The 51,155-nt window shown below is 52.8% G+C and overlaps 1 protein-coding gene across 1 annotated transcript; it reads right to left on the bottom strand.

The window, feature by feature from the left end:
• Positions 1–2,424: 2,424 nt before the first annotated feature.
• Positions 2,425–50,323, bottom strand: CNTN2 (contactin 2). The gene is made up of 23 exons (XM_029069433.1): positions 50,179–50,323; positions 32,143–32,286; positions 25,096–25,240; positions 24,092–24,267; positions 23,708–23,803; positions 21,793–22,002; positions 20,402–20,501; positions 19,116–19,291; positions 18,416–18,552; positions 15,795–15,924; positions 15,047–15,197; positions 14,784–14,911; positions 14,080–14,255; positions 11,824–11,944; positions 10,915–11,073; positions 10,192–10,341; positions 9,214–9,284; positions 8,649–8,883; positions 6,876–6,991; positions 4,804–4,990; positions 4,110–4,222; positions 3,484–3,652; positions 2,425–3,020 (listed from the first exon to the last, which is right to left on the bottom strand). The coding sequence occupies exons 2-23, from the start codon at positions 32,195–32,197 to the stop codon at positions 2,911–2,913; spliced, it is 3,111 nt and encodes a 1,036-aa protein (XP_028925266.1). The 5' UTR covers positions 32,198–32,286; positions 50,179–50,323; the 3' UTR covers positions 2,425–2,910.
• Positions 50,324–51,155: the final 832 nt, after the last annotated feature.

Genomic DNA, 51,155 nt, shown 5'->3' with positions numbered 1-51,155 from the left:
CCAGAATGAAAACTGGCCAAGGTAAGGGAAAACCTCTCAAATTCTGGCTCCTTCCTCCCCTGTGAGAGTCTCGGTTGGCATGCTGATCCCGACCAACTGATGGTCCTTTGTTGCTGCCAGAGTCCTAGGAGCCTTTGGCTGAGAGGGCCCTCCCAGGGCCTCTTGCTCCAAGTCGCTGGATGGTACTGACCCTGGCAGCCCGGGGCAGATGGAGGAGGTATGCCGTTTCTCATCTTTTGGCTCTCCCTGGGTCATCCATCCTAAGGTCTATCAACCTCAACCTAAACCATTCATTAGTTTTCCCTGCTGCAGTTTAAGTTTTCATTAGGTTCTTTCTCTTCTCTCTTGGGGAAGATTACCCACAGGGCCTGCTGGCCTCATTTAAAATTCTTCCCTGAGGTCGCCTTAAAGTCCTTACTAGCACGTTGGCATCCCATGCCAACACCGTACAGGGCACGGACTTCTGGGACTAGGGTTTATCGGCTTAGCTGCTTAAGAGCAGAAGAACTCAAGGCCAGAGATACTGAATTATCCATAGAAAGCTGGCATCCTACCTTCCTGCCTCAGGCTTGACTCACTCTCCCTTCCTCCCTCTTTCCCTCCCTCCAGCTGACCTCATTAGCTGGAGTTTGGTCAGCTTGTCCTTTCCACTTAGAGGAGATCCAAAGACCACCTGTCCTCTGGCCAGCCTCTGCCCAAGAGACTCCAAACTCGCCTCCCCACAACAGCGGTTCCTCTGCAGGGCTCTGGGCCAGACGGCCAGGAGGCCGCAGGGAGCGAGGCCTTAGCAGAGCCTCGCTGAACGAAGGGGAAACAGGCAAAGAGAAGGGTAATGGCTTTCTTAGGGTTCCACAGTAAGGACTCAGCCCCTCTGGAAGGTAAGTGCTATGTGCTGAGTCCATGGGGTGGGATTCGAGGGGCCGGGGAGGGGAGGTCTCTCCTTTCCAACTGCCCCTGCCCTCTCATTTCTAGCCAGGCAGGCGAGAGTCCACCGATGGGTCCTGGGATCAGGTGTGTTGGGCCTTGGCCTCTGCCTGGGGAGGGAGACTAGGAACCCCATCTGACTGTCTCACTGGGAGGAACTCCAAACCGGACTGTGTGAGTGGAAGAGTTACCCAAAGGAAAGAAAAGTCATCATTGTAAACATAACACACGGGGGCAGTGTCCGCCAAACGCCAAACCTTCCCTGAACAGAGAACGGATCCGAAAGAACCTCAAAAATCTAAAAAAATATAACAAAATAGAGATTTCCGTGTAATAACTCTTGACTAGAAATGGGCCCCCAGAGGGGCTGTGGGCAGGGCACGGCAGGGGCCACGGGCAAACCCCCATTTGGCCCACACAGCTGGGCAGAGCCCACAGAAATGCTAGGCACTGTACAACCGAGCGGCAGTTTGGAAGAGGACCGGGAGCTTCTGCTCTGGGAAGGACCCACATCATGGACTGGGCCCTTCCCGCTAGCCACGGTGGTCCCAGCCCCAGGGGTGGGCGACTGGAGGAAAAAGTCTGCAGCTCCTGTCAGCCCAGACTCTAAGGTGGCCAAAGGGGCCAGGGGGATTGAGCCCAGGAGGACCAGGGTCAGGAAGCAACACCGGAATCAGCCCAACCCCTCCACTCAGTCTAGCAGTGGTCGGCCTTCTGGTTGCCAGGGTCCCAGTTTCGGAGTTAATAACTTGACCCACTATGCCCCACTGCCCAAACTCCCAAATCCCCAAATCTCTTGGTTCCACGAGCTGCAGGGGTTTCCTCAAGAAGTCCCCTCCAGCTTCTCCCGCCCTCCCTAAGTTATACCACACACTGGGGCTCCAGGCAGGGCATCCTCTTTATTGACCCCTCTCCTCTCACGGGGTTACAGGGCACCAGACCAGGGGGTACAGCCACCTGGAGATCCCCTGTCATGGCTTCCTCCTCTCCTCTCACTAGGCAACAAGTTTCAGGATTTGAGGGGTTCATCTTTCCTTCCCCCTTCCAGTCCAGTGAGGCCCAAGGGGCTTCATCCACAGAGAGGTCTTTGGCCACTAGGTTTCAGGGATCAGCAAGTACAACAATCTTCTAGTACCAGCTGGGGTAACCCGGAGCCCCTGGATACCCTGGGGGACAGCAAGCTGGGATCTCCCGCAGGGTAGAGGAAGAGCCTTCTCTCTCCCGCTTGACTCTGACACGATCCCCATCTCAATCAGAACTTGTCACCGTAGGATCTCCAACTTCCCGATCCCACCGCCCCCCACTCCACCTCTCTGTATCCCAGGGGACCCCAGAGCCCCCCCAAAAGAAGGCGACGGCAGGATCCCTTTTCCCCATTCTGCAACCACAGGCCTCTTCCACTTCTGCCCTCCCTCAGACCCCCCAAGAACCAAGTCCTGAAACTGAGAAGGGAGCATAGGTCGGAGAGACCAAGCCCACAGTCCATGTTGTTCTTTCTCCTTTTCCTTTAAAGTAGTCTTTACTTCCTCCTTCCCCTTCTGCCCACTTTCCCGCTTCTCATCTCCCTGGACCACTTCAGTTCAGGGTAGCCGGATCCACTTGTGCCCCAGTTTTGGCCCCGTCAGCCCAAAGAAGGGGTGTTAAAAATCCTCCCCCGGCAGCCACCCAGGGATTCCGCTTCGTGGCTTCGAGAGGCAGCAGTCCTGCGGGTCTGGGAGTCAGGATGAGTGAGGAATTCTTCCCTCCGGCCCTTCCCCCTCGTTTTAGAAAAAAAAATCCTCGTTGGAGTCTTGTATGAAATGTCCTATCTTCTAAAAAAAGTGGTATTTTGTAAATTCACTCTTTAAAACCAACCCCTCTCGGGGTGTGGAGGCCATGTGGCAACCGGGGGCGGGGGCGCCCGGGGCTGATTGGTCCCACCCATCTTGAGGTGGCTGCCCCTCTGTCCGGGACCACCAGGGGAGGGCAAGGGGGTGGGCACTGGGATCAGAGCTCCTTACAGCCAATCCACACCCACAGCACCAGGAAGCAGGTGAGGAGGGTCAGTAGAGGCGGAGCCGGCTGGACAGCAGAATTCTCCACCATCATGCTTGTGCCTAAAGCAGAAGAAAAATAACAGTTAGGCTCAGCAACTGGAAACTCCGGCCCCTCCCTCCTTGGGGCAGGGCAGGTTTCCTCCCTGGGTGTCCCCATGTGACTGAATCCCGGTCCCTGTGCGATGGAGTGGAAGTTCTGGCCTCAGTGAAATGGGCCCCCCTCCTTCCTGTTGGGGAGTCCAAGGGACTGAATGTCACCGGGTTCTGAGATCCCTTGGAGGTTGGCATGATTAGGGAAGAGGACTGGGAGAGTCGGGGCTGGCCCAGAGTGGAAACACTGCTGGTTAGTTTGGTCTAGTTGGGTTCAGCCCTGCCTTTGGCCTGGCTTTTGGCAGCATAGAAGTTTATTTGAGGGGGTTGGGCTGAGTGGGTGGCAGAGAGCAGCAGACCCCCCTCCCCAAGTTTGTTTGTACCCCCTCAGTGGAGGGGGTAGGGAGGGGAGGATGCTTGTGGGCGGTTGCACCTCCGTTCCTGAGGATGTGGACCTCAGCCGGGACTCCATCACCCCCTGGCCCTGTGGCACGAATCTGCACCAGGGCGTGACTGGAGCCCTCGGGCACTGCAATCTCAATCCAGTTCTTGTTGGTCACGTGAAGGGTGGGTGCTGAGTGCGAGTCCTGTCGGTACAGCATCTGGCGGGAAAAGCCGGAAGTTGCGGTTTGACCCCAGATTGGGTTTTCCGTCTGGGCCTGGGGCTAACCCGGGGAAGGGGTCCCAGTGGCCCGGGAGGGATGGGTGGTGGATAGGCCAATAGGGACCAAGACTCCATGCTTCCCAAGCTTTCCCTCCTCGGTCACCCCAACCCTACCTTCTGGCAGGCTGAGACCTACCCCCCTCCCCTCTCCGTGGCCTTATTTCTATTCCTCTTCACCAACAGCCTTGATGGCACTAACAGTCTCCGAGTCAGGAAGTCCTTCTTCAGTCTAACATAAATCTCTCATGCTCTAACATGAACCCAGATTCCCCCATGCTCCAGCCTCAGTAGCAAAAAGGGAAAAGCTTCTCCCGGTCCCTCAGACAGCCTCTCTTCCTCATTCTTCCTCTGTAAACCCAGCTGGTCCCAGAGCCCGGGGGGGGGGGGTCTCATACCTTGTAACCGGTGATGGGAGACTCATCTGGAAGTGGGACCACTGGGTCCCACTTGATGGTGATACTGGAGGTGGAGAACATCCAGGAGATGTTGCCGGGTGGCCGCCTCGGAGCTACAAGGGAGGAGGTTGGGCTGAGTGGGTGGCAGAGAGCAGCAGACCCCCTCCCCAAGTCTTCCCGGACTCCTGACACCTGTCAGGACCTTCTTGTCTGATGCTACCAAAACTGTGCCCTGTCGTTTTACCCGAGTCACTAGGCCACAACATTTTGGCTCCAGCTCCCTTTCCCAACCCCCTATCCCCAGTTTGATAGCCCTTTTCCTCTTCCTCTTCTTCCCCCTCCCCCTCCTGTGGTCCATGTCACTGAGCTCAGAGCTCTCCCCAGTCGGCCTGCACCAGCACTCTCGGCGTCCCCCAACTTGGGCATGGAGCCCCCTGGTAATGCAACCCAAAAAGGAAGGAGAAAGGAGAAGTTGAGGAGAACTGATGTCTTTTAGGCTGGAGCCTGATTCTCCTTAGGCTCTCTGACCAGTTTCCTTCAGATGATGGGCAAGTGGGAGCTGATCCCCTGGCTCTGGAGCTGTGGCACACGACAAAGTAAATTGAGGAAGGGACCTCTTCTTCCTCCTTCCTCTCCTCGTCCCCCTCCTCCTCTCTCCCTGTCCCACCCCATCCTCCGGCCCACAGTGGCTCACGTGGCTTCATGGTGGTGACGTTGGCGGAGGGGCTGGCAGGCCCGGTGCCCGCCCGGTTGTAGGCCCGGACAGTGATGTGGTACTTGGTGCTGGGGTGTAAGCCAGTGACCCGGGCCGTGGTATCCAGCCCTGCCGTCCTCACCCGGTCGGCTGCTGCCTCCTTGTCGCCGTCCTTCCAATAGCGGATCTGGAGGGAACGAGGCGTTCTGAGTTTCAGCACCCCCAAAAACTCAGGCCCCTCCCTCCCTTTCACTCATTCATTCATTCGGCAGGATTTACTGAGCACCTCTGTGTGCACAGCACTGTATTAGGCCCTTGGGCACCCAATACTAAGAGTGGTAATAATAATCGTAAGCGCAGACCCTTACCTCCAGGAGTTTATAATCTAATGGGTAGATAAGCAGGCACACATTTATACATGTAATGGGAACAGGAAATTAAAAAAAACACACTTGGTAAAAGCAAAAATTAGTGCTCCTAGAAGAATAAATATGTAACTAAATGATATGAAGAAACTGATATACCCATGGTGGCCAAGAAGCGTCGATGAGATGACAATACCGAGGAGGTGGGGATTAGTTGGGGAAGATCTCCTGGAGGAAGTGACTTTTCAGGAGGGCTTTGAAGGTGGGAAGGGATGTGGTCTGGGGGTCTTTAAGGGAGCTGGAGCTCCAGAAATGGGAAAGGAAAGTGCAGTGAGTTGGATAAAGGAAAGATGACAATGAGGAACAGAGAGGAACAGGTGTCTCTCCACTGGAGCTGTGTGGCTTATCAATTAACTGGTCAAATATTGGTATTTACTGAGCACTTACTATGTACAGAGCACTGAACTAAATGCTTGGAAGAGTACTATGTAACAGATCCGGTAGACACTTTCCTGCCCTCAAGGAGAATACAGTTTAGGCTTAGTCCTGGAACCAGACACTTGTTGGCATATTTGTAGAAGCAGCACGGCCTAGTGAGAAGCAGCACGGCCTAGTGGCAAGAGCATGGGCTTGGGAATCAGAGGTTGTGGGTTCTAATCCCGACTCTGCCACCGGTCAGTTGTGTGACCTCGGGCAAGTCATTTAACTTCTCTGTGCCTCAGTTACCTCAACTGTAAAATATGGATACAGACTCTGAGCCCCATGTGAGACAACCTGATTACCATGTATCTACCCCAGCGCTTAGAACAGTGTTTGGCACATAGTAAGCGCTTAACAAATACCATAATGATTATTATTTCCCCACTTTCCCGCAGCCCTTATGTATATATTTATAATATATTTATTTATTTGTTCATATTAATGTCTGCCCTCCCTCTAGACTAAGCTCATGGCGGTCAGGGAATGTGTCTGTTTATTGTTATAGTTTACTCTCCCAAGTGCTTAGTGCAGTGCTTTGCACACAGGTAGTGCTCAGTAAGTACGACTGAATGAATGAATGAATGAACCAGGCAGGCCAGAGGACGAGAGAAAAAAATCAGTGAGGCCCATTTAACCCCAGTTCCATTTATTCACCAGAAGGGACTTTCCTGAAGACCTAAAACACTTGCACAGGTTTGACACCTCTCTGCTTAAAGCACCATTGAGTTACGTGGACTTGCAGGCATTTTTCCACCCATGTCCTCTCTTCTGGCACGGGACTAGTCTGGAATTAGCGTAGTCCTGCCCGGATCACAGTGGATACTCAAGCGGTCTTCAGCAGGCAGCTAGTCTTGCCCCTCTTTCGGGCCGAAGGATTATCAGAGTGTGGCAGGGACCCCATCCGCAGATTGCGGTAATGGGGTAACGGGGGAAGGTCGGGAGCGAGATGATTTCCCCTCCAAACAGCCAATCAACCAATCAGTCAGTGGTGGTTATTGAGAGCTCACTGTGTGCAGAGCACACTGTTGCCAGGGCCAGTCAGTCAATCCTATCTATTGATCGCTTACTGTGTGCAGAGCACTGTAATAAGCGCTTGAGAGAGTACAACGCAACAATATAATAGACCTAGTCCCTGCCCACAACGAGCTTACAGTCAAGAGGACGAACAGCCCACCTGGCCTCTTTCCGCCCCCACCCGCCGGCCACCACGGGCTCTGCCCCACTCACCTCATATCCCAGGAGGACACCGTTTGTGTCACCTCGAGTCACAGGCTCCCATGTCACATCCACCTCTGAGGCCAGTGCCGCCTTCGCCGTCACCTTCGCCGGGGCCACACGCGGCTCTGTGAGGTATAAAGAAGGACCAGGCTTAGGGGGCTCGCTGGTCCCCCGCTTTGGAGTGAACCCCCTACACCAGAGCGCTCTCCCTACAGCTCCTGCTCTGGAAAGAAATCTGGCCCAGGTTCAGCCGAACGGTGGAGAGTCCCGACCACTGAGACCAAGCGTCCCGTATTGGGAATTCTGCTCTGCTCTCCCGACAGAACCCTCCGCTAACACTCATTAGGGTCCTGCTTTTGGGGTGGAGGCAGGTCCCCCGACAACCACAGTGGTGGCCATTGCAGACTGTAAACTCGTTGTGGGCAGGGAACGTGTGAACAACCAACTGTGTTGTACTTGGTCAAGGGCTTCGGACCGTGCTCTGCGTGCAGGAAGTGCTCAATAATAGGAACAGCATGGCCTAGAGGCAAGAACCCAGGCTTGGGAGTCAGAGGTCGTGCGTTCTAATCCCGGTTTTGCCATTTGCCTCAGTTACCTCATCTGTAAAATGGGGATGAAGACTGTGAGCCTCACGTGGGACAACCCGATTACCCTCTATCTACTCCAGCGCTTAGAACAGTGCTCTGCACATAGTAAACGCTTAACAAATACCAAAATGATTATTATTTGTCTGCTGTGTGACCTTGGGCAAGTCACTTAACATCTCTGTGCCTCCTCATCTGTAAAATGGGGATTAAGACTGTGAGCCCCACGTGGGACATCCGATTACCTTGAATTCCTTGTATTACCCCAGCGCTTAGAACAGTGCTTGGCACATAGTAAGTGTTTAACAAATACCATTATTATTATCATTATAAATACCACTGATTGATTGATTGTTGGAAGAGTGGAGGAAGAGATTAGCTAGCCCCTTCTTCCTTCTCTTCCTCAGAAGCAGCAGTGACCACTGACTGCTGTTGGCACCACTGAGGCCGAAATGGCCGTTTCCCGGCCAATTCTGGGTGGTGTCTATCACAGCCACTGTGACACGGTTATGTGCCAAGGTCTACAGGACATGGTGGAAGAGGCTGGCAGGACCCCCAACATGACCGCCGCCCAGGCCAGATTGGGTGGCCGCCACTGTGGCTCAGGCACTGGCAGCAGTGAGCTTGTCTGTGCGTCTCTATGCTGCCCAACCCTTCTATCTTTGCCCTTCTTGTCCGTCTCCCTGCCCCCTCTTCCGTTCTCGATCCCCTTCTCTGTCTCTGTCCCTCTCTTGATTTATTATTTATTCATTAATGATATTTGTTAAACACTAACTCCGTACCAGGGACTGTATGAAGTGCTAGGGTAGGTACGAGCTAATCAGGGTGGACACAGTTCATGTCCCACATGGGGCTATCACAGTCTTAATTCCACATTTTACAGAGGAAGGAACCGAGGCACAGAGAGGTGAAGCGACTTGCCCGAGGTCACCCAGCAGACAAGTGGTGGAGCTGGGATTAGAACTCAGGACCTTTGACTCCCAGGCCCATGCTCTTTCCATTAGGCCACGCTGTTTCTTCCTCTCCGCCTGGATCTTTTCTCCTTTTCCAGCCCGCCCTCTAGAAGCCCTGCTCTTCCCTTCCGATTCGTTGCTCCCCCATCGGGCAGGCCGGTGCTCCGTCCCTCCCAACACCCCCCCCACTTTGGAAAGCAGGAGGAAGGAGCAGTTGGGTGGCGGGGGATGGGGCGGACGCTGACCTTCCTCGGCGGAGTGCACGATGGCCGTGAGACTCTCGGGCCCCTCCCCTTTCCGGTTGTAGCCGCGGATCTTCACCTCGAAGGGCGTGTAGGGCTGGATGGTCTCGTTGCGGTAGACGTAGTGCAGGGACTCGGCCTGGAAGACCCTGGTGGTCCTCCAGTCCACCGAGCCCTGCTTGCGGAAGGACAGGAGGTAGCCAAAGCCATCGCCGTTCTGGTATTCCCGCAACATGGGCTGCGGGGACAGCAAGGGCACAGTTTCCTGGGCTGAAGGAGCCCCTCTGCCTGCTCTTTATTTTTTATTTTCTTAGGGGCATTTGTAAAACGCTTACTGTGTGTCAAGCGCTGTTCTGAACACTGGGGTAGATACAGGATAGTCCCTGTCCCACTTGGGGCTCACAGTCTAAGTAGGAGGGAGAACAGGTATTTAATCCCCATTTTGCAGTTGAGGAAAAAGAAGTCCAGAAAAGTGAAGCGACTTGCCCACGGTTACACGGCGGCTGAATAAATACAAGTGAATGAATGAAGGTGTGGAGAGGCGTGGTCGCCTCTCCAGCCAACTCACCGTCCAGTTGATGATGAGCTCCCCCGGCGCCCCGCCTCCTCCGCTCAGTCCCGACGGAGCCACTGAGGGAGCTGGTGAAAAGCCAAGCAAGACAGACGTGGCCCGTTGGGGTCGGGAGAAGCCGAGTCCCCGAGCTCCTCGGCCCCCGAGAACCCCCCAGTGCTCCCCAGGATTTGGGCAGTACCCTACTCAGAATGGGGGGGGAGGGGGGCAAGCAGAGCAAGAACCACGTTTAGTTCATTACATCGGACTACTCAGTAGGCCCTCAATAAATCCCAATACTAAGCGCTGGGGAACGTACAACAGAAGCACAAGATGGAGGTTCAGCTCACCCCACTTAAGCCAACTGGAAGTGAGCCGGACACATTTCTAGTTTCTTCCCCTACCCAGGAAATTACCATACTCAGGGAATGTGTCTATTTATAGTTATATTGTACTCTCCCAAGTGCTCAGTACAGTGCTTGGCACACAGTAAGCACTCAGTAAATACGATTGTTGAATGAATTAATTAAAAAAGCTCATTTGGAAATCTGGCTCCCTAAGAGCAGGCAAAATAGCCCTAAATTTTAGAGTTATATGCTACAATTTTATAATATAGGGTTATATAATGTGCTATATTTATAAGGTTAAATATATGCTATCATTTTAATGTATATGACAGCGCCTTTTTCTTCTGTGAGCTCAGGACCCCTCGGTTCTCCCTTAGCCTTTCAGTGGAGAAGGAAGGGCTAGGTACTGTTCTTCCCATTTTTACAGGTGGAACACTGAGGCCCAAGGAGATGAAGTGGTTTGCCCTAGGTCCCACAGCTCAGCAAAGGTAGATCAGAAGAGCTTAGTACAGCGCTCTGTACATTGGAAGCACTGGAAGAGGTGAACCTTCCAGCTCGTGCTCTCCCTGCAGCCTCCACCCAGTGTATAGGCGGGACCCTCCCCGCCCTCTCTCCTCCCCCCGAGAGGGTGGAATGGGGGGGCTCTGACCTGCTTCCTTGGTCCTTATTTTGCTGGACGGTCCGCTGGGCTCCCCGGTGCCCAGGATGTTGCTGGCCACAACCCGGAACTCATAGTCCATCCAAGGGGTGAGGTTCAACACCCGGGCCGTCTCCGCGTTGCCCTCGATGTTCACCGGCTCTGGAACCCAGTGACACCACCACCCCCAGCCCCAAAAAGGAGTGAACAAGATCGTGGCCACTCAGGATCCGACCCGGGGGCTGGTCCCACCTCCTCCTGGTGTCAGGCCAGTCTACGCTAGCAGACACGGACCTTGGAGCCAGAAACAGCTGACTGAAGGACAATAATAATGATAATAATAATAGTAATTGTGGTATTTGTTAAGCACTTACTATGTGCCACGCACCGTACTAAGTGCTGGGGTAGATACAGGGTAATCAGGTTGGACACAGTCCCCGTCCCCCATTGGGTTCATAATCTTGATTCCCATTTTACAGATGAAGTAACTGAGGCACAGAGAAGTGAAGTGAGTTGCTCAAGTTCACACAGCAGATAAGTGGAGGAGCTGGGATTAGAACCCAGGTCCCTCTGACTCCCAGGCCCTTGCTCTATCCACTAGGCCACGCTGCTTCGCCCGGGAGCTGGACGAGGGCCCAGGGAACCCCTCCCTCCCCAACTGGTGACCCCTAGACCCTAGCTATGCGATCCAAATCCCCGTCTCCGTCTCTTTGGCAATGCAGGGGAGACACTTACCGGTTCGAACGGGCTTCCACTGGCCGGCGGGTAGAGTGCGGGCCTGGATGGTATACTTTGCGATGGGGCTGTGATTGTCGAAGCCCCGACTCCAGCTGAGCTGCACGGTTGTGTCGCTGATGTCTCTCACCACCACACCCCCGGGGGGGCCGGGGGGACCTGCCAGGGGAGGGAAGGGCAGGAGCTGGCGAAGGGGTTGCGGTTCCAACGGAGGGCACCCGGGGGGCCTGTTGGCACCCAAAAGACCATAGGCGCCAGGAAGGTGGAAATAGCTGATCTGGAGACATAGTGGGTGTTTGGTCTATTTACAGCTGCCCTGCCTCCTGCTCTGCCATATTATAGTACTGGTTTAGGGCTTACTACGTGCCACGCGCTGAACTAAACGCTGCGGTAGATACAGATAACCGGGTCGGGCAGAATCCCTGTCCCACATGGGGCTCCCAAACTAAGTAGGAGGGAGAAGGATTTAATCCCCTTTTACAGGTGAGGAAGCGGAGACGCTGAGAAGTGAAGTGACCTGCCCAGGGTCACACAGCAGCCAAGCGGCAGAGCCGGGCTTAGAACCCAGAACCTCTGACTCCCAGGTCCGTGCCCTTTCCACTCCTTCCCGTCCCAGATCCCAAGATCCCAAGATCATGAGAAATGATCCAGTCCATTCCGCTGCCTCTGTCCCTAAATATCGTCAGACCTCCGCCGTCCTAGAGACAGAACCCAATTCATTTTTCACTAAATTTGGCAGAGGGAAAAGAGTGGGCCGTTACTGTTACTGGACCTTTGAAAGTCGGTGGGCAACATCCCACCCCGGAGATTTCCCAAGGGGTGCCAGGGAGTTTCGGAGGGGAGAGAGACGGTGGGATTGGGTCAGCTCTCATTCTAATGGGCCCAGCGGTGGATCTGGGCATCGGTCACCTCTGATGAGTAGAGTGGCAGCCTCGGCTGCACTGTCCACCACCGTCTGAGCCATGCACGTGTACTTGCCCGCGTGTCTCAGCTGGGCATTCACAATGGTCAGGTCTCCGATGGCCTCCTTCTGCAAGGGTGGGTGGGAAGACCCGACGGCAGCGGGGGAAGAGAGAGAAAGGATGAGGTGAGCAGAGCTGTGTGGACTGGTAGTAGTAATGGGTATTTACTGAGCGCTGGCAGACTACAGTGTGCCGTACTAAGTGTCTGGGAAAGTCCGACAGAACCACAAGACACGTTTCTTGTCCTCTAGGCGCTTCAAGTCTCCAGGGGGAGGAAAGCATACACGCCTCTAGACTGTAAACTCACTGTGGGCAGGGAATGTGTCTGTTTAATAATATAATAATGTTGGTATCTGTTAAGCGCTCACTATGTGCCGAGCACTGTTCTAAGCGCCGGGGAAGACACAGGGGAATCAGGTTGTCCCACGTGGGGCTCACAGTCTTAATCCCCATTTTACAGATGAGGTAACTGAGGCGCCGAGAAGTTAAGTGACTCGCCCGAAGTCACACAGCTGACGAGCGGCCGAGCCGGGATTCGAACCCATGACCTCTGACTCCGAAGCCCTTGCTCTTACCACTGAGCCACGCTGCTTCTCACGCTGTTTACTGTTGTACTCTCCCAAGCGTTTAGTACAAGTGCTTTGCACGCAACAAGCACTCAAAAAATGTGACTGACTGACTGAATGAATGAATTTTTAATAGTGCCTGGGGTAGTCCTGGGCTCCCAACCTTTTCCATTCCCATGTGGTGCCGTCAGTGAACACTATAGCCATCTCGAGTTGTCTGGCAGTCACTGTCTCCCACCCCCCTCCCGACCAAGCCTTTGTTCAGCATGGGGAACAGTGGGTGGTGTGAGCTGATGTGAACGGCAACTTTAACACCTTTCAGCCCCCATCACAATAATAATAATTATTATGGTATATGTTTAGTGCTTTCTCTGTGCCAGGCACTGTACTAAGCGCTGGGGTGGATACAAATGAGAAATTCATGAGAAGCAGCGTGGCTCAGTGGAAAGAGCCCGGGCTTGGGAGTCAGAGGTCTTGGGTTTGAATCCCGGCTCTGCCGCTCGCCAGCTGTGTGACTTTGGGCAAGCCACTTAACTTCTCTGTGTCTCAGTTCCCTCATCTGTAAAATGGGGATTAAAACTGAGCGCCCCACATGGGACAACCTGATCACCTTGTATCCACCCAGCGCTTAGAACGGTGCTTCGCACATAGTAAGCGCTTAACAAATGCCACCATTATTATTATTATTATTACAAATAAATTGGGTTGGACACAGTCCCTGTACCACGTGGGGCTCCCAGTCTCAATTCCCATTTTACAAATGAGGTAACTGAGGCACAGAGAGGTGAAGTGACTTGCCCAAGGCCAGCAGACAAATGGTGGAGCCGGGATTAGAACCTATGACCTTCTGACTCCCAGGCCCGTGCTCTAGCCACTACGCCATGCTCAACTGCACAGATCTGGACCCCAGGAGTCACTGTTTACTGGGCATGAGCAGTTTGAGCTTATTTCAGGACCAGGGGTGCACAGTTCAAGTGTTTGGAGCCTTGGGCACACACCTGAACGTGGTCAGTAACGATAACAAATGACTGTGGTATTTATTAAGCACTTTCTATATGCCAAGCACTGCACTAGGCGCTGGGGTAGATACAATATAATCAGGCTGGATGCAGGCCGTTGTCTCACAAGGAGCTTATAGTCTGAGGAGGAGGAGGAGGAACAGGAATTACCTTCCCATTTTACAGATGAGGAACTTGATTCACAGAATAGTCAAATGACTTGCCCAAGGTCACACAACAGGCAAGTGGTATTGCCGGGATTAGAAGCCAGGCCCTCTGACTCCCAGGCCCGTGCATCTTCCATTAGACCTGTATACTTGTCAGTGAATTCAAGATGGAGCCGGCAACAATTCTTGTGGCTCAGCAGGGAGCTCGTTTTAGCATCTAGTCCCAGCCCTGCTCCTGACACAGTGTGACTTTGGGCAAGTCGGTCAACCAATCTGCGCCTCGGTTGCCCCAGCTGTATACCCTGCAGGGTGGGGCCCTCATACTACCCACTGGGTTTTGAGCTCCTTGTGGTACAAGGCCATCTTTAATCCATCTGTTCTTGGTAAATTCCCCCAGGGCCTAAAACAGCACCCCTGGCACTGAAGGCGCCCGGTAGATATTCCCGATGATGACGGGGACGGTGGTACCCACCGCGCTGGCTCTCCGGTAGTGCCCGTCGGGCTTGTCAAAGTCAATGGGGGAGTCGTCCAGAGTCCAGGTGAAGGTGAGGTCCATGGTGGGGTCGTGGGAGGCGTGGCACTGAAGGGTCAAGTTCTCCCCCAGGTTGACGTCTGCGCTGGAGGGTGCCAGGGTGATCTTTGTTGCATCTGCCAAGGGCAACGAGAGTCCCAGGATGAGTGGGTGAGGCGTGGGGTGGGATGGAGTTCCAGGCAGTGGGGTAAGAAGGAGGGGGAACGTCATGGTTGGTCGGGCGAGGGAGAAGGGGAGCACACGAATTGGTGTCGCCACAGACCGAATTGGACCGGAGCCCGGGGGAGTCTTCACGACTTCCAGAAAGGATATAAACAGCACCTCAAAGTGCAGTTCTAGTTCAGCTCCCAACCCCCCCAAACCCATCTCAGCTTCCTGGGCTCCTCTGGCCTGGAGTCGCGCTAGCCCAAAGCCCAGGCTCGCATCTACCTCCAGACTCGGTCCAGAACTGAACCGGCCTCCGGGGCCCTGATTCTCTCCTGCCCCATCAGGACTCCCAGCCCCGACTGACATCAAGGAAAGAGACAGGAAGGAGGCGGTAGGACGGACTAGTGAGTTGGTACTCTGAGGTTGTCACGTGACTGAGGCTGGTGCTTCCCTTGCTGGCTCCCCCCACCCTCCGGCCGCCGGCTAGATCTCCCCACCTCGGACCGAGAGCGTTCCGGTGCTGTTGGCTTTGCCCATGAAGTTTTCGGCAAAGCAGGTGTATTTTCCCTCGTCTGACCGGCTGAGATTCCTCAGGATCAAGGTGCCGTCGAGGGTGATGGTCACTCTGCAAGGGGACGAGAGCCCGAGGAGGGTAGAAGAGTCAGGCCCGGCGTGGGGGGTGGGGGGCCCCGGGGCCCAGCCAGAGGCCCGGCCTTGCCCTGAGGTGGGTGGGGGGAGGAGGGAGCCCCCGGGCACATACCTGCTGCTGTTGGTGAGGAGCTCTGTCCCTTTGCTCCAAAGCACCACGGCCCGAGGGGCGGAGCGAGGTTGGCAGGGGATAATGACCTCCCCTCCCCTGGCGGCCGGGATCAGCCTCTTCACCGGGTTCAGCCGGAAATCAGGAGCCAGGGCTGGAAGTAGCAGCAGGAGGGACTGAGGTCAGATGTAAGGAAGGACTAATAATAATAATGATATTTGTGTTTTTTGTTAAGCACTTACTATGCGACCGGCACACCCAAGTAAATGGGGTTGGACACAGTCCCTGTCCCCCACGGGGCTCACGGTCTTAACCCCCATTTTATAGATAAGGCAACTGAGGTGCACAGAGAAATGAAGTGACTTGTCCAAGGCCACACAGCAGACAAGTGGCAGAGTCAGGATTAGAACTTATGACCTTCCGACTCCCAGGCCCGTGCTCTATCCACTGTGCCAGGCTGCTTCCCCCCATGACTACTCTGTGAAGGCAGAGACCCTTGGAGGTTGGGGACTCTCCCTCCCTGGGGGCCTTTAAGGACAGAAGAAACAGCAGAGGCTGAGGGACCACCTGATTAAGACATCTCAAACTGGGAGCTGGGACTCCTGGGTTTCTGACCCAGCTTTGGAAATGCTGTGTTGACTGTGGGTATGTTAATCAACCTCTCTGGGTCTCCGCTTCCCTCTACGTCCTTCCTCATCCTTTGTGCCCTGCCCACCCTCAGACGTCTCCCTGGGAAAGCTGAGGGCTTTACCTTGTACAGCCAGCTCGGCACTGGCATAGATGGCACCGTGTTTATTCTCTGCCACGCACTGGTACATGCCCGAGTCCTGCAGGGCGAGCTTGGAAAACTTCAACTCTCCACCAGACACCTCCAGTCGAGCCTAAAATGCCGGGGAGAGGGCAGAGCCCAGGGCAGGGTAAGGTGAGCAGGGATGGAATGGAGCCAAGGGTCTCCTCCTTGGCAGGAGTCACTAGTCACATCTAAGAGGGGAGATGTGGCTTCCAGGGCTGTAGGCTATAAGCTCCTTGTGGGTAGGGATCACAACCACCAACTCTGTTGTATTTTCATAAATGCTGGTATTTATTAAGCATTTACCATGTGGCAACCACTGTACTAAGCGCTGGAGTGGAAACAAGCAAATCCAGTTGGCGACAGTTCCTGTCCCATGTTGGGCTCACAGTCTCCATCCCCATTTTACAGATGAGGTAACTGAGGCACAGAGAATAATAATAATTACGGTATTTGTTAAGCGCTTACTATGTGCCAAGCACTGCTCTAAGCGCCGGGGTAGATACAAGGTAATCAGGTTGTTCCACGTGGAGCTCACAGTCTTAATCCCCATTTTATAGATGAGGTAACTGAGGCAGACAAGTGGCTTGCCCCAGGCCACACAGCAGACAAGTGGTGGAGCTGGGATTAGAACTCATGACCTTCTGACTCCCAGGCCCACGCTCTATCCACTACGCCATGCGCTTCTCTCTTAGCGCTCATAATCTTAGTACAGTGCTTTGCACATAGTAAGTGCTCAATGAATACCACTGTTTGATTGGGATTATTGCTTGCATTTTGAAGGCAAGAGGAATTCAAGTTTGGAAAATCCTATCCTTTTCCTCTTCCTTTCTGTACATTTTTTTAAGTTCCGTGAGGGCAGGGATCGAGTCTCCCAACTCTGTTGTATCTCCTAAGTACTGTTTAGTATGGTGTTCTGCACGCAGTAGGTGCTCAATAAATCCTATTAATTCACACGCTTGCATATTTTCCTCCACCTCATAACTGCCCCGCCCCGATTTCTGAGGCAGAAATAATGGATTATTTTGGTACTAAACAACTGTATGTTTGAACCAAATGTAAGCAGTGGGAAGTTTGTAAGCTGAGGAAGGAGGAGAAAAGTAAGAGTGCCACAACAAAGCAGGTGGGGGAAGTTAATTTACTGAGTACCTACTACATGCAGCCCTTGGGAGAGTGCAACAGAAGTAAGAGGCACAGTTTCAACTGCCCTCTTACCTTGCTCTTTCTTCTCCCCTCCTTTCCTTCTTTATTTCTTCTCCCCTTTTTTCTCCTTAACTTTTCTTAACTTTTCTATGACCCATGGAATTGCCCCACCCACTTTAATGTTACAATAAACTCACCCAAAGTAGGGCAACTAAGTAAGTAAATGTGGTTAAACTGTAATCGGCATCACTAGGAGTCAGCATCATTAACACCAGTCCTGGATTCAGCTGCTTGCCAATACTGTACTCTAAATAGCTGAGATTTATGATGACGATTATGATTACTAATAATGATAATGTTATCCGTTAAGTGCTCACTATAGCACGGAGGTAGATACAAGATGATCGGGTCCCACATAGGGCTCACGGTCTACATTTTACAGACGAAGTAACTGAAGCAAGAGGAAGTGAAATGACTCGCCCAACGTCACACCGCAGACAAGTGGCAGAGCCGGAATTAGAACCCAGATCTTCTGACTCCCAAGCCCGTGCTTTATTCACTAGGCCACATTGCTTCTCTTTTCATCTTGTTCTCACTTCATCCTTCCCACGTAAGGTGTGTGATTAATTTGTTTTTATTTGCTTGCTGGTCTAGAACGATTTTCTGCCCCCTGTGAACAAGTGGCTACCTGCGAAGGTACCTCAGATCACATACGAAGTGAGTTTAGTTGTCTCCTTATTCATGTTAATGTCTGTCTCCCTCTCTAGCCCGGAAGCTCGTTATGGGCAGGAAATCTATCTGCTATTTCTGTTTCAGTGGATGATGATGGTGAAGCTGGTGGTATCTGTTAAGCCTTACTGTTCTAAACACTGGAGTAGATACAAGGTAATCAGTCTATCCCACGTGGGGCTTACAGTCTTAATCCCCATTTTACAGATGAGGTAACTGAGGCACAGAGCAGTTAAGTGGCCTGCTCAAGGTCACACAGCAGACATGTGGCAGAGCCAGGATTAGAACCCCCACCCCCAGGATCTTTCTACTAGACCCCGCTGCTTCTCCCAAGCGTTTAGTACAGTGCTCTGCCTAGTCATTCATTCAATCGTATTTATTGAGCACTTACTGTGTGCAGAGCACTGTACTAAACACTTGAAATACAATTTAGCAGAAAATAGACACAATCCCAGCCCACAATGCAGTCACTCTCTTGGGAGTTATCTCCTAGGCACACTGCTAACCCCAAAGTAGATTAACTCAAGAAATCATATCTTTAAGCAAATTCAATCACCTTCAATCTCACTAAGAGTCTCCATATACTAAGCGTTCAATAAATAGCATTGATTGATGGATGGATTTTCCAGCTGGTTGGCTCAGGAAGTGAGGGAGGGGCTTGAGGGGTTCAGATGGAGGGCGGGTCCCCTCTGCCTCAGGCTGTTCCCTACCTGACTGGCCAGCGGGTCCCCGTTTCGGAGCCAGCGCATCGTCGGCCGGGGCTTCCCGGCCGCCGCACAGGTCCAGCGCAGGTCGGAGCCGATGTCGGCCTCCGTGTCAGAGATCACCTTGAGCCACTCGGGCTGAGCTGGAAGAGAGCAAGGGAGATGGCCCAAGCAGGGGGACGATAATAATACGAATAACAGTAATAATAGGACCGATGGTATCTTTTAAGCTCTAATTATATGCCAGGCACTGTTCTGAACACTGGGGTGGATACAAGATAATCAGGTTGGACACAGTCCCTGTCCCACGTGGGGCTAAAAGTCTCAATCCCCATTTTACAGATGAGGTAACTGAGGCCCAGAGAAGTGAAGTGGCTTGCCTAAGGTCACACAGCAGGCAAGTAGCAGAGTCAGGATTAGAACCCATGACCTTCCGATTCTCAGGCCTGTGCTTTATTCACTGTGCTATGTTCCTCCTAAGAACTGGGTTAATCATTAGTGTTGGTCTCTAATGAGGTGTGGCCAGTTTACTGATGCCTCCCATCAGAGGGTAGTGTTCCCAGAGGCAGTTAGAGGGGCTGGGAGCAGAAGTAGGGAGGCTGGGGACCCTCACTGCCCAGCCCCCACACCGGGAACCACTCTCCCCGGCCCTTCCCCGTCCAGGGACCCTTCCGGGGTGCCTTCCCGGGGTCGCCCCGCATCTCACCCTGCACGATGATGCGGCCCTGGACGGTGTCCCTGCCCTTGGTGTTCTCGGCCTCGCACTCGTAGGTCCCCTCGTCCTCGAAGCCGACATTGGCGATCTGCAGGGTGGGCTCGCCCTCTGCCCACTGCGGGGACAGTGTGCCATCCACTCGGCGCCACTTGATCCGGGGAACAGGGCTGGTGGACAGATGGGCGGAGGTGGGAGAGACCGGGGGGGGGGGGGCAGGGAGGGGCCGGGACTGGTTCCCTGGGATCCCCAACCCGAGGTGGTGGAGGGGCGGTCTACTTTCTCCCACAGCCATTGCCTCCTCGTAATTATGGCATTTGTTAATTGCTTATTATATGCCAAGCACTGTTCTAAGAGCTGGGGTAGATACAAGGTAATCAGGTTGGACACAGTCCCTGTCCCACATGGGGCACAGTCTTCATCCCCATTTTACAGATGAGGGAACTGAGGCCCAGAGAGTGAAGTGACTTGTCCAAGGTCACACAACAGACAAGTGGTGGAGCCGGGATTAGAATCCACATCCTCTGACTCCCAAGCTCATGCTCTTGCCATTAGGCTATGCTGCTTCCCTGGAAGTCCCTCCAGCTGCTCCCTAGGCTTGGCTCAAACCCACGAGCCCCAGGGACCATCAGGAGAAGCTGAGCTTGGGGGGAGGGGCTGTGGGAGGTGGAGAAGGAGGGCAGGGGGGTGGGTCTGCCCTAGGGCTGGCCGAGCTGCTGGCTGAAGAGGTACTGGGCCGTCTGCTGTCTCCTGGAAACAACTCTGCTTCATCTCCTACAGAATTCCTCATCCCAGGAAGACCAGGAATCCCAGCCACTGCTTGACTGGCAGGTCTCAGGGGATGGGTCTCCCTAAGAAGCATACTTGGGGGCATCAGGAGGCCACAGGCTTAGTGGGGGGTGGGAGGGAGGGGGTCCCTAACCAAACTCTTCACAGTTCCCCTTCTTTTCTCCCTTTGGCTGCCAGGTTAAAGGGGTAAACTTGTGTCACGAGTTGGAAGAGCGGAGGGGCTCGGGGAGAGGTCACTGGGGCTTGCTGGGCCTGTTGGGAATTAGCAGACGGGACGAGGATGGCTAAGCCCAGGACAGACTCTTCCTGCCTTGTTCAGCCTCGGCCCCGGGGATCACCCGGAAGAGATGCGGGTAGCCGGGACGGAGCGATGAGCCAGGAGATCATTCCCACCCAGGTCCCCGGGGAACGGAGGAATGGTGGAAGCAGCAGATCTGACCGCTGGCTGTGACCCAAGGATGGTGGGGGCTGGTCAGGTGAGTCTGACTTACTTTCCAAAGGCAAAGCACTCCAGGGTGACCTGCTGGCCTGCTAGCGCGTAGGTCTCCGAGGGGAACCGGGCCTTGATGCTGGGGGAGAACTGACGGGGATCTGGAAGGGGACGGGGAAATCACTGATGAGACGATCATGCAGACCGGGGACAGATTAATGGTTTTTCTTTTGGAGTGAACGGCTGGGCCCCCTTTTTCAAACAGGCTTAAAATTCCATCAGTGGATGGCGGAAGGGAGCTCGGCCCCCCTCCCCGCGGCCCCGAGGCTGGGCCATTTACCCTGTTTTTTTTGTTTTATTTTTCTTTAACGGTATCTGTTAAATGCTAACCGTGTGCCAGGCACTCTACTAAGTTCCGGGGTCGATACAAGATAATCAGGTTGGACTCTGTCCATGGCCCACATGGAGCTCAGTCTTAATTTTCACTTTACAGATGAAGTAACGGAGTCCCAGAGAAGTGAAATGACTTGCCAAGGTCATATAGCAGACAAGTGGCAGCATCAGGATTAGAACCCAGGTCCTTTGACTCCCAGGCTTGTGTTCTTTCCACCGCTGCTCCTCAAGTTGGAGACAATCCAGGCTGGGTGCCTCTAGGGGCCAGGAGGTCCCACGAATAGGGGAGTAACAATAATAATAATTAATAATGGTATTTGTTAAGTGCTTACTATGTGCCAGGCCACTGTAATAATGTTGGTATTTGTTAAGCGCTTACCATGTGCAGAGCACTGTTCTAAGCGCTGGGGTAGATACAGGGTAATCAGGTTGTCCCACGTGAGGCTCACAGTTAATCCCCATTTTACAGATGAGGGAACTGAGCCACAGAGAAATGAAGTGACTCGCCCACAGTCAGTCACACAGCTGACGAGTGGCAGAGCCGGGAGTCGAACCCATGACCTTTGACTCCGAAGCCCAGGCTCTTTCCACTGAGCCACGCTGCTTCTCTAGTGTACTGTACTAAGTGCTGGAGTGAGTTCAAGCAAATCGGGTTGGACACAGTCCCTGCCCCATGTGGGGCTCACGGTCTCAATCCCCATTTTACAGATGAGGGAACTGAGGCCCAGAGAGGTAAGTGATTTGCCCAAGGTCACACAGCAGGCGAGGGGCGGAGGCGGGATTAGAATCCGTGACCTTCTGAATCCCAGACCCGTACGCTCTCAGTATCCTGGGAGATGGGGCGCTTGGGGGCTTCCTTCTCTTGGTTCGGAGGTTAAGGGGCTTAGCTTGGACCTGATGGAGAGCCAGAACCACGGAAGACGGCAGGCCAGCCAGGACCCGGGCTCTTCCAGGAAGTCGAAGGAACAGGCTCGGTCTCAGAGAAGCCTCCTTCCCCGCTCCAGGCCTGTCAGCAGCCCGAGTCAGAGCCCCTTCCTCCCCAGTCCTCCGGGCACTGACCTTCGGCCGCCAGGTTGAGCCGGGCAAACTTGCTGAAGACACTCTTGGTGGTGAAGTCCATGTGGCTGGTGGCCAGGCAGGAGTAATTGCCCAGGTCGGAGGCGTTGGTGCGGGCGATGTACAGGTTCCCCGTCATCTGGGAAACGAAGTGGCGTCCGTCGGCGGGGATGAAGTTGGGGAACTCATTCAGGAGCCAGCGGTATGACAGGCCTGCCGGGGAGAGGCAGGGAGGGAGGGATGGCGGGGAGGCCCCTCCCGACCAACCACTGGCCTGAAGGGGGACGGGGGGCTGGGGCGGGGGGGAAGGGCAGAGGTTCAGAGAGGGATGTGGTTTGGCCCGATGCCACCCAGCATGGAAGGGCCCAAAGTTCCATGTGACAACTCTTAGGCAAAGACGCCAGGAGAGCTGAAGAAGCCAGGGTTCCCGGGGCAGGAAAAGGAGCAGATGTCCAGTCCCAGAGCCCAAGTGGTCAGGGAGCCAGCAGTGTGGTTTAGTGGATAGAGCACGGGCCTAGGAGTCAGAAGGACCCGGGTTCTAATCCCAGCTCTACCACATTTCTGTTGGGTGACCTTGAGCGAGTCACTTCACTTTTCCGGGCCTCATCTGTAAAATGGGGATTAAGAGTGTGAGCCCCATGTGGGACAGGGACTGACTGTCCAACCTTCTTAACGTTTTTCTACCCAGAGCTTAGAACGGCACTTGGCATTTAGTAGGCACTTAAGTACCATGATAAGAATTATTACTATTATTATGTCGGAACCCAGGGTGGTCTAGCCTTAGTCCCCTCGGGAAGTTGCAGGCGCCGATCCTGCCAGGCTGAGGCAAGACTCATCTGCCTCATCTGGACCTCACATACCTACCCAGTAACAAGAAGGGTGGGTGATGATGATGATGATGATAATAATAATAATGTCGGTATTTGTTAAACACTTACTATGTGCCTAGCACTGTTCTAAGCGCTGGAGTAGATACAGGTCATCAGGTTGTCCCACGTGAGGCTCACAGTCTTAATCCCCATTTTACAGATGAGATAACTGAGGCATGGAGAAGTTGAGTGACTTGCCCAAAGTCACACAGCTGACAGGTGGAGGAGCCGGGATTAGAACCCATGACCTCTGATTCCTAAACCTGTGCTCTTTCCACTGAGCCACGCTGATGATGGTATTTGTTAAGTGCTTACTGTGTGTCAAGCACTGGGGCAGATACAAGTTAATCAGGTAGGACACAATCCCTGTTCCACATGGTGCTCAAAATCTTTCTCCCCATTTTACAGATGAGGTAACTGAGGCCCAGAGAAGTGAAGCGACTTGTCCAAGGACACACAGCTGACAAGTGGTGGAGCCAGGATTAGAACCCATGACGTTCTGACCCACTCCCAGGCCTGTATGCTCTCCACTATGGTGAGGAGAAGGCAGTACCAGGTCAGTGATGTCCTGGATCTGCCCTCCTCCACATCCTGACTCCTTCTGCCTTCCCCACCTCATCAATCAATCAGTCATATTTACTGAACGTTTAAAAATAAATAAAATGTTGGTATTTGTTAAGCGCTTACTATGTGCACTGTTCTAAGCGCTGGGGGAGATACAGGGTAATCAGGTTGCCCCTCGTGAGGCTCAGTCTTCATCCCTATTTTACAGATGAGGGAACTGAGGCACAGAGAAGTTAAGTGACTCGCCCACAGTTACACAGGTGACAAGTGGCGGAGCCGGGATTCAAACCCATGACCTCTGACTCCCAAGCCTGGGGTCTTTCCACCTGAGCCACGCTGCTTCTGTGTGCAGGTCATTAAAATAAGTCCTTGGGAGAGTACAACACAACAATATAACAGACACGTCTCAGCAGGGCCCCAGTTTTGGGATGGGCAGAAAACCCACAGCCCCCTCACCCTCCCCTCCTACTTGGGGCCCTTCTCACCTGGGTAGTGGGCAGGGGGATTGCAGGGCAGCATGACCCCCCAGCCCTCGGTGATTCTCACTGGATCCCGCTCTTCCTTGGAGAATTCCTGCAGGACTGGAGCCAGACAGGGGAAGTGGCAAGAGGAAAACGGGGAAGAGGAGGGTGCGGAGAGATGGGGAGAAGGGGAGGGCAGGTGAGGTGGAGGAGGAGCTTATTTGGAGCCAACCCCACTACATGCACTTGGCAACTTGGCCCCTCCCAATGTGGCCTCAACAGAGCCCTAGCCAGGCCTGGGCAAAGGGAGAGTTACTCCCACCCATGGCCCCTGCAATACACCCACAATCCTCCCGCCCTGGTCCTCTAGCCCCCCTCCACCCTCCCACCACCCCCAGAGGGGCTTACAGCCAAAGCGGAGGAAGGCTTCTCTGCTGACCACAGTGCCCAGGGTATTGGAGGCCAGGCACTGGTAGGCGCCCGCATCCTCGGCTTTCACGGGATTTGTGATCACCAAGTTGCCCCCGACCAGCTGGTAGCGGGAGTTGGGCTCCAGCTTCATCTCGGTGCCATTCATCTTCCATCTGCAGGACGGGGGAGGGAAGGAAGGAGGAAAGGAAGGAAGGAAGAGAAGGAAAGGGGGAAGAAGGAAAGGAGAGAAGGAAGGAAGGGGGCGAGGGAAGAAGGGAGGGAGGGGCTCCTGGGTTCAAGCCACTTGCTGCTTGAGTCAGTTCTCCTTTCGGACCCTCAGACCAAAGAGCAAGCAAGGAACTCAGGCACCCAGCAACCTTCAAAGAACCTTCCTGTAAGTCAGCTGGTTGCTCCTCTCTGGTCCAGCCACAACTCCCTGTGGGCTGCCAGACCTCATCTTCTTCCTTGGGAGCAGGGAGCTGCTCTCCTCCCATATCCCTTTCCCCAGCCCCCTAGCTCCAGGGCTTGTTATGTCGACTCCTCTTCCTCCTTCCCCTCTTCCTTCTCTTCCTCTTCCTTTTCCTTCTCTTCCGCCTCCTTTTCCTTCTTCTCCACCTCCTCCTTTTCCTGTCCTCCTCCTTCTTCTCCTCCCCACTCCCTCCTCTTTCTCCTCCTGTTCCTTCTCCTCCTCCTCTCCCTCCTCTTCCTTTTCTTTCTCCTCTTCCTCCTCCTCTTCCACCCAGGGCCCCATGATGGAGCAACCATACCTTGCCCGGCCTAAACTGAAAGCCACAGAAGAGCAGGTGAGTTTCCTTCCTCCTGGAATTGCCCCAGGCTTCTCTAAGGCCATTCTCCTCCTTTACCCCCAGGGAAAAGGCTGTGGGGAGGAAGGGCCCCAAGGAGTAAAGCTTTTGCCTCAGTGGACCGAACGTGCCCGTCAGTCCGAGACGTGGACTCGGCCTCTTCCTCAGGCCTGGCCCTGGGGATCTGGAGTCTCTTACCTGTAAGTGGCCGGGGGGCTCGCCCGGGCCCGGCAGGCTAAGGTAACCTTCTCCTCTCTCGACTCCTCGGGGAAGAGGGCGCTGATGGGTTGGTCCTCAAAGATGGGCCCGTAGGTGCCCGGGGAGCTCTGGGCTGGACTCCAGGCTGGAAAGAGAACAGCGACCACAGCCCCGGTCATTCAGCGGCACCGGGCCCAGAAAATTGTTTCTCCAGGATGGGCTTGGTCAGCAGCGAATGTATCTTGTCCTATTACGGTATCGTATTCTCCCAAAAGGTACAGTGCTCGGCACACAGTAAGTGCTCAATAAATACGACTGGCTGACTAGGGGCAGAAATGGAGGGACATTTTGGGGGGAAGGAGCTGGGGGGCAAAGGGCTGGAGGATTGGAGAAAATTGGCTCATTAAATGATTCCAGGACAAATCGATGCCTGGTGTTTTGAAATATATTAGCTCAGCCTCACCCAACCCCTACCCCATATTCTTGGGGAAAATGGAAGAAGCAAGTGGCCACTGGATAGAGCATGGGCCTGGGAGTTAGAGCACCCGAGTTCTAATCCCAGCTCCACCACTTGTCTGCTGCGTGACCATTGGCAAGTCACCTAATTTGTGCCTCATCTGCAAAATGGGGATTAAGACTGTGAGGCCCATGTGGGTTAGGGACTGGGTCCAACCTGATTGTCTTATATCTCCCCAGTGCTTAGTAAAGTGCCTGGCACATAGTGAGCACTTAACAAATACCATTAAAAAAACAAAACCAAAAAAATGGATCATCTTTTATCTACCCCAGTGCTTAGCATAGAGCCTGGCACATAGTAAGTGCTTAACAAATACCATTAATGCCCCCCCTCCCCAAAAAAACCTGATTATCTTGTATTTACCCCAGTGCTCAGTATTGGGGTAGATACATGGCATATATATGACATATATGCCATATGTCCCTGGCACATAGTAAACGCTTAACAAATGCCATTTAAAAAAAAAACCCATAAAAAATCCTGATCATCTTGTAACTACCCCAGTGCTTAGTAGAGTGCTTGGCACACAGAAAGCACTTACAAATACCTTAAAATATAAAAACAAAACCAAAAAACTGAAGTACAGAGAAGTGACGGTTCTGGCGCCCAAGTATCTCTGGGAGGAGATGGCACTGGGTCTCGGGTCCAGGCATCTGGACTCCCACCTCAGTGTTCCCTCCCTCCCCACCTCAAGGCTTCTCAGTGCCCGTCAGCCTGCAGTCGGTCATTAGTCAACGCAGTGTCTCGACTCTGCCAGTCCATCAGCCCACGAGCCCGTCCGTCGGTCAGTCTGCCCTCAGTCAGCCGATCGATCAGCCATTAATCCGTCATTCAGTCATCAGTTGTCAATCTGTCATCTGTCAGCCAGTCCATCAGCGATCAGTCAGTCTCGGTCGATCAGCCCACCGTCGTCGGCCATTCGATCAGCCATCGGTCAGTCTGTCAGGCAGTCATCGGTCACTCGGTCCATCCATCATCAGTCAGCCGGTCCATCGTCCATTAGGCAGACAGTCAACAAAGCTTTCCCAAGGGCCCACAAAGAGCACCTCTAGTAGGGGCTTGAGGGTAGGTCATAGACTGATTGGAGGGTGGGGGGAATTCATCAGGGAAAGCTTCCTGGTGGAAGAGGTGACCTCAGCAGTGCCTTTAAGAGACGAGCAGCCCTGGTTGTTGTTTCCCTCCTCAGACGTTTGGGGAGGGGAGGTGGAATGGAGGCCGATGACTGGGGGAAGCAGGAGGGGTGTCTCCATGTGTCCGCCCCCACCCCCGCCCGGCACCAGGCTAACCCCCAGGGTTCAGGGAGGAACTCTTTTAATTGGCTTCCATCCCCGGAGCAGCTGGTTCCAAGGCTGCGGCAGCTGCTGGCAGGGGGGAAGAGTCCTATTATAGAATTAACAGGGATCCCTTCTCCAGCCCCTATCCAGCTGTCAGTCCCACTCAGGGCGAGGGGAGAGACCCCTGCCCACTCCTGCAGCTGAGACTCAGCGCTAGTCCCGGGAGGGCAGTTGGCGGGTGGGGGGGGGGGAGGGCAGCTGCTCAGCTAATCTCAGAGCAAGGAGCCTCCCCAGAAATGGGGACCATCCTGTGCTCTCCTTTGCCCCCCCTTGCCCAGGCCAGCCTCAGAAATAGGGCCACCATAGACAGCCTTGCAGGGGGGGAGGTCTAATCCAGTGTTAATGACCCTGCTAGCCGCTGGAAATACAGCACTGAAGGTTCATCACTAAAGGTTCGGCACCGAACGGATGAACATGAGGTGCTTGATAATAATAATAATGATAATAACAATAATTGTAGTATTATTTAAGCACTTACTATGTTCCGGGCCCCTTTCTAAGCACTGGGGTAGATACAAGATAATCGGGTTGGACACAGTCGCTGTCCCACGTGGGGCTCACAGTCTTAATCTCCATTTTACAGATGATGGAACTGAGGCACAGAGAAGTTAAGGGACATGGTCAAGGGCACATGGTAGACAAGTGGGGGAGCTGGGATTAGAACCCAGGTCCTTCTGACTCCCAGGCCCGGGTTTTATCCACTAAGACATGCTGCTTTTCAATACCTTTGTGCTGAACCAGGCCTAGGTTGGATGGAGCTATGGGGGGCAGGAGGGTGAGAGTGGGGGGCAGCAGACCTGGTTTTGACAGGGGGAGAAATGGGTAATGTGGGAGAGGGGATGTCTGGGGCTTCCCTGATGAAACGTGGACAGTGATGCACCCACACATATACAAAGACACACTTGCACTCTCACGCATGCATGTGCACATAGAGTATTTCTTGCACACGTAAAGTATCTCTACACAGACATACGTATAGGCACAAACACACACACACTCAAAAACACAAGTTATAGCTGCACACATGTAAATGCAATTATACGTACACTCATACCTGCACACATAAAGCATATCTACGCAGACATAGGTATCTGCAAACACACAGAGTCACCCACAAGCCTTCATACACGTATACATTAAAAGTAGTTTCAATAATAATAATGCTAATGATAACTGTAGTACTTGTTAAGTGCTGGGATAGATACAATCTGGTTGGACACAGTCTCTGACCTCACGAGGCTCACAGTTTAAATGGAAAGGAACAGGATTTTATCCCCATTTTACAGATGAGAAAACTGAGGCACAGCAAAGTTAAATAATAATAATATTGGTATCTGTTAAGCACTTACTATGTGCAGAGCACTGTTCTAAGCACTGGGGGAGATACAGGGCAATCAGGTTGTCCCACGTGAGGCTCACAGTTGATCCCCATTTTACAGATGAGAGAACTGAGGCACAGAGAAGTTGAGTGACTTGCCCAAGGTCACACAGCAGACAAGTGGTGGGGCTGGAATTAGAACACAGTTCCTCTGACTTCCAGGCCCATGCTCCTTCCATTTGGCCATACTGCTTCTTACAGACACATGTTTAAGCACACACCATCACACATATATTCTCGTTGTGGGCAGGAAACGTGTCTAATTAACTCTGTTATACAGTACTCTCTCCCAAGCGTTTAGTACAATGCTCTGCATACAGCAAGCGCCCAGTAAATATGATTGACTGATTACACACACACATAGAGTACGTCCACATAGACAAAAATATATGCTCAAAAACTCAATATGTACATGTCTACACTTATGCAAATGCTACATATACATCTCCACACAAATGCACACATACATATTGTATGCGTGCACATGTGCACACACACACACTCATCTGCTCTTTATGCCAAATTTCCAATGACCAATTTGGACTCTTGTTTATTCCTTCATGCATTAATTAATTGATTCATTTAATTGTATTTATTGAGCGCTTACTGTATGCAAAGCACTGTACTAAGTGCTTGGGAGAGTGCAATATAACAACTAGCAGACACATTCCCTGCCCACAGCGAGCTCAGTCTAGCGAGTTCTCCTCTCCCATCCCTGGCCTTCAGCCCAGAGCTGCCCCAGCCAGACATGCTATTCCTTGCGGTATAAGCAGGAAGGTTCGGAACCGCAGCTTTGCGTATCGCAAGAGGGAATCATTGTAGGCAGAGAATGTGTCTGCTTATTGTTGTAGCGTAATAATAATAATAATAATGTTGGTATTTGTTAAGCGCTTACTATGTGCCGAGCACTGTTCTAAGCGCCGGGGTAAACACAGGGGAATCAGGTTGTCCCACGTGGGGCTCACACTTAATCCCCATTTTACAGATGAGGGAACTGAGGCACAGAGAAGTTAAGTGACTTGCCCACAGTCACACAGCTGACAAGTGGCAGAGCTGGGATTCGAACTCATGAGCCCTGACTCCAAAGCCCATGCTCTTTCCACTGCGCCACGCTACTCTCCCGATTGCTTAGTACAGTGCTCTCCGCACACAGTAAGCACTCGATAAATATGATTGAATGAATGAATGAAGCCACAGATGACCCGGGTTTCTGAGGTTCTTCCCCAGCAGTCAGTCACAACCCCCATGTCCTGGCATCATGCTGTCTTATTTGGGATTGTTCAATTTTCCACTCGCCTGCAGCAGGAGCAGCCTCTGTGTCCCCGGCTCCCTAACCACTGCCTTGGGGGCATTTCAGAAACAGGATGAATGGTGAGCAGGCAGCCGGGGAGCCGGAGCATCCGTCAGGCCTCCAAGTCTCCACCAAGGAACCCAGGTGTTCTGCTATTTCACTCTCCCCACTCCATCATCGCCGCCGGCCCCTACTTCCGCCGACCATGACTTTCCCGTCAGACACCTCCCTCGGGGTCAAGATCAATGACCGGAGAAGTCACAGTGCAGGACAAGGACTCCTTCCCCTCTCTCCGGCCCCAAGACCTTCCCCTCTTCCCTCCTCCTCCCCACAGCCCCCCGGGCCTCAGAGCGATTCATTTTCTCTGGCCACAGCTGGGTGAGCGAGGGTCTGGAGGAGACTGGGGACCCTCCAACCCCCTGGATTTGCTTTTGCCTCAGCCCCAAACTAGATAATTGCCTCTCGAGTTGGGCCAGGTTCCCTAAGGGGCATTAGAGAACAATGAGAGGCTCAGGAAGGCCAACAGCCCCTTGCTACTCGCTGCTCGGAATGGCGGAGAGGGGAGCAGCAGTGTCATCTAGTGGATAGAGCATGGGCCTGGAAGTCAGAGAGACCTGGGTTCCAACCCTAGCTCTGTCACTTGTCTGCTGTGTGACCTAGGGCAAGTCACTTCACTTCTCTGTGCCTCAGTTACCTCATATGTAAGATGGGGATTAAGACTATGAGCCCATGTGGGACACGGACTGTGTCCGACCTGATCAGTTTGTGTATCATCCAGCCCTTAGTATAGTATCTGGTACTTTGTAAGCCCTTAACAAATACCATTTAAAAAAAGAGGAGAGATAGCTTGACATCCTCCCCTAGGGCGGTAAGGAGTTCTCCCTTGGAGGGTGGGAGACAGACCCGCAGAGATGTCAGGATTCTTAGGGTTAGGAGAGCCCTCATCCTGCCAACCCTCCTGCCTCCACCTATCCCAGTCACTCCTTTCTGCACCATTCTACATTCCCCAGAAGTTCCTCTCAGGTCTAGCCTCTTGCTTCTGTTTCCTCTTGAGATTTTGACTACCTTCAAGGTCCAAGCTCAGGTCTGGGAGTTGAGTTAAGCCCCCAGTCTTTCCTCATTGGCCTAAGACAACACCAAGTTCAGTCTCTCTCTGTTCAACCCAATTTGCTTGTATCCATCTCAGTGCTTAGTACAGTGCCTGGCACCTAGTAAGCGCTTCATACATGCCACCTCAGGCTTCCCTTGGATTTTCCCTTCCTTCTGCTTGATACCTCACCAGCCTTGTCTTCAGCCATCTCCTTTCCCTCTTAACATGTCCACTACTACTGTTATATTGTAATCTCCCAAGCACTTAGTACAGTGTTCTGCACATAATAAGTGCTCAATAAATAACCATTGATTTTTTTGATTGATTGATTCCCCTCTGTCCCCCCTCCTCATCTGTGAACCTTCTCTGAGTGAGAGACTTTTCCTCAGCAGCTTGAGTGGAGAAATCTCTGACAATTAGCTGGTTAGCAGGTTTTTTCTGAGTGCTGCCATGGGGGAGGGCCTTAAACTAGGAGCTTGGGCTCCTGTGAAATGAACATCGGATTTCCGCCTTCACAGAGCTTGCCAGCTGCTCTATTCTGCCACACTTGGTTTAAGCCCCAATTTCCTTCTTCCCTACTTGACTAAATGGCTCTCAACCGGGGTAGTGAGTGGGGACTCTCAGCGAATTGATCCATGGAGGAAGGCAGCGGAGCAGAGCGAAAAATACACTGCTCTGGGAATTGGCACACTTGGATTCTTATATGGGCTATGCCTCTGCTAGGGTGGGTGACCCTGGGCAAGTCACTTAACATTTCTGGGCCTTGGTATTCCCCTCTGTGGAATGAGGAGAATCACTTACTCCCATAAGATCACAAATCGGAAATCCAGGCAGTAGGAGCCAGGGTTACTGTGTGGGAAGCATGTTGTCTAGTGGATAAAGCAGGGACCTGGGAGTCAGAAGACCTAGGTTTGCCAATTGCCCTCTGTGTGACATCAGGCAAGTCACTTAACTTCTCTGTGCCTCAGTTTCCTCAACTGCAAAATGGGATTCAATATCAATATCTTAGACTGTGAACCCCATGTGGGATAGGTACTATATCTGGACTGATTAATTTGCATTTACCCTAGTGCTTAGAACAATGCTTGACCCATAGCAAGCACTTAATAAATGCAAAAAAGTGTGGGTAATAATAATAATAATAATTTGTTAAGTGCTAGGGTAGATGCAAGACAATCAGGTTAGATACAGTCCCTTTTTCACTTGGAGCTCACAGTCTAAGGGGCCAGGAGACCAGTTGTCGAATCCCCATTTCACAGATGAGGAAATTGAGGCCCAAAGAAGTGAAGTGACTTGCCCAAGGACCCACAGCAGTCAAATGACAGAGCCAGAATTAAAACCCAAGTCCTCTCTCAGGCCCGGGCTCTTTCAGCTAGGCTACCCTACTTCTTAGCTAGTTATCATTCAGTGCCCCTGCAGGTCCAATAGGTCTCTTACCAGAAAAAGAGAGAATTGCTAAGGATGCCAGCACCAATTCTGCAAGGATTTCCATCGCCTGCTTCTGAAGAGCCCTCTCAGGCTGGAAAACAGGAGACCTCAGTCAAGGCACTGGTGCACCAGGACCCAAGGCAGAAGAAGGACCTGGAAGAGAGGGAAAATCGAGAAGGACGGTCATTCAGATGATGGGCTCAGGGGCTCTATGAGGAGCGGTTTACCCACCCAAGGAAGCTGGGCTGCCCACCCCCCTCTGTGCCCTGTAAATCTCCCCCCCTCCACCCGACCACAACCACCCTGGTCCTTCCTCTCACCCACATTTGGCATCCTGAGACTTGGACTGAGCCATCGGGTGGTGTCTCCACAGCTGGCTGGACCACCACTCTTTGATCTACAAACAGCAGTCACATCAGTCTGGGGGCAGGGGACTGTTTGTTTTTTGTTAATGATATTTACTAAGCCCTTATTATGGGCCAAGCTCAGTACTAAACACTGGGGAGGATACAAGGTACAAGATAGATGGTGCCTGCCCAACCTGGGTCTCACAGTTTAAGACGGAGGGAGGACAGTAATCTAATCTCCATTTTACAGACGCGGACCCTGAGGCACAGGGAAGTTAAGTGACTTGCTCAAGATCACACAACAAGCAACTTCAGGGTTAGAACCCAGGTTCTTTGACTCCCAGGTCCATGCTCTTTCCACTTAGCCATGTAGCTTCTCTGAAGCTTCACTGACTGAAATAGTTTGGGGAAGTGGGGCGGGGATTGGGGGAGACCCTCATGTGGAACGAATGGGTAAATCCATCATCCACTTCTGGGAAAGGCCCCGCTTCTCCATTGAGACCCGCTTGTCTTGGGAGTCTACCAATCCCAGCTCTGGTGAGACCGCCCCCAGTCCAGTCCCGCCTCCAGATAGATCTGCCTACCCTTAACCCAGCCCAGTCAGGCCATGGTTTCTCTCCTCTGGCGAGCCTAGGAATTCCTCACAACAGTCAGGAAGTTCTACATAGGTCCAACTCTAACCCTACGGCCCCCGCAACCCAACTCAGGGCTTTGTGATGCAGAGAGAGTTGGCTGGTACTCTGTGTCTGCCGCTAAATAGCCAGTCGGAGATTTGAGGTGAGCTGGAAAGTTTTCCTCAGCTGCCTCTTTTTCGGGCAAAGGGAGGTGGTGGACTAGAGTGTAAGCTCGTTGTGGGCAGGGGACGTGTCTGCCAACTCTACTGTGTTGTACTCTCCCAAGCACATAGTACCGGGTCTCTGTACATTTGATGATGTTGATGATGGTGGTGGTGGAAAAGAGAACTGGGGTGGGGAGGGCATGGCGGTGGGGGTTGGGGGCTGTGCTCTGTCCGACTCCCCTGATGCTGGTTCTCGGATTTCCACTTCCACAGACAACAGCTCACAAGGGCTTGGCTCAGGTCCCTCTGTCGGCTTCCTTAGCATCTATCTCCGGTGCCTCCTCTTGGAGCTGGGGAGACGTGAGTATGCATGTGTGTGTGTGGAGGGGGGCGGCGGTGCACGGAGGGGAGGGCTCTTGGCAGGGGTAGCTGGTCTGCTCCACAAGGAGCAGCTTCATTAATGCTTTCCACTCAGGCGGGCTTCAGGGGAGACTCCATAAACCCAGGCAGGCAGACCTGCAGAAGCACTAATCCTCGCTCCAGAGCCCCAGGGAGAGGAGCTAGGGCCATTAACAAGGACTTGCTTCCTGGTAGAGTGCCTCTGCAAGATCATTACAGGCCCCTGGGGTGTCTGAGCTCCCCCTGCTTCTCTCCCCACGCCACCATCCCCACCCCGCAAGCAACTCCCTCCACTCTACTCCCCTTGCAGGGTAAACGACCTCCACCCGGCAGGTCAGGCACATTCCTGGATGGGATCTGAGAATCCTGCCCGAGACCCAACCCTTCTGTCTCAGCTGCCCATGGTCGGGCTGGAGCTGAGCCCCCAGCCCGGAATACCTGAGCAGGACCTGGGTCTGGATGTGAACAGAGGCAGACTTTGGCTGTCCTTCCAGAGGGAGGCTTCCAACAATGACAACGATAACAAGTCGTATTTGTTCAGCGCTCACTATGTGCCGGGCCCTGTACTAAGTGCTGGAGGAGAATACAAGTAAATTGGGTTGGAGAGAGCCCCTGTCCCACCTGAGGCTCCCAGTCTTAATCTCTGTTTTACAGATGAGGTAATTGAGGCACAGAGAAATGAAGTGATTTGTCCAAGGTCACACAGCAAGCGAATGGCAGAGCTGGGATTAGAACCCATGACCTTCTGCTGGCTGTCACCGTTCTCTGCCGCCACAGGTGATGGAGCTGGTGGGGGCAGTGACAGTTTGGAAGTGATGCTGCCAACAGGGTGTCAGCCCTCCCACCTCCTCTCCACCTCACTACCTCTCGCCTCTTCTCATTTCTCATTCCTCTTTCCCTCTTTCTCCCTTCTCTCCCTATCTCTCTCCTCTTCTCATTTCTTATTCCTCTTTTCCTCTTTCTCCCTTCTCTTCTCATTTCTTATTCCTCTTTTCCTCTTTCTCCCTTCTCTTCCCCATCACCTTTCTTCTCTCTCCCTTAAGAAGCAGCATGGCACAGTGGATAGGGCCTGGCAGAAGGTCATGTGTTCTAATCTCAGCTCCACCACTTGCGTGTTGTGTGATCTTGGGCAAGTCCCTTCCCTTCTCTGTGCCTCAGTTACCTCATCCATAAATTGGGGATTGAGACTGTGAGCCTCCCTTGGGTCAGGGACTGTGTTCAACCTGGCTTGCTTGATCTACCCCAGTACCTACTACAGTGCCTGGCCCATAGTAAGCTCTCAACAAATATCATAATTATTCCCTTTATCCCCTCTCTCTTCTCCCTCTGGCTCCAGCCCCTTAGGCTCTGTCCTCTGGTGGCTCCACCCCGCCTCCCCTACTCCTGCCCCTTTTTAAAGGAGGAAGTGTATGGGAGGGTCTGAGCCCTAGTTGGGGTTTCCTCTGGCCTAGACAGGGATCACAACACTCTGGCTGACCCTTATTTAAGCAAGACTCAGGGGCAAAGGCTGCTGAGGTCGATGATATCCTGCATGAAAGGTGACTGTGTTAGCGACAGACTGGGTTGCTTCTCCTCCTTTCTCTTCCTTCCTCTCCACCCCCTTCTCCTCCTTCCCCTACTTCTCCTGCCCCTCCTAAGTGAAAAATGTAGTTTCTCCCTCAGAACTGGGCAGATGCCTAAAGCCTCTGTGGGGTAGTCCATTCAGCCCTGCATCCCCCTGACCCGAGTCCCTGAGGGGTCCAACCTCCCCCTTTTCCAACCCTTGAACATATCACCCTGACATTCCCCCTATTTGCTCAGTATTCCCACTCCCCTCACCTCATCCTCCCTGACCCCTCTGACCGGAGACCCAGGCTTGGTTTCCACGAATTGAAAAGCTTTAATCCATCGATCGTATTTATTGAACACTTCCTAGGGGCAGAACATTGTACTAAGCACTTGGGAGAGTACAATATAACAGCTTTGTATCCACCTGCCCTTCAGAGCCGGTTGCTCTTAAGATTGTCTCTATTTGTTGCTGAATTGTACTTTCCAAGTGCTTAGTACAGTGCTCTGTACACGGGAAGTGTTCAGTTAATATGATCGAATGAATGAATGTGTCCTGGGTCTCTGTTACTCCCTGAGTTTAAAGCCTCTTTGGAAGCTGCTTTGGCTCTTGCAATTACTACAGGAATAGTTGGAATCCTCAAAAAGGAATCTGCTAAAAAGTACCCAGATATCTGGAGAAAATGATAACAGTCGAGGAGCAACTGAGGCCCAGGGGTTTGAGGCCTTTTAGATTGTTCAATTCAGGATTCTGCTAGCCTGGAGATTTGTGAAGACATGGCACCTTCCTCCGACTCTCTACCGGTCCAGGCTAGATTTGAGGCAGTTCTTCCATGAGAGGAGGGCATGGATGTCATGACCTTGGCTAGAACCGTAGTCCTGAAAGGGACCTTAGAATGTCATTGAGGCAGGAGGGAAACTTAAGCCAGGCAGCCCTACCTGTGTATTCCAGATTCTGAGCAGGGGCTGCCCTCAAAGGCTGTGCCTGGGAGATGGCCGAGTGAATGGCCACGGGGGAATCCCGAAGAACGGAAATTACGATCAACCCGTAACCTCAATCTCCTCCGCCATCGGAACAACCTGCCAAGAGACCCCAGACAGATTGGTGTTTTCCCTTCTCTCCCTGTTGGGCTCCTCTTCTAGAGAGCAGCTAGCCAGTAGTAGGGGTGCAGGAGGATGCAGGTAGTCTCTTGCCCTGGCTCATCGGCCCCTGCATTTCCCTTAAGAGACCGATTTTCTCCTTTCTAAGAGAGGCTGCTTCTCTTTCTTGATATCTGTTTCCCCATCCTCTAGTCTCTAAGCGTGTTGTGGGCAGGGAATGTAACTGTTTATGGTTGTAATGTACTCTCCCAAGAGCTTATTACAGTGCTCTGCAAAGAGAAGCAGCGTGGCTCAGTGGAAAGAGCACGGGCTTTGGAGTCAGAGGTCATGGGTTCGAATCCCGGCTCGGCCACTTGTCAGCTGTGTGACTTTGGGTGAGTCACACCCAAACTTCTCGGTGCCTCAGTTACCTCATCTGTATAACGGGGATTAAGACTGTGAGCCCCACGTGGGACAATCTGATTCCCCTGTGTCTACCCCAGGTCTTAGAACAGTGCTCGGCACATAGTAAGTGCTTAACAAATACCAACATTATTATGGTGAGTGCTCACTTAGTACAATTGCATGAATGAATGAAATGGGTACTGAATCCCCATTTTCCAGTTGAGGAAACCGAAGAACAAAGAAGTGAAATGGCATGTCCAAGGTCACACAGCAAGTGAGTGGCAGAGCAGGGATTAGAACCCAGGCCCGTACTCTTTCACTAGGCCACCCTGCTCCTCAATGGGACATGGGAGATGACAAGGAGATGGGGACCTCCACGGGGTGGGGGGGGGGGATCTGACCTCAGCAGATGGCCCCAGCTCCCAGGTCATTCTCTGTCAGGACCCCACTGGGGAGATCAGAGGGGTCAGGGACATTGGGGAGGTCATAGAGACTGGGTCGGAAGAACAGGGAAACTGAGTCCAGTTTCTTAGGCTCCCACCCTCTTCCTCTCAGTTGGCCACCTCCACCCTCGATATCTCTCCCAGCTCTCCCACAAAACTCCAGGGCCCACTCACGGATGGGGGAGGGGAGTGGCATGGGAGACAAACAGTGTTTTTTCTGTTCCCTCTAAGGGCAAGAGCAGAGGGGCAGGATCTTACTAGATACCAGCTCTGCTTCCTCTTTTAGGGTTTGACTGACCCTTCTAAGCAAGCATTTAGTATTGCCAATGCCACCTTCACACTCCCCTGGGCAAATGTTGCTTTAGGTCAGGCAAGTGGTAGAAATGCTGAAGTCAATTATCTTCCCCCAAGTTCTTCCCAGGGGTTAATAATGGTGTGCAGCGCTTATTATGTGCAGAATAATAATGATGGTATTTGGTAAGCGCTTACTATGTGCCGAGCACTGTTCTAAGCGCTGGGGTAGACACAGGGGAATCAGGTTGTCCCATGTGGGGCTCACAGTCTTCATCCCCATTTTACAGATGAGGGAACTGAGGCACCGAGAAGTTAAGTGACTTGCCCGAAGTCACGCAGCTGACAAGTGGCCGAGCTGGGATTTGAACCCATGACCTCTGACTCCAAAGCCCGTGCTCTTTGCACTGAGTCACGCAGAGCACTGTACTAAGTACTTGACAGTACAATACAAAGGATTTGTTCCCTATCCACAAAGAGCTTACAGTCTACAGGGACAACTGGATTTTCCTTCTCCGTTCCACTCCTAATAATGATAGTATTTACTAAGCAGTTACTATGTGCCAAACACTGGGCTATGCACTGGGGTAGAAACAAGATCATCTGATCAGACACCATCCCTGGGCTTCACAGGGCTTACTGTCTAAGGGGAGGGTGAACAGGTATTGAATCCCCATTTTACAGGTGAGGAAACTGAGGGCCAGAAAGGTAAATGACTTGCCCAAGGTCACAGAGCAAACAAGTGGCAAAGTGGGTCTCCCTCTCCTGTAGTCTTTCTGCTAGAGCATGCTGCTCCTCTTAGTTGGTGGATTGCTAAGCGTGAGCAGACCTGGGATTTGCAACTGAGATCTACTGGCCAGGAAAGAAAGTATTTTTGCAGCTGAGCCTTCTGAACCAGTGCAAGCTGGGCACGGGGGCACCCGACAAAGTCCTTGTTCACCTGTAGCCAGGGGCAAACTCATTCCCCTTGGGTCATAACCACCCCAAACCTGTAATAATAATAATAATGGTGGTATTTGTTAAGCGCTTACTATGGCAGAGCACTGTTCTAAGCGCTGGGGTAGACACAGGGAAATCAGGTTGTCCCACGTGGGGCTCACAGTCTTAATCCCCATTTTACAGATGAGGTAACTGGGGCACAGAGAAGTGAAGTGACTTGCCCACAGTCACACAGCTGACAAGTGGCAGAGCCGGGATTCGAACTCATGACCTCTGACTCCAAAGCCCGTGCTCTTTCCACTGAGCCACGCTGCTTCTCAGCATACTTGTACTTGTCCTGCACCAAGACTGGCAGGATCAGTGTCTGCTCAGAGTCAGGGAGAACTTTCCTGATTACCCAGTCTTGGGCAGGTCTCTGAGACCAAGTGGGGAAAGAAGGCAGCTGGCTCTGAGGAGAAACAGGGGTTGGGGAGTACCATAAATGTGCCAGGGCAGCGGCAGAGACAGAGGCGGATGGGGCCGGTGGCTCGACGTGACATCACTGTAACAATGGCTGCTCTCGCAGGCGCCCGCAGCTGCGCTTAGCAGACCGAGGGCAGTCCGGGGGCAGGTCGGAGGCCGGGAAATCCTGGCTCCACATCCGATCTCATCATCTCTAACTGCTGCACTATCTCCACCCTCACCGACTCCCTTTCTCTGACCACAACCTTCTCACTTGCCTCTCTCTCATACTCTTTTTCCCCATTAATCTATGTTGCTCTCCCACAGTGACCTCCTCTCTCTCGACCCCATCCATCTCTCTCAGCGCTTCACACCCCTCCTAGCCTCCCTATCCACTCTACCTGCTCTTGATGACCAAAATAGATGCTCTCAACTCCACCCTCTCTACTCAACTCAACTCACTCGCTCCCCTATCCCTTCGACACTCTCTCACCACTAATCCTCAGCACAGGATCACTCCACTGTCCGCCACCTTCCCTCTTATGCTTGAGCCGCTGAATGCTGCTAGAGGAACTCTAAACACCAGGCCAGCTTTGTCCACTTTCAGTTTGTCCTTTCTTGTCTTAATTCTGCCCTCACCTCTGCCTGGCAAAACTATTTCTCTTCCCTTATTGACACCCATGCCCATCACCCTCGTCAGCTGTTCTGGACGTATAACCCCCTCTTCAGGCCCCCTGTTCCTCCTCCCCTTCCCAATCCCTTACCCCCAATGATCTGTCCACCTACTTCATTAGGAAAATTAACACCATCAGGTCTGAGCTTCCCAAAATCACCCCTCCCCCCCGCCCCCCGCCCCCATCCTCTCCACCCATCCTTCCCAGCAGTATCTTCAGAGGAGAGCTCTTCCCTCCTCTCAAGTACCACCCCCTCCACATGAGCTTCAGACCCCATTCCCTCCCACCTTATAAAAACTCTTGTCCCTACCCTCCTTCTCTCCTTTACTTCCATCTTCAACTGTTCAATTTCCAATGGCTTCTTCCCCCTCTGCCTTCAAACATGCCCATGTCTCCCCCATCCTAAAAAAGCCCTCCCTTGACCCCACAGCCCCCTCCAGATATTGCCCCATCTCTCTTTAACCCTTCCTCTCCAAAGTGAGTCATCTACACTCGCTGCCTCAAATTCCTCCCTTCCAACTCTCCCCTGGACCCCTTCCACTCCACCGAAACCACCCTCTCAGAGGTCACAAATAACCTCCTTCTTGCCAAATCCATTGGCTCCTACTCCATCCTAATCCTCCTCGACCTCTCAGCTGTCTTTGACACTGTCGACCATCCCCTTCTGCTCAACACATTATCCAACCTTGGCTTCACTGACTCCATCCTCTCCTGGCTATCCTCGTCACTCTGGCCATACATTCTCAGTCTCCTTTACATCCCGTATCTGTAGGGGTTCCTCAAGGATCAGTTCTTGGTCCCCTTCTATTCTCTATCTATACTCACTACCTTGGTGAGCTCATTCGCACCCACAGGTTCAACTATCATCTCTACGTGGTTGATACTCAAATCTATCTCTCTTTCCCTGTTCTCTGATCCTCCCTCCAGGCTCACATCTCCTCCTGCCTTCAGGCCATCTCCACTTGGATGTCCTCCAGTCACCTAAAACTCGACATGTCCAAGACTGAGCTCCTTATCTTCCCTTCCAAACCCTGTCCTCTCCCTGACTTTCCCATCACTGTGGACGGCACTACCATCATTCCCGTCTCACAAGCCCTCAACCTTGGTGTCATCCTTGACTCCACTATCTCATTCACCCCACATATCCAATCCGTCACCAAAACCTGCCAGTCTCGCCTTCACAACATCACCAAGATCTGCCCTTTCCTCTCCATCCAAACCATTACCAAGTTAGTACAGTCACTCATCTTATCCCGACTGGATTATGCATCAGCATCCTCTCTGATCTCCCAATCTCCTGTCTCCCCCCATTTCAGTCTTTACTTCACTCTGCTGCCCGGATTATCTCTCTACAGAAAAGCTCTGGGCATGTCACCCCCCTCAAAAATCTCCAGTGGTTGTCTTCGCATGAAGCAAAAACTCCTCACTATTGGCTTCAAACCTCTCCATCACCTTGCCCCTTTCTACCTCACCTCTCTTCTCTCCTTCTAAATCCCAGCCCACACACTCCACTCCTCTGGTGCTAACCTTCTCACTATGCCTCGTTCTTGCCTGTCCCACCATTGACCCCCTGGCCCATGTCCTGCCTCTAGCCTGGAATGCTCTCCCTCCTCAAATCTGCCAAACGATCACACTTCCCCCCTTCAAAGCCCTACTGAAGGCTCACCTCCTCCAAGATGTCTTCCCAGACTATACTAATCTCCCCTTTTTCCTCAGATCCCCATCCCCTCCCCATTACCCTGACTCACTCCCTTTTCTCTAACCCCCCCGCCCCACCCCATAGCACTTGCTTATATTTGCACATATCTATAATTCTATTTATTTACATTAAGTCCTGTTTACTTGTTTTTATGTGTATATATCTATAATTCTATTTATTTATATTGGTGCTATTGATGTCTGTTTAGTTTTAATGATGTCTCTCTCCCCCTTCTATACTGTGAGCCTGCAGTGGGCAGGGATTGTCTCTGTTGCTGAATCGTACTTTCCAAGTGCTTAGTACAGTGCTCTGCACACAGTAAGCCCTCAATAAATGTGATTGAATGAATGAATGAATGAATGAATGAATGAATGGTCAGAAGGAAGAAGAGAGCAGGGGCCCTCAGACTGGCCCAGGCACTCTCTCCTCTGGGACAGGCCTCGGGGCTGCCGGTGCCATGGCCTGCTGCTCCCTCCCTCTGTCTGAAAAAATGGGTCTCACCACACCCTCCTATCAGCCTGCCCCTTTGGGATCCAAGGGCTGGCACAGGCAGCCGTTTCTGGCCCCTTCCTCCCTGCCAGTCCCTGGCAAACTCCTGTGAATAAGCTTCTAAATCCCGAGTGGGACTAGAGAGTGAAGGCAGAAGCTTCAGCCACCTGGCTGCTGGACTGCCAGGCCACCCAGCCACTAGTCTGTGGCACCAGAGTGGGGCAGCAGGGTTGGGGGGAGGGTTGGTCTTTCTGTTCCTGGCCCAGCCCTGCCTGCAGCAACCCCGGGAGGGGCTATGAGGGGAGGGGGACAACAGGACAGTAGAAAGAATCAGAAGCTTGGCCAGTCTTGCCTCAGGGAGGATCGGTGCCTGGATAATTGGGAGTCGGCTGTGCTAAGTGGAGCAAATCTCCCTTTCTCATTGGGGTGGTGGCTTTAGAGGGAAAGGGAAAGAGGGTGAGGAGGATGGAGAGGAAGGGATGGGGAGGAAGAGGGTGGGAAGGATGGAGTGAAAGAGGGTGGGGGGAAGAAGCTGAGGAAGGATGGGGGAAGTGGACAAGGAGGGAGGAGGGAAAGAGGGTGAAGGTGAGGGGAGAAAGAGGTTAAGGAGGGAGGGGGATAGAGGGAGAGGGGGAAGAGAGCTAGGAGGGAGGGGGGAAAGTGGGCAAGGGAAAAAGAGGGCAAGGAGATGGGTGAGGAGGGGCCTGCTCTGCAGTTGCTCCAGACAGTAGATATTGAGAACACTCCCGGCCCTGTTTCTACTCTTAGACTAAAACATCTCAGTTAGGTAAGTCTGATGACTTCCGGCCCTCAGAGACTATTACTCTTCTGTCTTTCCAGCCAGGGGAGCCTCTCTAGTTCTGGGCAGCAGTTTAGGGTGGGTGGAGAGGGAGCAACTTTATTCATTCAATCATATTTATTGAGCACTTATTGTGTGCAGAGCACTGTATTAAGTGCTTGGGAGAGTGCAATACAACAATAAACACTCTCTGCCCACAACAAGCTTACAGTCTAGAGGGGGGGAGACAAGTTTGGGGATTCCTCCACCGCTCCTGGTCCCCTCGTCCATGTCTCCACAGGGAGTATTTTCCAAACCAGCACTCCCTCCACCTGGAGAAACTCTAAAGTCTGGAATCTGAGCACACCACCAGAAAGCCATAAAACTAAATCCTCCAGGGGCAGGACCAGCCCACCCTAGCCAGAGGCCCACCCTTCCCTGGGGAATACTTGATGAGAGCTGCTCAGTCTTCCTGGCCCAAGGAAAGGGTTTTGGGGAGTTTGAGGAGGTGGCTGAGAGTGGGGAGGCTGAAGACCTGAATTCCTGGGAGAGATGATGACTTTTTTGGGGTCCCAGGGGCTATCTCCCTTTCCACCCACGATGTGGCCAACCACACTTCCAAAGAATTTCCATCCATCCTGAGCCTGAGCCTGAGCCTATGTCTGGCCCCCCAGAGAGCACTGAATAAGGGGGTAATATTCATTCATTAATTCAATCATATTTATCGATTGCTTACTGTATGCAAAACACTGTACTAAGCACTTGGGAGAGTATATATGATACAGTAATAATCAGTCTCTGCCGCAGGTGCCCAGGTTGCTGGAGACCAGGGTGTGTTGTTCTGTCATTGAGCTTGGCGTGTCTAGGAAGGAATGAGGGTAAGATGAAGGAGGAGTCCAACTTTAAAGCTGGGGACCGGAGTCAGTAGCATGAGCACAACCTCGCACTGCCGACCCCAAAAGCAGAAAGGAGACCATAAGCCACGCCGGGCACTCTGTCCCCCATAACTGACAGCAAAGGACTCTGGAGGGTTTGGGCTGCGGTTACCCCACCTATAGCTGTGAACATACACACATGCACACCCACGCGCAGCCCTGCCACACGCATGGGCATGCTCACTCCCCTTCCACATGGGCTGACCTTCCTCACTAGGCACACACAGGTCCACCCTTTAGGGCACTCGCACACACCCACATCCTGGGGGTCACTAATATGGACAACCTGCTCCCTTGCTGTAAAGAGGTGCCTACACACAGACTGTGGCACCTCTGCCAAACACAACATATGCAGTGCTCCCCTCCACAGACAGGCATCAACCTGCTGGGGTCTTCCTTTCAAACACACTTGACAGGCATTGTCATAGACACCCCCGGACATCCTCCTCCTGCCCTTCAAACACATTTAGTCCAAGATGAATCATTATTCAGACTTAGTGGTAAGAGAAAGGGGTTGGGGGTGTTTTAATCAGGCTAGAAAGACACATGTGGCCGGGGATCCCCTTTCCAATCAAGGCGGATTGGGGGAGGGGTGGGGTAGGGCAGGTGGGTTGGAGCAGCCAGCCCAGCTGGGGCTAGAGCTAATCAGGCCCAGTGCATTGGAGAGAGGAGAAAGCAATAACTGGAAGGAAGCAGGACTGAGTTGGTAGGGACAAGCGGCACTGCTAAACCCAGGTGAGGAAAGCTGCTGGTTTTGTGGGGAATAGGGAGATGGGGGGGGGGGGGAGAGGAGCAGCTGGGGATGGGAGGTGGGGGGACGTCCCTGTCATCAGAGAGCCTTTGTGCTTCAAACACTGGAGCTCTCTGGTCCCAAGAGGGAAATTCTCCAGGGTGGGGGAGGACTGTTCAGCTGGTGGGGAGGGGTGGAGCTTCTGAGGGGCTGGGGCAATGGGAGGTTGGGTTGGCTTGATGCTAAAAATCCATCTGTGCAGTGGCCAAGCCCTCCTCCGTGAAAGCACTTGACTTATTTTTGCTCTGAGCTTCCTTTCCCTCTCTGCCCACCTCCTGCTGTGGTTCCTGGCTTCCCTGGCCTGTAAGGTCTGGGGGAGGACCTGAGATCCTGCTTTCTGTCTCTGTCTCTATTTCTATCTCAGATGCTGCTCTCCCCCTTCCTCCCCTGGCCTATGGGATAACACACTGGCTCATCATGGGTAGGGAATGTGTTGGTTTATTGTTATATTGTAGTCTCCCAAGATCTTAGTACAGTGCTCTGCCCATAGGAAGCTCTCAGAAACTACTGAATGAATGAACTGGACCTGTCCCTGGAGGTGCTGTGGGGGATACTGGAATTGAACTTCAGGTTGCAAAGTCTGGTTGCAGCAGAGAGAGAGAGCGCCCCGGGTGGGGGTCAGGAGGCCTGGATTCTAGCTCTGTCTCTTGTTTCTGATGAACTGTGTGACCTTAGACAAGTCACTTAACCTTTCTAGGCCTTGGTCTCTCCCTCAGTAAAGTGGAGAACATCATTCCTGCTTGATGCATGAGGCAAGAAGCATGAAAGTGCTGTGGAAGGCCAAAACATTGGAGAAATGCAAGGGGGCACTATTCCATCCAGTTCCCATCATTGCTGCTGGGCTATTAAAGGTGAATCACATACTGGCATACTGTGGGTAGGAAGCTGTGGCTTTGCTATAGCTATTCTTCATCTCCTCAGAGGGCAGAATGAGAGAGAATGTGCTTCCATTAGTACCGAGAGAGATTTGGCTAAAACCTAATGAAGAACTTCCTGTGCCTGAGAGATTAGGCACTGAGGAGATTGGGGAGTCTTCTTTCCTTAGGATCTCTAAGAACTCATTAGACCTCTCCCATCAGTCTTCCTTGGGTTAAGGGCGGGCCTTCTTGAGGCCAGGTTTCGGGCTCGACGTCCTCTGAGTATCAGGACTCTGTTTTTCCCTCAATCAAAAGAAATCTCGGTTGTCTTTTCGGTCCCGAACTGGTCTGGATAATGAAAATGAGCCTAAAGGTTAATATGCAGCATGGCCTAGTGGAAAGAGAAGGGACCTGGAAGTCAGAGGACCTGGGTTCTAATCCCCGATCTGCCACTTACCTGCTGTTTGACCTCGGGCAAGTCACTTCACTTCTCTGTGCCTCAATTCTCTTAACTGTAAAATGAGGATTTCAAAACTGTTCTCTCTCCTACAGCCTGTGAGCCCACTGTGGGATCTGATTATTAAGACCCCCAGAGCTTAGTACAGCTATTGGCACATAACCACTTAATACATACAACAGGTATTATATGATGAAGGGAGAGCTGCACCTTCTTAATTTCCTTCTCTAGGGACTGTAGGAATCAAGTGATGTCTTTCTGGGTTGCAGGAGGCAGATCTCTTCCAGATTGTCAGGTCCTCTACTAGATTGTAAACTCCTTGAGGGGGAATTTCTCTACCAGCTCTAGTGGTGCTCTGCATACATTAAGTGCTCAATGAATGCCACTGATTGATTTGATGATTTTCAGAGACCCGAAAAACAACCAGCTGGTGATCCCCAGACCCACATTCTGAGACGGATGCTCCCCCTGCTCCCCCATCTCCCTCTGCCTTTTATACCTGAGAGGAGTCATGGCTTTGGAGTTGCAGGGCTTGTCTTTTTTTTTTTCTGAGGAAGAGCCCTTGAAAGGTCATTTTTACCTGTTTCCCTTCTCTGGGCAGTACAGGTCACTTACATGTGGGGTCCACTGTGCCTCTGCCCTAATTCTGAAGACACTTCTAAGGAAAAAAAATATGCCACAATGCTCTTCAGCCACATGTCTAAAGTGATTTCCAATTCTGACACTCGGAAAGTGACACCAAAGAGCACCAAACTGACACTGAACTCTTGTCCCTCCTGCTGTATTTGAGGACGGACCTTAGTTTCAGGCACCAGCCCCAAGAAGCAATCACACAAATGTACACTGCTTTGGGGAAATTGTTGGGTACTTTGGCCATCCTCTCTGCACTCTCTTCCAGACTCTGGAGTCTGAGGATGCCTAGGTGCAGTGACTAGCATAAAGGAAATGTCGGCAACAGGTGTCCAGCCTTTCCAGGGCCTAGATTTCCTTGGATCAAACCTGAGTCTATCTCGGAATGGGATGTTTGGAGTGGGCTAGAAGGGAATTAGAGAGAGAAGTTTGGGGCAGTGGGGGAGGAGAAATGAGCAACAAGAGCCTCAGGTAAGGAGAGAAGATCCGTGTGTGGGAAAGGGGAGAGCCTGTTAGCCTTCTACCCTTCCCTCATATTCATCATTGTCAATGGTAGTTATTGAGCACTTATGTGCAGAGCACTTTACTAAGCACTTGGGAGAGTACAATACAGGAGAGTGGCAGACACATTCCCTACCCAAATGAGAACTTCAGGGAGTTGAGCCAGTGGTCGAGGGAAGAGCAGCAATGCAGACTCCTTTAGACCATTATTATTATTAGATGTGTGTGTATGTATCTATCTCTCAGTACAATATGAGAAGCAATGTGGCTTAGTGGCAAGAACACAGTCTTGGGAGTCAGAGGGTGTGGGTTCCAGTACAGTCTGCTACTTGTCAGCTGTGTGATCTTGGGCAAGCTACTTAACTTCTCTGCGCCTCAGTTATCTCAACTGTAAAATGGGGATAAAGACCATGAGCCCCATGTGGGGCAACCTGATTACCTTGTATCTACCCCAGTGCTTAGAACAACGCTTGGCACATAGTGCTTAAAAACACCATAATTATTATTATTACATGCTGAGGTTCTGGATAAAAACTATCACCTTGATATGGGGTTAATAGTAAATCCATAATGGGGAAGGGAGAGAGGCAAGAGGGTGATGTAAACTCATTGTGGGTAGGGAACATGTCTACTCACTCTGTTATATTGTCCTTTTGTTTAGTGCAGTGCTGTGCACATAGGGAACACTTAGTAAATACAATTGATAAATTTAGCTGGTGTCATCAGCTGCCTGGGAAACTGGTTCCAGTGGTCAGGCCTCTTGCCTCTCCTTCTCCTCCTTGTCCTCCTGATTCTGCCTAGTTGTTAAGGACTAGGGTGGGCCATGGCTGGGGGATGAAAGCCGGAGATGATCTTTATGGAGATTTTACCCTCCTCCGGACCCTGACTCTCTCCTCCTCCACCCCCTGCTACAATTTGAGGAGAATCAGCCCTGTCCCCTGTACTCCTGTCACGAGCCAGCAGCACAATGAAACCGAGTCTGGAAGGGTGGTGGAACTCCACCGAAGGCTACCAATAACCTGTGCTTGGCTTGCAGGGGTGAGCTGCTGGCACAGGGTGGGGCTGAGCTGGGCACCCTGCTACCAGATTTTGGGGTCAGTGAGAAGAGGAGAGGCAGTGTGGCTTAGTGGAAAGAGCATGGGCCTGGGAGTCAGAGGACCTGAATTCTAAACCCAGCTCTGCCACTTGTCTGCTTTGGGACCTTGGGCAAGTCACTTCAGCTCTCTGCACCTCAGTTACCTCATCTGTAAAATGGGGATTAAGACTGTGAGCCCCATGCAGGACTGTGTCCAACCTGATTAGCTCGTGCCCAACCTGAGAGCTTAGTACAGGGCCCGACATATAGTAAGCACCTAACAAAACCACATTCCCGTTGTGTCCTAAAGTGAGTCTAAAAGGTCAATATGTACCGGGGTCTAGTGGAAAGAGAACGGACCTGGAAGTCGGAGGACCTGGGTTCTAATCCCTGACCTGCCACTTATCTGCTGTGTGACCTTGGGCAAGTCTTAACTTCTCTGTGCCTCAGTTCCCTCATCTGCAGAATGGGGATTCAATACCTGTTCTCCCTCCTACTAGTCCGTAATGCTTCGTACAGTGCTAGGCACATGGTAAGCACATAAATACCACAATTATTACTAAATCATTAAGAAAGAAGCTCCTCTCTTACAGGGGTAGGCTTCGGGTGTACTAACTGACGCCCAGGGACTCGCTATCCAGCCGGGGGAATCATTGCCTTGCAGTACGGTGCGTTTTACCTCATCTGTAAAATGGGGATTGAAACTATTGTTATCTCCCGAGCGCCTAGTACAGTGCTTTGCACTCAGTAAGGGCTCAATAAATACGATTGAATGAATGAATAAATGAGACTGTGGAGTCCCACTTGGAACAGGGACTATGGCCAACCCAATTTGCTTGTAACCACCCCAGCGTTTACTACAATGTCTGGCACAAGGTAAGTGCTTAACACACACCGCAATTATTATTATTATTATTATTACCTGCCTCTTGACTTTCCCACACTTGGCTCCGGTGCCCAAGGAGGCGGGGGCAGAAAGAGAGGGGGGAAATGCAGATCGGATCTGACTGCTACCGGTGAATGGCTAGAATCTAAGCTTTGGGTGGAGGCTATTGGCTGAATTCATTTTTTTTTCCCCTAGTATCTGTTAAGTGCTTACTATGTGTCAAGCGCTGTTCCAAGTGCTGGAGTGGATACAAGTTAATCAGGCCAGACACAGCCCCTGCCTCACGTGGGGCTCGCAGGCTAAGCAGGAGGTATTGAATCCTCATTTTACAGGTGAGAAAACTGAGGCCCAGAGAAGGGAAGTGACCTGTCCAAGGTCGCACGGCAAGCAAGTGGCAGAGTTGGAATCGGAACCCAAGTCCCCTGACCCCCAGGTCTGAGCTCTTTCCGCTGGGCCACGCCGCCTCTGTATTCTAATTATCCAGGGTCTCCCCGACCCTAGTCAGTCCAGGTAATAATTCAGCTGTTCTAGCCCAGCTCCTTTGCAATGCGGGGAAGAGCGGAAGCTGCAAGAGAGCAGCATCGGCAAGGACCGGGGATGAAACAGAGGCTGAGGGAGAAAACTGGGGGAGGGAAAGGGAGAAAGGAAAGACAGAGGGAGAAAAGTGGGGGAGGATGGAGTTGCTGACTGCTTGAACCCAGCTTGCCTCCTCTCTCGCCATCACAAACTCCTCGGGCCTCCCGCCACTGACCGCCCTTGTCCACCGGCCCCTCCAAGAGACCTTGACCCTCGACCCCGCGGCTCCCCGAGCACCTCCAGGGTCCCTCCCTGCTCCCCCAGGCCCTCCATCCTTCCCCGAGGATCCCCACTTCTACCGGTGCGGAGGCACAGAGGAGCAGCAGGGCTTAGTGGCGAGACCAAGCGCTTGGGGGTCAGAGGACGTGAGTTCTAATCCCGTCTCCGCCACTTGTCTGCTGTGTGACCTCGGGCAACCCACTTAACTTCTCTGTGCCTCGGTTCCCTCGTCTGTAAAATGGGGATTACGGCTGGGGGTCCCACGTGGGACCACCCGAGGACCTTGTATCTACACCAGCGCTTAGAACAGGGCTTGGCGCATAGTAAGCGCTTACCAAATAGCATTATTATGATTATTATTATTATTATCCCGGAGGAGGTGGAGGGTGAAGGAAGAGGGGGGCTGCGGGGCACCCAGCCCCTGCCTGGGAGGGATCTGGGTGGGAGAGGGATCCTCTGACCCTCCTCCGGCCTGGACTCTGGGCAGAGGGCAGAGGGGCTCCTGGCACTGCTCCTTCCTCCTCCTCGCCCCCCAGCTGGCTCTGCAGACCCTGTCTCCGGTCGGGGGACCGAGCCGACCCCTTAGGGAGGCCCCCCCGGGGGGCTAGAGCCCCGCAGCTCCCGGGCGGGCCGGCGGATGCCCCCTCCGCATCCAGCCCGCAGCGGAGCGGGCCGGGCCGGGACCCCAGGGAAGCCGGCCTCTCCGCCAGGTCTTTCCGGAGAGGGTCCGCCCCTCCCCCTGCGGCCTCGACCCCTCGCAACTTGGAGAGTTTATCAGGGGCGCCGTGACCTCTCGCCTCCGCAGCCTTACCTGGGGCGGGGCGCTGGGCCCGGGGCCCGGGGCACTCCGGCGGGCCGCACCTCCTTCCTCGCCCCCTGCCCGGACAGCCGGCCGGACGCCCGCCGGGATGGACGGATGGACGGATGGACCCTCCGGCCGGTCCTCCCTCCCTCCTTCCCTCCCTCCCCCCGTCCGTCCCTCCCTCTCTCGCCCGTCGTCAGGCTGGCTGGGTCTGCCCGCGTGGGCTTTCTGGGCTCCGCGGCGGCTGGCCCCTGCCTCTGTGTGCGTGTCTGTCTGTGTGTGAGCCCCGACCCACTGCAGCATCTCTGCATCAGGATGTGCTCCGCCCTCCTCCCCCCCACCCTCCTCCTCCTCCTCCTCCTCTCCCTCCTCCTCCCACCCACCTCCTCCTCTCCCTCCTCCCCCCACCCACCTCCTCCTCCTCCTCTTCTCCCTCCTCCTCCCACCCACCTCCTCCTCCCACCCACCTCCTCCTCCTCCATCTCCTTTACCACCACCACCACCACCTCCTTCTCCTCTTCCCTCCTCCTCCCCACCCACCTCCTCCTTTTTCTCCTCCTCCCCGTCCTCCTCTCCCTTCTCCTTTCCCCTCTTCCTCCCCCACCTCCTCCTCCTCATCCTTTTATTGCAATTGTTCTTGTCTGTCCGTCTCCCCGATTAGACTGTAAACCCGTCAAAGGCCAGGGACCGTCTCTACCTGTTACCGATTTGTACATTCCAAGAGCTTAGTACAGTGCTCTGCACATAGTAAGCGCTCAATAAATACTATCGAATGAATGAATGAATCCTCTTTCCCTTCCTCCTTCTCCTCCACCACCTTCTCCTCCTTCTCCACCACCACCTCCTCTCCCTCCTCCTCCCCCTTCCCCTCCTTCTCTACCACCACTTCCTTATAATAATAATAATTATGGTATTTAAGTGCTTACTGTGTGCCAAGCACTGTTCTAAGTACCGGGGTACATTCAAGGTAATCAGGTTGTCCCACG

The sequence above is a fragment of the Ornithorhynchus anatinus genome, chromosome 7 (assembly GCF_004115215.2).
Source record: "Ornithorhynchus anatinus isolate Pmale09 chromosome 7, mOrnAna1.pri.v4, whole genome shotgun sequence".
Taxonomy (NCBI): Eukaryota; Metazoa; Chordata; class Mammalia; order Monotremata; family Ornithorhynchidae; genus Ornithorhynchus; species Ornithorhynchus anatinus.
The sequence above is the reverse complement of the archived record's forward strand: the minus strand, read 5'-3'. Positions and strand labels throughout refer to the sequence as shown.

Coding starts and splice junctions, on each gene's coding strand:
- CNTN2 (XM_029069433.1), bottom strand. CDS start 32,197: ATGGAAATCCTTGCAGAATTGGTGCTGGCATCCTTAGCAATTCTCTCT. Junction 15,198..15,794: donor TGCCGAGCTGGCTGTACAAG/GTAAAGCCCTCA, acceptor TGCTACTTCCAG/CCCTGGCTCCTGATTTCCGG. Junction 14,912..15,046: donor CTCCTCACCAACAGCAGCAG/GTATGTGCCCGG, acceptor GTCCCCTTGCAG/AGTGACCATCACCCTCGACG.